The sequence below is a fragment of the Sphaeramia orbicularis genome, chromosome 13, assembly GCF_902148855.1.
Source record: "Sphaeramia orbicularis chromosome 13, fSphaOr1.1, whole genome shotgun sequence".
Taxonomy (NCBI): domain Eukaryota; kingdom Metazoa; phylum Chordata; class Actinopteri; order Kurtiformes; family Apogonidae; genus Sphaeramia; species Sphaeramia orbicularis.
Window position 1 is genome coordinate 4738068 of NC_043969.1, and position 72089 is coordinate 4810156.

General features: G+C 39.9%; 1 protein-coding gene and 1 long non-coding RNA gene across 2 annotated transcripts; one reads left to right on the top strand and one right to left on the bottom strand.

Moving 5' to 3' along the window:
• Positions 1-12001: 12001 nt before the first annotated feature.
• On the bottom strand, positions 12002-32204 carry pou2af1 (POU class 2 homeobox associating factor 1). The gene is made up of 5 exons (XM_030151702.1): positions 32051-32204; positions 23373-23500; positions 18741-18780; positions 15307-15599; positions 12002-12609 (listed from the first exon to the last, which is right to left on the bottom strand). The coding sequence occupies exons 1-5, from the start codon at positions 32064-32066 to the stop codon at positions 12193-12195; spliced, it is 894 nt and encodes a 297-aa protein (XP_030007562.1). The 5' UTR covers positions 32067-32204; the 3' UTR covers positions 12002-12192.
• A 7910-nt stretch (positions 32205-40114) lies between these two features.
• On the top strand, positions 40115-57292 carry LOC115431388 (uncharacterized). The gene is made up of 3 exons (XR_003937090.1): positions 40115-40344; positions 41500-41505; positions 57282-57292. It is a non-coding gene; the product is annotated as an uncharacterized LOC115431388 (long non-coding RNA).
• Positions 57293-72089: the final 14797 nt, after the last annotated feature.

Here is a 72089-nt window from a genome sequence, read left to right on the forward strand (position 1 = left end):
TACTGAAAAGTTTTCATTTACAGAGCGACATAAAGAGAGGAGGTATTTATTTCACTAATAACACATTTCACCACATTTAACAACAGAGAAAGGCCCATTCACCCCTCGGTGTGGAAAGAGAACAACTTCATATTTATGAGGGCTGGGATATCCCAGAGCAATTTTTACAGTCTCCGTGACCACAACCAGTAGCGCATGCAAAATCCTCATTTAATTAGGGCGGTCTCCAAGACTTTGCGCCTGTTGTCATTTGCGCAGGCAATCTTAGTTGATCACCCGTGACACACAAATCGATAGCACATGCATTTTTTAGTGTGAGCAAGTGAATTTGCACCCGATTTTTGTGATCTTAGTAAATCGGGCCCCTAGTATTAAACAGGTGAAGGCAACTAAGTCTGGAGTCCTGAAAGTGCCTGTATCTTGGCACTTTGGTACAAGTCATCCCACCACACAAGGACAAGACAATAAAAACAATTCTGATTGGTTACACAGATCCTTGCACACATATTTGCACTTTGAGCTGATCTTTTAATCCGCCGTTGACAGCACAGCCTGAGGTCACTTCATTTATGTACATGTACAGTGATCCTTGCCAATTCATGCTTTAAGTTCCGCGGTTTTAGTTATTCGCGGATTTTTCAGAAATATTCATCAAAAAATAAAAAATCAAGAAAAAATCGCGGAAATTCCGCGAAAATCCACCCCACAGCAGACGAGAAGCCGCAGCTGCCAGCGAAACGTCAAACGATGACTCACAGCCTCCTGTAAGCAACACGAGAAACGCAGACAGCCCAGCAACCGCTTACCCCGAAGAAGAAGAAGCAACAGCAACAGCTCCCCATCACCATGTTCCTTGTCCCTCGGAAGCCATCAGCAGAACCCTCAGCTCCCCCGCCAGCCTCCCCATCTGCAGCTGCTTCGCCAACTCCCTCCGAAGAAGCTGCATTACTAGACGATCCAGCGCCTCAAGTAACATCTGACGACGAGGCGCCCCTTGAAGAGCTATAAGGCTCCCTTGACACCTGTGCATTGTGTCATCTTCATTGTCTTCATCGAAGTGCACAGGTATTTCATCATCATCATCATCATCATCATCATCATCATGGGCCTCATCGTCAGTCAAGGAAGGAGCCGCTGGAGTCTAATGTAAGTGTTATTTTATATAAAAATGTTAAAAGAGAGAGCGAGAGAGAGAGAGAGAGTTCTAGGATAGGCTCGGGGGGCTCCGACTCCAGTTCGCGGATTTTTGATTTTCGCGGGGGGCGCCAGTCCCCATTAACTGCGAAAAATAAGGGATCACTGTACATTCATTTAGCTGTGAACATATTCATAAAACTTCTGTTAAAAACACCTTAAACTACACACGTAATTTATATCAACATTTACTAACTGCTAACTTTTTCAGCATACATTTTTACTTCAGAGATATCCATCCATCTATTTTCTCAACTGCTTCGCTTGCAGGGGTCCCAGCCACCAACGAATGAAAACGGGGTACATCCTGGACATGTTGACAGTTAATTTCAGGGCTGACATATACAAATGAACAACCATTCATAGGTATGGATGACTTAGATTAATACACAGAGACAAGGAAAACAGGAAAACTGGTGAAGGAGTCAAACAAACAACCTTCTTGCTGTGAGGCAGAAGTGCTAACAACTGTACCACCGTGCCTCTAATCATTTCACAGACATTATTACTGGAATAATTATGTTTGGTATCAGGGCTGGACTGAGACTCATTTTCAGCCCTGGAGTTTCATGCCTCAGACCGGCCCACTTTAGATCACGACCAATAATTATTAATATCATGTAATTATAACCTTACATGTTATCTTCATCTGTCTCATTTCTGACTAGTGGTTCAGGGTTGTGCTGCTGAGCTGCTCCTCTGTCATCAGTAGACTCTGCTCTCCCTTTCACACTTCCTCCAGTTTCTCTAGACTCGCCTGCACCTGTATCACAATAAAAAAATAATATCTACAGACATTTGACTTACTTAACCAATTAAGATATTTACATTGGCAAAATATGCAGGCTTATTTAATATTACTTTATGCTATTGCCTTTCAGTTGTGGGCTTTGTGTATTTGCTCTCACTTTTAATGATAAAAAATAAAATAGGTCAGGACTATTGTTTGGGTATAGAAAGTGGTTTTACTGGAACTAATGCTTGCTTGTTCACACAGTCTGTTCCAACAGCTCACCTTTTCCTTCCATACTGACAGGAGCAATCCCCTCATCACTACTGGCTCTGGGCTCTGCTTCTGACGCTAAATCACAAATCACAAAATGGTCATAATTCTCAGCACAAATCTTCTATTTTGTAAAGCCTTCGTGTCAGTTTCATTCATGTAGTGCTGAATCATCTAGCATCTCAGAGCACCTTTTATAGTGAACAGGCCTACACCATACTCTTCATTGTAGCCTATTTATTCTAAAAATCTTCACTCTATGAGTAGTCCTACCTGCCCACTCTGGACTTGTGGGCTCATGGCTGGTGCCTGGTGCTGGATCTTCTTTCTGATTCTGAGGAGCTACAATGCAAAGTTTCCAAGTTATGTGGCGTCGCATCATACTATTTTTTAAATTGCATAACTATATGTTCCACGCCACAATGCCACACAATTCATTGACTCGATAATTAACTAGCTTGAAAGGTGGTTTACCCGTTTCATTGTCCTCATTAGTTGTTTCCAACTGGGAGGTAGTTTTTGTGGAAAAGTTGCCGATTTTGGCACATTTGACTGCGTTTGCTTCAAGAGCTTTGCTGTTTTTAATTCTTGCCTTCTCCGTGCCACTCTTGCTCTTTCTATTATCCATGTTTCAAACAGCAAACACAGCCGACCATCGACATAGCCTACAGAGCACAGATCGTATATGCTACACAGCTACAGTATAGAGCTACCAACCGTATGCAAGGACAGATGACATCAGGTCACGGTGCGACTGCAAAAAAGAGGAAGAAAAAAAACCAGCTTGCTAGTAGAGGGGGTGGCGGCCCAGGAACAGTGGTTGCAGATTACGTGATCAACCCAGTGCTATGACTGACCCTCCCCCCCCCCGCCACCTAAATAAATAAATAAATAAAATATTAAATATATATTTAAAGTGAACTCCAGCCTTCGTGGCCTAAATATTATACCGGCCCACCAGGAATTGTCCCGGTCCTCCCGATTAGCCAGTCCGGGCCTGTTTGGTATTATGTTTATATCACCCTTCACCTTCATGAACATTAAAAAGGGATGACACCCCAGCAGGCCCCCATGGACCAGCAGCATCTGTAGGTATGTCTGCTTCTTGCAGTCTGCAGTTCTTTCATCTGCTTTTTGCACAATGCAAAACAATCTGTTTCAAACTAACCATTTAAAGACAACTAAAATGATTTACTTTTTCAACTTAAAACCCATCTTTCTAATAAAATATACGTTTACTCTTTGAATTTCTGTTTTTCCCCTCAAATATTGTCAGTCCTAGTGTCATTTCACTGTAATGCACCCACTACTTTTGTATGAATGTATTATTTAGGGTACGTTTATGCTCTTATTTCTGCAGTCTTTCTAATTTTATGGATATTATTCTGATGAACATATTGAAGATGAAGATACTATGATATTTATTTGGCATAATGCCCTCAAGATACAAACAAAATAGGGGAGAGCATGCCAACTGACAGGGCTAACTGATGACTGCCATTATGACACTTAAGATTAAATCTACTGGTGAGAATGAATAAAGTCAGTAGTTGCAGATTGTAAAACCTTTATGAGAAGAGTGGCCCCTACATTGCTACTTTGTAAGAGGGGAGTATTGTGTATTATTGTGTGTCTCTTTGGGATGTCAGATTTCTGGGACCCTGAGGCACTACCTTTTCATGATGAGCCTTGTCAAGTGCTGACCTGCTCCTCCCAGGCTTAAGTGCTATCAAAGCTGCTACATGTTAGAGCAGAGCCTCATGGCCGAAGACAGAGTGCTTTAAAGATACTCAGAAAACAAAATAAAATAAACTGTTAGGCAGAGGCATTGAAAGGAGAAGGAGACATACAATGGACTGAGAAGATGCATGTAATTATTGTACAAGCAAAGTGTCACACATGACACTACCTTTCACCATAGTTTATCTTTTCGTACCTGGTGAAGTTCCCTGAGGATACATGAACCAATCAGCCCTACTGCCAACCATACCCCCCCACCCCCACCCCAATGTTTTTTTTTTTAGCTACATCTACGCTTTTGTGAAGAAGCCTTGTCCATTTGTTGCATTATGTTTAACATCTGATATCTAACTAACAGCTTTAAAACAATGTCCTCAAATATAAAGGTCTTACAAAAGGTGTTTTCATCCATCTCCCAAGGATGAATATTCAAATCATGACAAAATACATGATACATATCTGTAACAATGCACAACGGTGAAATGATGACATTTTAAATCCAGAAAGTCAAAGGTCAAGTCATAATTGCCAGTCCCCAAGAATTATTACAAACACCCCATTGTCACCCTGTTGACCTTCTGTAATATCGACCATAAATCCCATCTCTCAGTGAACTGCATACACACTAATATTCCTCTATTATTTGACAATGCTCTTGATTTGACAGGTGGCATATAAACAATGTTCTGCCTAGATATTCCAGACTAAGCCTTTTTTCAAAAGGGTTATTTTCCAATTCAGACAGGTGAAACATATCAATATTATCCTGCTTTTATGAGAATTCTTTGCACATGCAGTACATTCAGAAAATGAACTTAATTTGCTCACTTAACCCCAAATTGGGACACACAGCCCCTGTTTTCAGTCACATGTCAGTCATATGGAGTAAAGACAAAGATCTTCTCTGGTAAAGAAACGCACTCCAAAGAAAAGTACTTCGTTTGTGTTAGGATAAGAGGAAAATATTAATAAGTTGACCTTTTTCCAGAAAGTATTTGAAGGAACAAATGACAGAGGCTAAGTTTACACAGTGAAATGTCTGCCACCAGTGAAAGACACACTGTTTGTAATGAGGATATGCATGGCTACATGTCAACAGGAATATCAGTAAAATATTCACTTTCATTTGCTACGTGAGCAGTTAATTTAGAAAACTTTTTTTTTTTTTTTAATTAGGAAAATCAAAGAAATTAGTGTTCTTAGAGATTTACCATTATACAGTGGAAATTCATCAACCTCAAAGTACACATCCAAAGCTTCACTGATATGTGTGTAAGTCATAATCTTTCTGATCACATTTAGATGTTAGAAAAGTGAGTGACTGGCAGCTCTGATGTCCAAATACAGTCCAGAATTCATCAGGTGTGTGAGTGGAGAGCACTGACATGGCCAGCAAGTGAAAACTCCCATTATTTTTGCCTTTGTTTACACAGAAGGCAATTCAGATATATTTATCCTCAGATAGGGATTCATCAGTTATCAGGCCTCACAGTCTTGCATCTTAATGAGGTTAGTTGCCCAGCTGCTTTTCTGGTTTATCAGAATGGGATGGAGAGGATGATCTGAATTTTTGAAGATGCTCTCTATCTTACTCAGTGTTCATCTCCATAAACAGAACCAGCTTTTTTCATCATGCTGTCCAGACATTTTGCACCCTTTAGATTGACGGGAAGCAGAATTAAAGAAAAAGAGGACAGCAGAATAGAACAAAACACTGGCTACCGGTGAAACGTGCAGCGTCTTAGGGCAGATGTGACCTGAGTTTCCCTGGGTAATAGATTCTGTCCCTTTTGGCACAGTGCATCTGTGATCATGGATTAGTCCATGTTATTGCTGAGATGAACACCTCAATGTCCACCTCATTCATATACAATATGTTGACTGACTGAAGAGTAGGTTTAGACTTTCTGAAATCTACTACCATTTCTTTGGTCATGGTGTTCAGAGGAGGCAGTTTTTATCACTACTGTTACAGAAAGTTTTGGTCAGGTCCCTCTACTCCCCGTCTTGTCCATTCTCAATACTCCCTGAATATTGTTAGACCTTTCTGTACAGTCTACAGCAGGGATGGGCAATCCTGGTCCTCGAGGGCCGGTATCCTGCATGTTTTAGATGTTTCCCTCTTCCAGCACACCTGAAGGTCATTATCAGGCTTCTGCAGAGCTTGATGATAGGCTTATCATGTGAACCAGGTGTGTTGGAAGAGGGAAACATCTAAAACATGCAGGATACTGGTCCTTGAGGACCAGGATTGCCCACCCTTGGTCTACAGGTTAGCTTCACTGTCATATTCTGTAACAACATGTTTCTCCTGTTATTGAACACAATACTCTGCTGTAAAAATAGTGTCTAAGTGCAGACAGTGTGCTATTTTTGGGCAGATCCTTTTTTCCAAGATGCAAAGTTGCAGGAAGTAATATCACGATAACCTATTAATTCCACAGTTACTGGTTCAGGTGTCCCTTAACAAAAAGAATGTGTCAACTGCACAAACAGATTGGTGGGAAGTTCTTCTTTTCATTGACTGAACTCATGGTTTTTAACCCACATAGAAGTTTAGTTTTGTGATAAAGTGGCACAAGGACCATCTCAGAGGAGCACGTTCTGTTGACTCATCAGTGAATCATTTGCCAAGATTCAAACACAGAATACGGCTGATGAAAAATGCATTTTAAACAATGTTTCCCTGAGTTGTACATAATTATTCACACAGATGTGCCAAAGCTGTGATAACACTGAGGTTTCGATACCAGCCAGTCTTTTCTTGTCAGCCAGAACCTGCTTGATCTTGCAGGGGACGATAACTTTTACACGGCTTTCAACACACAAATTACTTTTTCACATTTCCTAGTTACATATTACCTGTGGCTCTGTTCTGTTGAATGTAACTCCACCCACTCCCACCCGCGTTACCTAGAGCTTGAAGTTTCATTCAAGTTGCAAAATTCATGTGTCTGCATTTTTTTCCTCTTTCGCTCTTATTCCCTGCGAATCATTTTCCTTGGATGTTTCCCTCAGATCATCTCCTCTGTATTTGTGTATAGTTTATGATTTTGAAATCTGCATAAGTAAAATGAGACAATCTTTCTGCACCTTTCCCCATCATATGAAAAGGTCAAGCACATCTTCTTCCGTCTGATATGATCTCAGATGTTTCCAAATGTAATGCAACCCTTCTCACAATGTCAGTTTCTCCTAAGGGAAAAACCCTGAAACTCTGAGGCATGTGCTGCCAAAAGGAAAAACAAGCACCAGGACAAAGTTCCTGTAGTTCACATAACGTGCAAAATGGCCTATTGTACGCCACTGAAACATTAAATATTAAGAGTTAAGTTACCATACGCTGGTTTCAAAAAGGAAACGCATTCTCTTAATTTATTCTTTGTGAGCATTTTTTTTTTTTTTTTGCTTGTTTAAATGTTATAAATGTCCATGCGAATGAATGAAAACAGTTATTTAAACAGCAATATTTAATCATGCTCACATTTTAAAGTCTGAAGCTGTAGGTTGATCAGCATTCCTGCAGATGTGAAGAGCCGGAAAATGCACAAAACAAGAAGAATTATAACACCTTTACCTTCAAGATAACAGATTTAAACAATTTAGCTGAAAAAACGTAAAAAAAAAATAAAAAAAAAAAGTAATGTACTTAGTCAGGAGGCACTTCACACAACTATTTCTATTTTTATTGACGTCATACTTCACTGTAGCTTCACTGCATTGTAGAAACAAATGTTTATTAATGCATGTATACAGAATGTATTTGAAATCTTTCCTACAGAGCCCCTTTGGTGACATGCGAGAAAAAAAAATGCATGGCCACGAGTTAGTAATGTGTGGCCACAATTTACTAAAGCGTGCGAATGATTTACAAAGCGTGGTTACAATTAACAAAACGTGCATACGTTTTTGGAAATTGTTCACACAATATCATAGGAAATCATTGGTACAATTTACTTAAACGTGGTCACGATTAACATAACGTGAAAATTGTGCACGTGATATACCAGAAAATCATGAGCACGATTTATAAAACGAGTGCACGTAATATTCAGTCGGGTGCTGACCCTTATCAGACATAAGAGCACCTAGATCTACGAGCCTTTAGACATGGAAACCCCCCAAGAGTTTACCATGGGTTAGGCACAGTGGCGGCTGCTCGTCTTTCAGAGAGGGGAAGCTCATTATCAGTTTACACACAAAAAAAAATGGTCAAGTTATTTAAACATAAATTCGGCCCTCCGTTCCTTCTTAAGAAAATGGTCAGTGACCTTATCGTACCAAGAAAACAAGAAAACGCTGAAAATTTGTTAAATTACAACAAGGAAGTACAATGAGTGTGTTTTATTTACAGTGCAAGAAATGAACAAGTAATTTTGTAGTGGTTTCTCTCTCGATTTCACAGCAGAATGTGCAACGGTATTAAACTGAACTCTGTTAAGTGAAGGAGTAGATCTGAAAATAGCTGTCAGTCAAACGGGATTCAGCCTTTGAACTGATCCACCCATCAGCACGTGGAAGCCTGGCGTCCAGCCCGGCCGAGCTCTGCCCACAGCTCCATTCACCCCCAGAGACACTGGGCGTCCGTGGGCGGGACAACATCGTGGCATTTATCCAATTACCGTCCAGTTTTGAGGCAATGAAAAAAACTGTTCCATGAAGTCCCATTGAAGTCCATGGACGCCAAGCGTCTACAGGCAAATGCACTGAGCAGAGATCGTATGAGAAAACAGTGTAACGGGAATGTATGAGAAGTGAACAATATCGAGTCCGCTGATTTGTGATAAAGCTGATTCTGAACAAACTCGTCCTTGAGATGAACGTGTTCTAACACATTTGTAGTCAGTGAAATCTCAACACAACCGTACATATTTAACCATTTAATTTTCATAATTTTAGGGGAAGCTGAGCTTCCCTTGCAGTCCATGAGAAATCACCACTGGTTAGGCATGGCACTAAAAGAAATGCTGGCAACTCTAGCTACCCAACATGGGACAGTGATCAGTCTAGCATTGTTAAAAAGAAAGCTTCGAGCAAATGGTCTCTGCCGTCATGATTATTATGTGTCATCATTAATTACATTTTGGACCAACTCCAAGGCCCCAGGAGAGCAAATGGAACTTTTGTTTACCAAAAGATGTTCTGAGGGCAGAAACTGTTGTGACTGGTCCAATCAAGGAACTAATCAAAACAGAGATGAGGTGGGAGAAGTAAACACTAAGGCTTTTTGCTTCTCCCTTGGAGCCCGCAGGTGCTGCGGCTCCCCTTCACCTCTGTGTTCGGAGCGGTGGCCGGTGCTTCTTGTTGGGGGTTTTTCACGGGCCATGGATCCGTCCTTTTGTTGTTGTTCCTCAGTGGAGGTTCGTGTCTGCTCCCGGTCTCAGCCCAAATGGAATGAATGACAAAAACAAAGGAGGCTGATGTTCACAACTGCCCAACACATCTTCTTTGGCTCACCCAAGGAACGGAGACTCCATCTCAAGCAGAAGATTGAAGCTGGAGGCCAGACAGAGGGCCCGGACAGTAGCCATACGCAGTGCACGGACCTCGGGCAGCAGCGGCCAGATGCTGCGGAGCTCCCGGGCCGCACTCCCCACTCAGGCTCCGTGGTAGAAGAAGAAAATAAACCGGGCTCCATCCGAAGGACATGTCTTTGATGGTTGCTCACCAAGATCTGGGGCGGCATCTGGATGCCTACCCTGAGCGTCAAAGTGGGGTCCATCCAACTGGGAGCTGTATCTCCAGGCAGTGGAGGGTCTCCAGTGGAGGGTCTAAGTGCAAAGGATGGCAAAGGGGACCAGGCCAGAGGAGGCACACCGGCAGGGAAACTCTCTACCTGAGCACAGGGAAGGTGGTCAAAGGAGCCAGCAGACAGAGGAGGACCCTTGGCTCCCTGCGGACAAGGACCAGCTGGCCCTGGGTGTGGAGGGTGGGGAGGGCAACATCTCCCCTGGTAAGGAGCGGTCAGTCACATCGGTGGACAGCAGGGCCCCCCCCCCCAGCTATATGCCATTTTCACCCGTGGCACAAATCCAAGGGTCCAAGGGACCCTCCCCGGCTTCCACACCCAGGGACAACTGGTCCTTGTCCACGGGGGAGGGTCCAGGGGGCGGTCTGGTTGATCTCTGAGCAGCTTTTCTATGCCCCCCACCCCAGCTGCTCCGAGACTCAGTGTCGCAGCTCACCATCCGTGGACAGTTTGTTCTCGTTGGAGGCACAGTCTGACAACTCGTACTGTTGTCGGTGGGGGACAGCTTCCCAGGGGCACAGCCGGAGTCCTTGGACAGGTCGTCAGATCCAATACTGGCGCCGCTTTCCCCATGCAGGCTTTGCTCATCACGGCTGCGGAGGAGAGCTCCCCTGCCAGTTTGCCTCCTCCAGCCCGGTCCCCTTTGCCATCCTTCGTGCTCAGAGAGATGGAGTCTCCGTTCCTTAGGTGAGGCAAAGAAGAGGTGAGTTGGGGAGTTGTGAACAAGAAATTATGTAAAAAAAAAAAAAAAAAAAAAAAGCTTTACAATTGTACTTTAATAGATTTTCCAGGTATTTACCAACATCAAGTAAAATGTAGGAAAACATTTTATTTTAACTCTCTGCATACATTTCAGAGCATGTATTTTTCATTTAAAGCTTTACCTACCGATCGGGCATTTCACACAGCACTTAATAAAAATTTGAACGTGAACAACCTCCCTCCAAAGCCCCGCCCACTTCCCCCTGCCTGAGCTGACACTCCCCTCCTCTCACCTGATGAACGCTGTGGAAGCAGAGGTGGAGGTGGAGGTCTGGTCCACTTTGGCGTGGCCTCGGACCCCTCCCTCAGAAACCAGACACATCATCCTCCTGCTGTACAGCAGCGGCTCCTGTTTCATTAGGAGACCCTGTATTTAAGGGTCTGGTCTGTGCAGCGCTGGGTCATTGCCTTCACTGCACCTCATCACCTGGGCAGAGTGGTTCGTATTGTGAGCACACTGTCCACGCACTGTCCATAGACATTAGAGGTTTCCATAGACGTTTGAGGTTCCATACATTTATCATCCTACACTGAGTGACACAACTATATGTACGCGGAGTCCCGTGGTCATAAAAATTTTGCTTTGTGTGGACGTGTCTGTGGAGTCAAGTACACCTGATTCCCAGACTTTATCTCCATCCTTCTTTCACCGGGCTCTGACTGATACAATCGGGGTTTTTCTGTTTGTTCCCCTTGGTTGTTGTTTCTGTTAATAAATCAGTTTTTGCCCTTTAACATGTGCATTTGAGTCCTATCCATTCACAGCCCTAGACAGGAGACTGTGGTCAGCGACAGGAGAAGCAGCACAAGTGAAACATCACATTCAGCGGCACCGGTATCGGATGTGGGACGGTGGTAATGGATGACTGACAGGAGGTTCAGCCAAGCTCGGCCAATTATTTTATTCAGACCGAATAAAATGATTGGTCAGACTTTTATCAGAAATATATGAGAATTAAAATCTGGTGGAATTATTTTACATTTTAGTTTAACACATGCTTATTAGGAGCATTTTAAGATTACAAAAGAAAAGTGTAAAAATGCCACATCATACGGTATAGCTTTAAGTGTCCTACACCTTTTCTGGTGCCCAACCCATGTGGCCTTAAAACCCCTTTACCTCAAACAACCATATGACAGCTCATAATTTACAGCTTCTCCGATTCCATGTAAATGGATTTCATAACACTCAGTTTATACATAAAGATGTCTTGATTAATGAATACAATATTCTCTGTCTCAGTTGCTAGGCATCCTTTATAAAAGACACTGAGTATTTCTACAATCATCAGAAGCTTTGTTTTGAAAAAATATCTGAACTTCTATTGGAGTAAAGAATGCATGGAAATTACTGTCTAGGTCTGTAACTGAGATGTAATGGAAGTATGCCCCCCCCCCCCCCCCCCCCCCCCCCCCCCACACACACACACACACACAAACAGGAGCTGATGAGATGTAGCTTAACAGCAATATTAGCTGTAAAAGTATTTTACAAAAATTAAACATAGATGAAGTGAGGTGTTAACATCTTACATATCCTGATCTTGGGAGAATATCACAAATGACACTGTCTTGTTTTGATGAATATCAGGTGGTATGAGCCAATAGAAGTAATGAATAATGAGACTAATATTGTGTAATAAACCTTTAATAGTGGTTTATTTGTTTATATGAGTTGAAAGACTTTGGAAATTTAACAAATTAATTGATTTCTCTGAACAAAATGGAAATAATGATTGCTTTTTCAGACATCCTCTATGAACAGCGAGCTGCTGTATGAGTCTTTGGCTTCCTCTCCATCATCTTCCTTTTGATCTTCAAGAAGTTTGTCCAGTAGGTTTGGAGATTCTTGCTCCACATCTGGATCCTCATCCAGAGCCTGGCTCTCTGACTCAGGGCCCAGCTGGTGGTCCAGGACCTGTGGCTGAGTGTCTGTGCCCTGAAACTCCAATTGAGGAATCATGGTGGCCAGAGACATGGGCAGAGGCATGTGGACAAGAGGTGACCCCGAAAGGGCTGCAGATCCAGGGGCAAACTGGACCCCCGGACTGGACATGGTAGAGATGGTGGTAAGGGGCTGAGCCCAGGGGAGGTAGGTGAGCCCTGAGTCGGGGAGCTCCACCTGAGGGAGGGAGGCTGGAGCTGATGCCACCGGTATGGTCTGAAAACATGAGAATGACAAACATGGATAGAAACCATCATCGTTTGTCTTCATTAGGTTAGAATGGTTGAAGAGCTGATGCATTTTAGGAAAAGGAGACCTTTGACCCAAACTGACCATGGACAAATTTCCCCTTGTCTTTAAAATCTAGTGGCCTAATTCTCAACTCTAAAATGTCTTAAAATGTCATAAATAAGAGCTGGATTTACCATAAAAATGCATGAACCATGAAGTTACTTTTTAAATCTTACCTTCATAGGAAAGGTATAAAGGTATGCAAGGTATTTTCACAAACATAAATATTCAGAAGTGAAGTATCATGAAATATCATTAGATTGTGTAGAATAATGAGTTTGGACATTCTATCCAAAATGCCAGTGTATTTTATTGTAGACTTTTGAACTCAATTTATTCACTGGCTGATGTGTCACTGTGAATGTATGTGGCCACTAGAGAGAGTAGTGAATTACTCTGTCAGTTTCACATGATGCTGTAATGCCAAGGATCAGTGAAAAAACAATGAAACAAGACGCAGAGAACACATTTTTCACCCTTGTGTGAACATTTTTGGAATGACAGAGGAGAAAATACAGATATATAAAAATCAAGTAAAAAAATATGTTTCAAGAAGGAAGGGGCACCGCACACTGAGACTGGTAATTTTTGATGCTCTCGCCTACTGTAGCAGTGCTCTCACTTCACGTGAAAATGGAGAAATACGAGGAAATAGTGGATGCTCCTTTATCACACACGTAAATCGGTGGTCTGGACTCATTTTGGCTTCCCAGCAAAGAGACAAGACAATGGTGGGAAGATTATAGATCAAACAAAAACTGTCTGCAAACTTTGTCAGTGCAGTAGGCCTTACATTACAACGAACACTACCAGCATTATGTATCATTTGCAAAGGCACCACAAAGAGAAGCTACTTCCACTGTCTAAAACACAACTACCACAAGACCAAACAACTCTGCAGAAGTCATTCACTGCACCACTACAATAACTTTTGCATGTTTGTGCAAGTCCGTCTATAAGTCTGTCTATAAGGATGAATATTAAATTTTTGCAATTCTGTTGATGGAATCTGATGTTACTTAAAGAAGAATATGCACCTGTTGTAGGCTAAATATTGACGTTCAGACATTTACGGGTCTAGAGTAAACTGCAACTCTGGGGACTATTTAATATTGTGTTTTCCTTTTCATTTCAAAAATGTAGTTGTCCTCTTTGTTTACAACAATAAAGCACTTTTTATTGAGATTTTATGTTCGTATTTGCATTGTAATCTAAATAAGGAAAAAAACGACAAATATTAATTTTTTTCAAAGAGCATTTTATTTTGTACTGAAGACAGGCAGCAAAAACGTTGGTACGTTTGTGTAAATCTGCACAAGGAAGAAACCAAAGAATATTTGATTTTTGCATTTCTACTGTTGACAGAATTTGATGTTTGTATTTTTGCATTTGTCATAAGTTACCTCAAAATAACATTTTAATTTTATATTTTGCACAGGAGAATGGCAGAGGATGGCAAAAATGTTTGCTTGTTTGTGCACATAGTTAGGAAAAGACTGAAAAACAAAAAGACCAGGTTTTGTGGCCTGGCTAATTTGAGCCTTAAGTGTGAAAGCACTACTAAGATAAAGGTTTTCATGACACTGTCATTTATGTTTAAGAAATAACAAAAAAGAACCAGTGAGATTGGTAAATTAAAATTCGTTTTCATTCTTTCTTTATAATATTTAGAGCAAAACACACCCACATAATCCCACTTTCCAGCTTTTGCAGTCAAATTGTTTTCATCGGGTGATTTCTTTAATATTTCTTTCGTATTGTGAGCCCTGTATCATATTTCATATCGTTTCATGAGTTGACTATTTTGTTACACCTCTATAAGACACAGTGTAAAAAAAAAAAATTGTTTGTTATTTAAGGAGAAAACTTATTGAAACCATAAAACAGAATTCATTGATGGTTTTAGTTGTGCATTTGGTTTCGGGACTTTGAACTACTGTCCCTACTTTTCATAGTTTGGGATATCACACATTATTCCTTCAAATATTTTTGGGGAAAATTTTAGGTTGTTGGTGAGACTTTTCATGTTCATTATAATAATAATGATAATAATAATAATAATAATAATAATAATAATAAGAAGAAGAAGAAGAAGAAGAAGAAGAAGAAGAAGAAGAAGAAGAATAGGAAGAAGAATAGGAAGAAGAAGAAGAACAATAATAATAATGGATTAGATTTCTATAGTGCTTTTCAAGGCACCCATTATTCATTCCCTCTCACACTCTGGTGATGGTCAACTATGTTTGTAGCCACAGCTGCCCTGGGGCAGGCTGACAGAGGTGTGGCTGCCAATTCACGCCAAACGGGCCCTCCAACCACCACAGAACATTCATACATACAAATGAAAAACCCTTGCCATGTCCCATTGCGCTTGGACTGGATGCTCCTGTGAATCCAAAAGAATATGGGGCGAGGTCTTTTTTTAAGTGACCAAATTCAGATTATTTGATTTTTATTTGATTTTTTTTAATACCTGTGGAATTCCTTCTGTAAACAAAGCAGATGATTTTTGCAGATGATAAAAAGAGTCAATCTCAGTTAGTGAACTCTTGCAGCATAATTTCCGCTCAAAGTCTTCATCTGGAAAAAGGTTTACATGTAGTTTTATCATCTCCTACTTACCCCAAAGTTGCTGAACAGTGGAGTGTGAGTGTAGGTCAGCATGGTGTAACTGGGACACAGGGTCTGCATATATACATCAGCTGTGAGGGTGGGGGGAGCTGGGTAGGCCAGCGTCTGAGCTGAGGGATCCTGCTGGGTGTAGTCAGTCGAGGGCCACTGTGTATCAGCAGGGGACAGGGCAGTGCTGGTGGCAGGGGGCGGAGCTTTCCATCCCGGGCACTGCAGCCCACCATCACTGGTTGCGGCAGACGACTCGGCAGACGAACCCCCGGTACCATCAGAACCACAGGTATCTGAGTTTAAAACAGAAGGGTGGCTCATGTGAGATTTCAGAGAAACACTGTGCTCAGATGAAAATAATTTACTACAAAGGTTAAGTGTGTAGGATGTAGAGGCATTATCACTCTGCTCATTCTTATCTACAGCGGGAAGGCCCCAGGAAGGCCAGTGTTTGGGTTGTGTACTCTGGCTACTGTAACATCACATCCACTCCGAACAACTCTAATCCATTCATGAAAAGAAATAAGAAGCTGAAGCTGAGAAGGGGAAGTGTGAATGTTATTAATTGATGTCCAGTTATCAGTTTTATCCACTTAAAAATAAGGTGGGCCTTAAATTAACCTTTTCTAATAAGGATATGAACCAATAAGTAGTTCTCTATAAGCACAAGACTCCCTTGATTTTACTTCAAAAAGCTGATGCTTTAATCATTAATTTTATCTCCCTTATTATGTGACTTTGTGGTTTTTCATGTTGGGTCATATAGAACATTAACACAACATAAATAAAATGACTGATCCTGGCAGTATTTCAGTCAGTCGGTCATCTTCTGAACCGCTTTATCCTTGAGAGGGTCGCAGGCGTGCTGGAGCCTATCCCAGCTTCTTATGAGTGAAGGCATGGTACAGCCTCGACATGTCGCTAGTTCATCGCAGGGCTGACATATAGAGATGAAAACCAATCACTCTCACATTCACACCTGTGGGCAATTTTAGCGTGGCCAATTAACCTGTTAGTGCAGTGTTTTTCAACCTGGGGGTCGGGACCCCATGTGGGGTCACCTGGAATTCAAATGGGGTTGCCTGAAATTTCTAGAAATTGATAAAAATAAAAAAATCATTACTAATAAAAAAATATTTGGTGAGTTGAGAGAGACTTTCACAATACATATAAGACATGACAAACTGTGAAGCTGAAGCACTGTGGTTCTGTTTATCTTTCAAATGTTCCTTAAGCTATCAGGCGACACGGTGGTGCAGTGGTTAGCACTCATGCCTCACAGCAAGAAGGTCCTGGGTTCGATTCCAACACCAGTCGACGGGGGGTGGGATCTTTCTGTGTGGAGTTTGCATGTTCTCCCCGTGTCTGCGTGGGTTCCCTCCGGGTACTCCGGCTTCCTCCCACCATCCAAAGACATGCACTAAAAGGTTAATTGGTTTATCTAAATTGCCCATAGGTGTGAGAGTGGTTGTTTGTCTCTATATGTCAGCCCTGCGATGAACTGGCGACTTGTCCAGGGTGTACCCCGCCTCAGAAAATGAATGAATGTTCATTAAGATGCTGCAGCTCTTTCATAATCCGTAGTTTGAGTTATTGTTTGTTCAGTATTAATTGTCAGCCTTGTAAATACAAGCTGGACTGACTGTACATATCCTGACCAAGGAAAAAAAAATTCTCACTTTTCTGCCTCCGTCCATAATAATATACATTATATACACTAAATGTCAGCTAAAATTAACGTTTATTTGCAACATACTATGGCAAACTATTATATAATCCAAAAAATGTAATTTCAGCAAAAAAAAATGTCTCTGTTTTGAATGTCTGGGGTCGCCAGGAATTTGTGATGTTAAAATGGGGTCACGAGCCAAAAGCGGTTGGGAACCACTGTGTTAGTGCATGTCTTTGGATGGTGGGAGGAAATTGGAGGCAGCAATTCAATGACATACAAATATGGTAATTGTGAAAGCGGTCTGGTGGTTTTGAAAAGACCAATATAAGAGTTTAGGACAGTGTTTTTTGACCTTGGGGCCGGGACCCCACATGGGGTCACCTGGAATTCAAATGAAGTTGCCTGAAATTTCTAGTAATTGAAAAAAACAAAACAAAACAAAACTTACTAATAAAAAACATATGCACAATACATAAAAGACAAGACAAACTGTGAAGCTGAAACTGAAGCACTGTGGTTCTGTTTATCTGTCAAATGTTCATTTTGGCCAGTTTAAGATGCTGCAGCTCTTTCATGATTCATAGTTTGAGTTATTGTTTGTTCAGTATTAATTGTCAGCCTTGTAAATACAAGCTGGACTGACTGTACATATCCTGACCAAGGAAAATAAAATTCTCACTTTGTGCAGTAATCTACACCTGGCGTTTCTGCCTCCACCCATCATAACATACCTTATACAGCCTAAATGTAATTTAAAATTAATGTTTATTTGCAACGTAGTATAGCAAACTATTACATGATAAAAAAATAATAATTTTAGCAAAAAAAAAAAAAAAAAAAGTCTCTGTTCTGAATGTCTAGCGTCGCCAGAAATTTGGAATGTTAAAATGGGGTTTATGAGCCAAAAAAGGTTGAGAACCACTGATTTAGGAAAATAAGTATAGTTTTAACAGCCATTGTTCACACCTTGCCTTACCATTCATCCTGAGAAAGATCTGAAAGCAAGTAGTGAGCTATATGTGCATCTTTTCAAACCTGGCAATAGGCGGCATCTCTAGATTCAGTAATTTCTTCTGTTTGGATCTGAAGTGTCTATATAATTTGCAAAAAGAAACACATCTATAGCTTTAAACTTAGCATATGTGTAAATATCAAGTTGAATAGACTATTTCTTTGCAAACAGAATTCACTGTACCGCTCCAAAGGGTCCAGAGGCAACTTTTAAAGTATAGTGTCTTCCTCCTTTTACTCATTATGCAATTTGATGCCATAGGTCAATATTTATCAATATGATAAATTTCAGTTATTGTTATTTTTATTGGCTCTCTAGTATGTCATATGCTTTAACAATGAATCTGAAAGCACTTCAAATGTGTTCATGAGTTTATATACCATATATAAACACTATAGTTTTTAACACAGTAGTCATATAATTCAGTCTCAGTTCGCAGTATCTCTTTGAGCATTGATAACTTGTCCACAATTGAACACTGAAGGTGATGATAATAAACTTCATATGCTTTAAAAAGAAAGAAAAAATGCGGAAGAAGACATCTGTTCTGAGCTACTGTACAAATATGGCAGCGTAAACTGGCAGACTGTGGAATCCTGCTCCCTCTATACATACATTCTCATTCAAAATAAGTATTCTTATTTTCAGGTGATTATCTATTAATGAAAATATATTATATTCCATTTCTGCAACTACATGCCCCTAAATCTTACTCCACTGAAAGACAGCTGACACAAGAACAGGACCTACATTGTGTGAATGATGACTGACTGGTGAAGGTAGCCACGTCCTGAAAAAAAGCACATTACATCAATCAAGACAAGTGAGCTAAGCATCTGCAGCACAAATAGGAGAGCACAACTAGTCAGTGTTGGAATGTTGACATGTAAATATCTAGTATTTTCATTCAGTAGCATTTAAATTGCAGGTGTGATGAACAGCTGAACATAGACTGTAATTATAGTGTATTTGTTACAAATAAAAGGCAGAGTATGTTAGAGCATTCAAAGTCAGCCTTTTGCAGCCACACACATTTAAAGGATAAATGAGTTTTGTGAGCATTTACGTCTGAACACAAACTATAAGATGACATGAATAGTTTGGTTTTGGCAAATAAGTTCAAGTATTTACTCTTATCAAACCTTTTACAAAAGCCAGGTAGGAAACAAGTTAAAACCTGACCTGACATATTGGTTTGCTCTTTTAAATGTCATAAATTTTATATCTCCAAGCTAAGAGATATAAAATAAAGTAATGCCTAAAAGATTAGGCATTACTTCACTCAATACAGAAAACAAAAGGACCAATACATTATGGTTTATAGGATTATAAACCATAATTTGCTGTAAGTCTCAAAGCTGCACGTTAATAATTAATGAGATTGCGTAAGTGGATATAAGTTTCTCCTGAGGGCACAACGGACACACTGTCTTACACCAGAGCAGTTTGTTTGTAATGGGTGGAGACCAGCTGCAGATGAGGTACACTGAAAGATGCAGATGTGATATGATACTGTGAAAATTTTATAAAGTTAGCACTTGATCAAAAATGACATAATATGTCCTACCTGGTAGATTAAATTTTACGAATAATAAAAACAAATACATTTACAAATACTTTTCTCCAAAATGATGATATAATCATTTTGACAAATAATGTAAGAATGTGAAATAAAATGTTTGTCTACTGTGTGTAAATTTGCAAAATATACTGTAATGTACCTATTAGAGTCATTTAATCCAAATGAAAGCATTAATGTTTGACAATGAAGTCATCTTTCAAAGTATAAACTTTTAAATTTACAAGTTATTCTTTGGTTTTTATTACATTTCCAATCAGTGCCATTTTTATTACAATTTCTATTCATTTACATAATATATCATCTATTACCTGTCAGAAAAAAATTGTTTAAGGCTTCAGTTCACATATGTAATGTAAGCAGCAGGATGCACACATGCACTTTAAATGCCTATGTGTCTTGACTGACGTTTTGCCTTTTTTGGGTTTTTTTTCCTGCAAGTTCCATATCTCATTAAATCTACATCATTTACAACTGAATTTCTTTCTCTGCACACCCATCATACTGACAGAAATGCTTCTGAAAGACGCCTGTATAGAACGTGAGGGTAAGTGTGTGGTAAGCAGCAGTTCAGTATATCTTTAGGAAGCAGTGACAGCAATGACAGGTACTGTCAGTGAAAGTCTGCATCCTGCTGCCTGAAGTCTGCACTTGGGGGCAAGTTCAGAGGCAGCAGGGCATGTGCTGTCAAGTGCCTGAAAGACTGCAGAAGTCCACAATGAGCTCCTCAGTGTCAAGGACTTGACAGCAGGTGGAGGGTTACAACACTGAGACATTACAGAAAATACATGTTACTGAACACTCACATTTAACCTTTTTACATTTAGGCACTGACAAAGATGGAAAATACCAGGGTTAAAAGAATGCTCTACAGTCAAAAATAATTGCTGCTGCATTCAGTGCGTCCAGATAACGTCTTTGTAGAGGATGGTGGGTTTCCTGCTAGAGGCTGGGGGCAGATTCAGCTCTAATAACGTTAATAAACCTAATAACAGCTATGGTGAAGTAAATGCTGAGTGGGTGTGTTTAACAATTGCATGTGTTTTTAACAAGGCACATTCACAAATACCACAGTCTCAAATCAAGCTCCTCATGATCCCCTGTTCTTTGGTTAGCCCCTGAGGTAAAGCCATGATGCATATTTCTAAACATCTGTCATACGGTTTCCAGGCCACCTTCAAAGATTCAAGTCATGGGCAGAGTCAGGAAATGAACATGTATTTTATTTGTTCCTTTTTATGTTTTGGCATTTATCACTCTCAGACATCAGCAACCCAGATGCAATATGCTCCCAGACATTGTACATCTCTGCAAACCACAGATATTTATTTATTTTAATTTTAGTTTTTGTAATTTTGTATTTACTCTATTGTTTTCTTAAGTACTGGTATTTTATCAATTTTGTGGCATTGACTGGAGTAGCACTCCTAATTTCATTGTACACACAATAACAGTAAATGCTGTTCTATTCTATTCTATTCTATTCTATTCTATTCTATTCTATTCTATTCTATTCTATTCTATTCTATTCTATCAACCTTTTATATTGCGTTAAAGTGTTCTACCTGTTAATGTTACTGTCTGTCAGAAGTTAACTCATAAACTTTTTGTTGTTAGGTTTATGGACTGATTGTGGTTTAATCTAGAAAAAGTCGAAAGATAGTACACAGAAAATTTAGTAGTAGTATCTGATTATGCTGCCTATGGGTCCGATCAAGTGGTAACGTGGACACATTTTGTGATCGACAGTCTCTGTCATGTAAGCAGAGTAACTTATATACATGTATTACACATATTTGAGTAGGTAGTTATAAGCACTTTAACATTATGAATAACAAAATTTGGGGAGATAAAATTTTTAAGTGAAAAATGTCAAATTACTGCTTGGACTTGGACAAATTACATGGACTTGAAATGGACATCAATTTTTTTAAGCTTTATGCAAACATTCAAAACATGTGGTTCTCGACAGAAATAGATATCAAGGAGGACAAAACCTTTTAGATATTATGTTCAACTATGCTGAAAATAAATTTTGGAATAAAATATTGAAAAGTCTCTGTTTTATTGACATGAGAAAGTGGTAACACGTTTAACAGGCTGCCATAGTAACATGTGGATGACTCTTTACCATTGTACGCATCACCCAAAATGTTGACGTAAATTTTAAAACAAGCCAGATATAATCACAATACTTTATTTAATGTATTTAATACTAACACACAAAATAAAGAGTAATTTCTCGGTAACAGTTCACAGATAGTCTTTTAAATGTGACCAGTGTATGAATTCACAAACTTCATCATTCAGAATTTTAATTTCTCAAAGTAATGGACAGTCTTTTTGTTAATTTAATGCAGCCTAGCAGAAGGTTCGGAACTTCTCCTGTACTGTGTAAGTGGTATTTTAAAAAGGATAACAGTTCCATAAAATAGAGATCTTTAGCTAAAAAAATAGCCCACTTGATAAATGATGTATGCAAATGTACTTTTTCATGCTGTCACTTTTGCTTGATTGGACCCCTATATGTTTTATACTAGCCTTTATGTGATCCTGATGAGTTTATGAGGGTCTGAGCTTCCTGGCTCTTATTTATTTGCAACCCTGACCAGGATCAAACTGTTAATGTCCTTAGCATGATGTTAACCTCATAACATGTAATATCTGGTTGAACAATGAGGTGGAGACACCCAACAATTCCCCTGAGTGTCACAGGAAGTTTGAGAAGATGCTGGACTATTTCTCTGTATTTGTGCTCATTCACTTTGCCATTGAGATTGTGCAAATTCAATTAAAAAGACACTCAGTGAGTTTCCGGCGATTCTTTAATGATAGATAGATAGATAGATAGATAGATAGATAGATAGATAGATAGATAGATAGATAGATAGATAGATAGATAGATAGATAGATAGATAGATAGATAGATAGATAGATAGATAGATAGATAGATAGATAGATAGATAGATAGATAGATAGATAGATAGATATTGCTGTGTTTGTATAGCCTCAGTAGATGTAATAAATGGCAAGTGGGAGGGCTCTTTGGCAAAGCTGGGAGTCATTTTGCATAGGGCAGTGTGCCCAGCCCTGGGGCCATGCAGGGAATAGCTCTAACTGTCATGGAAAAACACCTGGATTATATAAGGAAAGAATTTTTTCTAGGACAGACCATGACTCCTGATGGATCCACAGAGCGTGTTTCTTTCAGCTGTTGGGAATCTATATTTTTCTTAAGCAATGTTGCAATTGACAACAGACAATAGAGCTACTGGGTGACACAGTCAAAATGTATGATCAATGACATATATCTTTGGGATGTGCATTTGTTATATTCCCAGTTAAGAGTGTCATGTTGAAGACTTAAATATAATTTCTCATTAGATTAAAAAAAACTAGGCTGGCATGCAGCAAAGTATTCATGCTTGTTTGGGGTCACATCATTTCCAAGTGTGTTTATTTTTGCATATTTTGTCCAAATTCTTCACAGGTTTTATAGTCTGACTGCACAGGGTTTTGAGTGATTATTACTATTCCCAAAACTTCATCTGATTTTACAACCAAGCTGTTGAATGAATAATGTGATAAATGAGAGGCATGTGTTTCAGTGTTTTGATAGTGATTTTGTTTGAAATGAAGAATGGAAGGTCAACAACTGGGTTTAATTTTTCATTCTATACATGGAGTAATGTGTCAGGTAAATGATTTTGATGCAATCTTAAGGTATAGCTAATTTGAATTCATTCTGAAATAACAAGCCAATGAAAAATATGATAAAGGTTTGACTGTGATGGTGCTCTCACCGCAGTAGGAGGTGCAGTCTTGGAGTTGGGCGTCTCCAAACCTCGCTTCCTCCTCAGCAGTTCTTTGACTGGGTCTCTGACTCGGACACCCTGGTATGGTCTGGACCTGCCTGCCGCTGATGGTGGCGCTGGAGGACACACAAACACAGAGAAAGACAGATGTAGAGATACACAGTTGTCTGCCTGCAGAGGCTGTCAGTCATGGACATAATGAGTTCACAAAGTGCACCAGGGGTAGGGTAGTGCAGTCCAACTGTCGACCACCTCAAAGGCCCCACTGTCCTGTATTCCAATCCAGCGTGCTATCTCTTACAGTTATGAAAACACTTAAGGGCTTCATCCTCGATCCATACCCAAAGGAAATCCAGTTTCATGCAGTAGTTTTTGTGTAAACATGCTGACAGACACACACCTAAAACAAACTGTAACATAACATAACCTCGTTGGTGATAGTGATTAAAAGTATATCTTCCAAAACTGTGTATTTAAGCCAAGTGATGTTCAAATAGGACAGTTAAAAACAAATAAAGTCGTCACTGTGAAAATCCCCTGACTTATCCTTTAAAGTGTTTAAAATGTAAACAAATCAATCCTGTCTGCTACTCCATGGCTCATCTGGTTAACTTATGACATTTAGTTAAGAAATCAGGAATTCAGTTGACTTGACATCCAACAGACTGTTAACTTAAGTCATAACATTTCATTATTTAGAAAAGTAATAAATGTAAGTGCTTATACTGCACTTTTCAGCATCCACATTCAATCAAGCAATCAAATTTTATTTATATAGCGCCAAATCATAATAAAAGTTATCTCATGACGCTTTACATATCAAGTGGGTCAAAACCAGCCAATTTACAGAAACCCAACAGAATCCTCCAGGAGCAAACACTTGTGACTGGTGACAATGGAGAGGAAAAACTTCCCTTTAACAGGCAGAAACCTTGAGCAGACCCAGACTCCTGGAGGATGGCCGTCTACCTTGACCAGTTGGGGTGAAAGAGAGAGGGTAAAGGAGGAGAAAAAAAGAGAGAGAGATAGAGAGAGAGACTGGGGGAGAGGGGGAGAAGGGGGGAAGTAGGGGGAGACACATGGATGTAGTTGATGCACAGACAACTGAACTAGAACTGTCAAAAGTAGATTAGCTGGTGTTAGTAACAATATTTGCACATTGCATCTGCAAATATAGGATTTTAGTTTCAATAGAAAGTTATGTGACAGAGGAAGCTTTATATGTTCGTTTTGCAGATCAATGTTAGAAGAATACAAACATAGTTGAAATTAAGGGTGAAATGCAGAGTTTTGAATTATTGTGTAACATTCTTAACACAGTTGACTCTACTACTAATAATCTGGCAAAGGCCATCACAAAAAGATAACCTTGAAGAAACAAACCATACATTAAAATAAAAGCAATCTTAAAATCTAAGCTTTAATATAAAAAGAGCTTAAATTGCCTCTGTCAAAATGTGAAGGTTTGTTCCATTTTATTACTCTGTCTTTTTACAGTGGTAGAATTGCTTTTTTTAAAAATTTATTTATTTAACCTTTATTTGACCTGTGTGTGTATTTCTTCTTCTGCGTGAGTGAGAACACCCTGTGAAGCCAAGCTGACAGAAGTTGCCCACTGAGTCCACTGTTTACAGCCAATAACTCCCAACAAGTATAAGCATGGAGAGAAATGTGATCTGTGAGGGAGGGCCTCCTTTAAATAAACTCAGGCTAACAGTACCATACGTGTTAGCGCTGACAATGCCATCAGTTCATATGGCTCAAGGCTATAGCTCATTAAGAGATAAAGAGACAGACTCTATGGCAGCACAAATCACATATTAGCATTTTCTTCAAGTGTGTCATTAAATCTGATAAGAATGCAAAGGCACAAGTTTACCTGGGTGCAAGAATGAACTTGAATTACATTTTGGTGGCCTAAGGTCAAAGGTAAACATTATAGTGGCCCCACAAAACAAATGCTTTTTTATAACTGCCGATAATTGAGAGAAATACATGAACAGATTCTGATGAAAAGATAGTGGAGGCATCTGATTGAACTTAACTTACATCATAAGATCAGGATCTGAGTGTGTGACTGTAATGTTAACACTCAATATACTGATTCTGGTTCAGCAAGAATCGATCATAACCATCTTTGCTGAGATGTAACAATGCCGTAAATGTTCACACTCACAATTTCAATTTGTTGCAACTGTGTCAAACATATTTGTTTGGTATTACAGACACACCAGACAAGTTGCAAAAATGGGAAACGTTAATATTATTACATAATCTGCCACATCTACTGAACTGACACTTAAGTCTGCCTCACACCGCTGACTTGAAAATGTTTGACTTTTAGACATTTGCCTTTCAACATAAACATTTCATATGATATGATTCCATAAGCGACATACTGCTGTTTGTTCAAACTATAATTGCTGGGATTTTAACAGTTCTCCGAAAATGTCTCTTCGAGTTTGAAATGAAAATTGCTCTCTTGCTGAGATGCCACACACGCTCCTACATCAATCTTTCACTGATGGGTTATATAATAATAAAGGTTCAACAGGTCAATAGCTTAACATCTCTATGCTATCAATCCATCGATCACAAGGTGAACCATGACTTCCTCTGGCAGTTAAGTTTTTTCTGAGGCAAATGGCTGCCAAGGCTGTACAACTGTAACATTTCAGAAACTCATGATATTTGCAGTTAATCAAAAAAGGGAAAAGAGAATCTGAGTCATTTGTCCTGTTGCTGTTTACTGATGGATAATCTCTGCCGGAGGAAACAAAGCAGCAACACTTGGACAAATTTGGCAATATCTCTGAGTTATTAAACAAAGTGTGGCTCTCTCAATTCAATTTAGTGATAAACTGTTGGGGAGGAATTGTGGACTGGTATAATTGTATAATTAATGACAGTACAAATAAGCGTTAAAGGTTAAGTTGCTTTATATTCCCTGTAGAGAAATTCAGTGTCTGCTTTTTACCCATGCTAATACACACACAGTACCTAGCAGTACTAGCATTCAGCAGGAGAATTAACCTATGCCTGTTTTTAATGGTGGGGAAACGAACCAGAAAACCCTCTGGTGCTTTCATCACTGTGGATTTCTAACCGTTTCCGGCACGTTTCAACATTTAAGGGTAAAGAGATAAATCCATTCTCAACAACTTCGACAGATTCTTTGTAAACACGGACTACGCTTATTTACCCACTACTGTCACTACTCTTTTTTGTTCAGTGCATTCACATGATGGAGCATCATTTGTTTTTGTTTCTTGCAGCGCAATTTTTCATTTGCACTACATTCCTCTTTTTGTACCTCGTTTAGACTTATGTTCGAGTTTGTGAATTTGTATCATTTCTGTACTTGCAGCAGTTTTCTCTTAACTGAGACGCAATGGCCATTGCAATGTGTTTGGCCCTTGTTGGCCACCGTAAGCAGGTGTTTGGAAACAAATTCCAAACTAAAACAAATAAAAAGGGAAATTTTGTTTTCACTTGGTACTAAATCGGAGATATTGATAGCCCTCTCCTAATGCTTTGATAAGAACATGCAGAATTTAATATTTCAAAAAAAATATAGTAGCATATATACATAATATATAAATTAAAAAAAAAAAAAAAAACATAATTTAGAAACCACTACTGTTAATGAAGTAGGTATAAGATACAATAATAAGCTCTGGAGAAAATTGGTAATAGGACCCAGCATTAGGTTTTTGTTTTGTTTTTTATAATAATGTTAAGAATTACTTTTCAAAGTCAGCGAAATCAACATGTTTTTCAGAATGATCCTAGCTTACTGGAAGATGGGAGGCAAGTAAGCTTTCTGATGAGTGATTTCCAGCTTAAACTGGCTACTATTTTTGGCTATCATATATTTTTGACGCAGTTTTTTGTTCTTCTTAGAAAGTGATTAAATATTTATGGAAAACGCACACACTTGAATTCACGAGTATGACTGCATGTAAAAAGATCATTACCTCTGTCACTGTTTTAAAAGAAACCATCACTTCTTATGCTGTTAATGAGTAAGCTTCACAGTGGCTATTTCAGTGCATTTATACAGAGCCAAGCAAATTGTTTGTACTGTACTGTGTTGTTTCCGGTTCAGTTTAGACATTATTGTTCATCTTGCCCCCACTGACACTTGAAAAATACTACTTTGGCAACACAGACTGTAAACAAACATGACACACTAATGATTAGCCACAACCTGTGCGATGTTACTGCTGTGTTGTCCTTCATGTTGCAACAACCAATTTCTAAAATCTAGCTGGCTATCCGCTGTCTTCTATACATTTTCTCATATACAGGGATGAGGGTTAATGTGTTTCTCACCAATCAGTCCAGTGGAACTGCTCTTTATATTAGCAAGTCATGTCATCAAACAAAAAGACAACACTGATTCAAGATATAAACTGTTGCTAATAAAGTTGGAATAATTTTGTTTTCAGACACATTCTTGTTTTTATTCCTATTTTTGACCTGGTGCAATGATGAGTCCCAGTTATACTTTATCTATCATGAATAAATTATATTGTCTCTACTTTATGGGCAACAGTGTATTTGGTACACTCTTCTTTCAAAGATAAATGGATAAAAATAATTTATTTTGTCTGTTAAACATCTACAGTATTACACCCCTGAGAGCCATACTTAGACAAAGCAACACCTGTATAGTTTTTGCAATTCTGAGCTTATTTTTTTTTATAATTATTAGTATTAGTGTTAGTATTATCATTATTATTTTGCCTTTGGGTCCTAAATATACAGGTTTGGAAAACACATTACATCTCAAATAGAGTCATTTTTGTTAACAACCACAATCATTTTTGCAGAGGAAAATTATGTGTGGAGGAATTTATTATTCTTTTGTCTGATGTATCTGATAAAACTAAGCAAATGAAGGACACAAGGGTTAGTGATCACAGAAAATCCTTATGTCCTCTCAGGCACCGTCTGCTGCTCTGACCTTTACTTGGCAGCTACTGTTCCCATCACTCTCTGTGACAGAGGAGGGACACCTGTGGTCAGGACTGCTGCCATGTTCACTCATTAACATCTGCCGTTATGCTGTGGGTGTGCTGTCAGAACCTTGTTCTGATTTATATCAGCAGCTGATTGATCTGCCTCCATAGGTCAGACAGGGTAAGTGGTCATAGATAAAGCGTTGATGCTGTGCAGACAAGCCCACCCTGATGAACAGGAACAGCTGAAACTAACTGAGCGTGTATACATGTAAACTATTATTTCACTAATATATAGCCAGCAAAAAATGAGGCCCCACCTGGATTTAGCTAAGTAAACATTTAATATCCATTCACTGGATAATTACTGCAGTGATGAATATGTTTCATCTGTAACAAGTTATTTAACCCTAACTGATGCAGTGAGTAGCTTCTCATTTCTTAGACATCCATCTGTTTGATATCCTTCATGCCTAGTGCCTACTGTACAAGGCTGTGGGGGCAATGTTGTTGATGGATCCAAGGGCAGATTGGCCATCGGGAGTACGGGGACTTTTCCCAGTGGGCTGCTGGGTCAGTGGGCTGGTGCAGCCGGTGAGAGGAAAAAAAAAAATTGCTGTTACCAGTGCCTAGACACCACACAAGCTTGTGGCCAGTGGCCCACAACAGGCTGAGTATTGGCACAGTTGGGGGGGCGGCTGGCCTTTAATATGGATTTCAGTGTTTTATAGGCTAGTTATATGAGTGACAGGCCAGATAACTTTGGCCCAAGTGAGTATGTCACACCCCTTTCCCCCTTTCTCCTGACGTATGGGCTATCTCAGCCAATCACAGCCGAGAGCCATTGTCTCATCGTCTCAATCCATCAATTGGATATGGGATGGACAGATAAAAATTGGAGAAGTAACAAAAAGGAGGTGCGGAAAAAAATCTGAGAGGAATGCAGGCAAGCAATGGTGGCACATGCTGCCAAAGGCCAAAAAATACTGAAATGTTCTCTGCCGCTGCATCAGCTGTAGCTGGTACTCAGCCTGATGTTTTGAAGATGCTAGAAAATGACAAAATAATAGATGGTGTTGTACAGAAAAGTGAGCTGCTGCAAAAATTCTTAACTCTGTATGGAGATGGTATGTTCATTAAAGGTATTATTATTGTTAGGTGTATTATTTATTATTTATTGTATTATTTATTTTTTTGTATTATTTTGTATGACTTATTCATCTTGTAAATACTAACATTAAAAATATTAAACATTTGTTATAATCAAGACATTGGGTGCAACAATGTGCCATTATCCCTTCGATAATGAGTACATGCATATATGCAAGGGTTTTCCAAAGACATAATTATGAGTTTTGTAAAATATTATTGCTTTTGGAGGAACTTGGTGTTCTGTCAACATCAGCTAGAATTACACGTGTGTAGCCAAGGGTTTGTCTGTCAATCATACACTGTAATTATTTTGTTGTGGGTTGATTTGTGTTAGATAAACTTACATAATATCAATATTTTATGAGATATGACTTTTTTTTCAGCTGACCACTACCACCCCAACCATGCCCCTTGGAGAGTGGGCTGGTCAGGTACAAATTCCCGGGCTGCTTTTTTGCCTCAGTCCACCATTGGACAGATCTATTGTTGCGTCAATTGGTCAGGTCTAGGTTCAGTAACATTAGGTGTCCATAAAATGAGAACAGCTGAAACTGAGTATACAGAACAACCAGGTCTGAACATCAGTGGATTTTTTTCTTCCCTGATGACACGGACATATTCCAAGATGATACCAGGATTCATTAGCATCAAATGGTGAAAGAGTGGTTCAGGAACAAGATAGTGCATATTCATAAATGCAATATTAGGATTATAGCCAAGGCCAATTTCCATCTTTAGTCCCAACATGAAACAACATATCTCACATAAAACAGTACAATCCAGTGTACTGTCTGTGTAGGTTCTCATTTGCCCAGGTCATCACTCTGGGTAGAAATTAATATCAATCAGTCAAATTTTTTGTTTATATAGCGCCAAATCTTAACAAATGTTATCTCTTGACACTTTAAATATAGAGCTGGTTGAAACCAAACTACCAAGCCAGTTTATAGAAATCCAACAGAATCCTCCAGGAGCAAACACTTGGTCACAGTGGTGAGCAAAAACTTCCTTTTTTATATGGTGACATTTACTGTGAAAATTGCCTAAGCCAAAGGAGAACCAACAAAACAATGGATGCATTTTTTTTTTTTTTTTTTGAAGTGTATATAACAATAATCTGATTTTCCACATTTTACAATTTTACAATATGGCATGTGCTGCTTTATTATTATTGTTGTTGTTGTTGTTGTCTTCTTATTATTATAATTATCTTTTCCAGGAATAACAAAAAATTCCAATATTTTGCACATGTAAATCTAGTCACATTGAATTAAATACTACGTGAATAATGCTTACAAAATCTCAATGTATCAGGATCATGCAAAAGTTTTTACCATCACTGTTGAGCCAGTGTGGCACCTTGAAAAGGGACAGTGAAATGTGAGGGTACTTTTAAAATTACAGGAGGTCATAAAAAAGTGCAGCTGTCACACTGCCAACCGTAACAAAAGATTTGTTAGGATTCCTGGCAAAAGACGGGAGGACTGTGAGGAGAGTGCGGCAAACATGGGTGTGGTGCTTATCATGAAGTGATTTATAACAGCAGTATGGCCAGGCTCCTGGTGTCTGCAAATTAATTTATTTGTACCTCAGAAGCTATTATTTAATGATGCAGAGATGGGAGGCAATAGTTTGTGAATTGTGCTGCCCATTTGGATGCATGAACACAACTGTGACTGACTATTTGATGAAAAAAAAAAGACTCTCATTGTTAAAACTGTACTTGTTAGAAAGGAAGCTCTTTGACATAAATGCTAAATGCATGGGCAGTTCAGTGAAATGAAGTTGAATTTATGTTTAGAGCAATAAACACACATAGGCGCATACAACAGACAAACAATCTTCATGCCGCAGAGACTAAAGCACCACAAAAGAGGAAGCTCCACAGCTGTGCAGTGTTTTACTGAGGTGGGGGCCACCAAGCATTTTGCATATCAAGATTATAACCCACTAGTATAACATACACAACTTCCAAATGACAATCTTCCTCTTTCCAAAAGAGTGCAACACAACATTTTTAAAATATTCAAGCTGCGAAAAGTTTTCAGTTACTGTAGTTACCGCGTCTTAGCTCTTTTCCAAACAATGCCACACTTGGGTTGCATTTTTTAGAATGCGATGATTTTGTCATGTTAGCATAACATGACAACGTAAATTTCCAAATCCAATTTCTAGTAGTGAAGAACATACTTTAGATTACTTTTGAGTGGGACTAAAAAGAGCATTAAAGCAGATTCACTGGGTTGTTTTATATCAAACATTATTTTGAGCTCATCTTATAACATCCTGTCAGAGACCAGAGAACTACAGTAATTCCACAAAAGAGCAGGAAGATCATACTTGCAAAGGACGTTAGTGTATAAACCTGAAAAAAACAGCTTTCTGCAGCCTCTCATGACTTCTGCCGTTAAAAATTAAGAAGATAAATCAAAATAACATATACAAGAATATACAATATACATATACGTATACATTTATAATCTGTGTCATAAAAGTACTTGTACATTTAGTGCCTGTGATGTAAGAAAAATAATGGTTGGTTGTACTTACATTTCTCCCAGTGCATAACTGCTTATTTGGATAATATCATATAGTTAAACTGAAAAAAATCAAAGTGGCGGGGTGACTGACTTGCTTTATAACAGCCCGAGGGTGCAATACCCCAGGGATTTCACAGCTTCTCTAACCTCAAATCTCCCCTGTGCATCTAGTTTCACTGTTGGTACTATTTATTAAGAATCTACACAGTAACTGCAAGAGCCACGACTTTGTAAAACAAACAAATATAAGTGAAGCAGAAATGATGCAAAGGTGAAGATTATGCCAAACATGAGGAATGCTGCTATGCACGTACACAAATGTTAAATGGAAAAAAGACAACTAATTTTAGGGGGTCTGTGAGGGTGTAAGAGTCTTCTCACCATTGTCAGTGTGTAGTTAAAATAAGATTAGGCATGTTGTTCATTTTCTAAGCCTTCACAGTACAGCAACACTACTCAGTATTCCCCTCAAAACATCAGCAGCTTCTCTGATCTTGGTAAATTGGTGGCAAATCCGTAATTAATTTTTTGGACAATACAGTTTTTAGGTTTTACACTGCTGGTTGATGGAGAAACAAACATTACTATTCTTCAATACCTGTTGTATTTTACTAGACATGAAAACAACCACTGTGAGTTTTATCAAAATTGTGACTATTTTGGAACCATGGGGTTTATTATATGTTCTTTTTTTAACAATTTGATGTTTACATCAAGTAATATCTTGCTCAGTTGTAAAATTCCCTAGTTTAATGACGCAAAACAAATGAATGGAATCATTTTTGTCATATTTAATGAGTTAAACAATTACATAGGGGACAACAGGGTCAACATAAAGTTGCAGTTTGACAAGTTCAGTATTGTTGTGACTACTTCTGCATCTAATATCCATTTTAACAGATGCAGGTCACATTTGTGAAAAAGTGCACTTTTTTTTTTAACACTTCCATTTTGCACATTTTAGAAAAAAATAATGAAGGCCATTTTTGTTATTGTCAAACGTCAAGACTGTCCCAGACAGTGTCCAAGTATTAAAGCAGCACCTCTGTAAAAAGAAGTTCTGAACCCTTCAAAGAAAAAAAAAAACAAAACTCTGTAATAATCGGCATTTTTAGAAAAAAAATCCAAACCCACTATTTTACTGTAAAACAAATATTACAAAACCACTATGCTGTAACTGAACTCTTAAAAAGTAATAAAAAGCCACAGCTTTGTCTTCTGTGCAGGTTTTGTTTCATACTTTTGGTAGAAGAAAATTCAGTAGTTGACATTTGTTTTTTGTTTGTTTTCTTATTGCAATTTCCAAAGTCAAATATTCACATCTGTTCAGGGAAATGCTCTTTGAAAAATGTTAGTAAAGTACAAAGTGTTCTAAATAAAGACATTCATATGTTTTGTACATTTATCATTGTATAAGATGAGACAAAATGCCTAATTTCCCTATCTATGTTCAGTCAATTCAATTTAATGGTAATAATGTTAATTTTAATGTAATTTGGTAATATTCATGTAATTTTTGTACACATAGTCACCTCAGTATTTTTTTTGTTCAGTGCTTTTCTTTTTATTGACAAATGAATGTCACATATGAGTCTGTATGTCAACCAAACACACAAAAACAAATAACTAAAAGTTAAGATGCCCTGATAGTCCTGAGAGTACAAACCTGCTGATTAGTCAGGGCTTGTTCAGGAGACATTAACACATAATACAGTGAGAAGTGGAGAGTTATGAACCCTACAACCTGATCTATCTGGCTGCCATATGTACGGTGGCATTGGAACAGGAAATCTTTTTAACACTGACTTGTTTCAGCATGTGAGAGGAGGATAAATTCAGTGTGCACAATATATTGCTATCTGTTGGACTGTGGACTTTGATTCTGTATTTACATATAAACTAAAGTTACCACTTGTCTTTGATTTGCTCCTGCAAAAATGTCAACCTCCTCATGTTTTGCTTCTTGGCCTATTATGTGAAATCAGCAAAGTCCCCGCACGCCTGTTTGACTAACAGAACTTTAAAAATAAGAAATACTTTCCCTGGAGCTCCAATTGCAGTCCTGAAAGCCCCCCCCCCCCCCCCCCCCCCCCCCCCCCCCCCCCCCCATGTAACCTATGGATCTCTGGACACTGTTAAATCAAGCACAACAGCCACAACATAAGACAGTATAAATTACCAGGCTTAGCTGTAAGGTAGTTTCCAACACAGTTCTGTATGGTTCCCTGTAGTTACACAAACATTGTGTTAGTGGTCTCATTGTTTTGTGATTCCATTAAAATTCCTCTATTCTTCAACTGAGGTGGAACTTAAAATTTGGAAAGACATTAGGGGGAAAAGAAAAAACTGTATCAAAAGAAGAATCAGAAAATGTTATGCAGAATATGCTGAAGGATGATGAGAGAATAATGTTAAAATTCATTATTAGGTCAAAAACACAAAGCAGGAAATGAAAACAGACAAAGGTTACATAACGTTAGCCTCATAGCATAATTGCCTAAGTCATATTTTGATCAAATTGTAATATTTGCATAACTTAACTCTCCTAACACTCTCCTAACATATGAGTTACGTAATTATGTCATGAGACTAACAATATCCAGCCTTAAATCAAACTGTATTTGTCTTATTATGATCAAAATAAGGTTTTCTATATTTGACATGACACAACTGAAAAATAATCTTGCTAGCAACTTATAGTTCTGATGCAGCAGGTGTTTATGCATGTTCCACTGTAGTTAACTTCCTCTTTTGCTGAATTAAAATGGGTTCACAAGACCGTTAACTTACAGATGAAAGATTTTACACTTCTGCAAAACTGTTTACATCTGAAAATGAAGTGAACTTGAATTTCAAAGTAATGCCTGTAACTATCATATGGATTTGTGACCTAATACTGTGTCCCAACATCTTCCAACTTTATATATTGAGTATTAAATATGTTTATTTTTATTTTGTTAGCCCAGACTGCCTTGGGTCAAACCTGTTAAGCTGAGGCTCAGACTTGAACAGAAGCAACAGTATGTTTAATAGTTGTCTGTAAATATGCATCTCAGTTACATTGTATTTTAGTTTTGTCAATTCCAACCTTGTCGCCAGTCAGAAAAAAGAAGATTCTGCAACTCAAGACTGGTTTTTGTGTCACAAATTAGCATAGAAAACAGCTGTAGAAAGCAAGAGACTAAATTTAACCCTGAGTCTGAAACTGGCCTCTGGTCGGAGCAGCAGCATCAGAGGGAAACATGCAGGTGTTTCCCTAAGGCTGACCAGAAATGAACCAAAAATCACAAGTAAAAGCTGTTATGCCCTGCAGCTCTGACACAGCAATGTTTCACTGTCACAATGACTGACTCACAGATTAATATTTAGTAGGCAGCTGCCTTTATGGCACAAAAACAGTAGTTAATATGTAATTTTGCTACTCTACTTTGTCTTACAACGTCAGACAGAGACAGTTTGATAATAAGCAGCAGCCAAAATAGATACATTTGATGCTTTTTCCTACTATATGATTTTTTACCGCCTTATGTGTGATTAACATTGGGTTTCCTCTACCAACTGCCCTATCCTAAAAATATGCTGAAATTAGTATTACACTACACTGCTCTTTTATGCAGCAGCATGAGACACAAAGAAGATAAGACTTACATTGAGCATCAGGTTTTTTGGCAGCTCCATCAACACTTTAGTCCATTATGTGACTACACTTTTGTCGGCTGCTGGATTTTTTGACTGTGCAGTCGGTGATGCAAAGTGTGACATAGTGTAGATAAGTGATGCAAAGAGGTTTTCACAACTGGGGAGAAGTGGACTGTGGATGTTCATTTTGAGGTATTCATTCAGGTACCTGTATACTGAAAAAACAGTGTAGTGGGTTTGCTTCATGGGCCTCACTTTGAGTTCTGGAACAGTGTTGTCTGTCCTGAGAGCAGATCACTGAGGATTGTGAGAAAGAGCTGGGGATGGGGGTAATGGTGTGAAACAGGAGAGGAAAAAAAGAAAAAGGTGCATGAAAGAGAGAAATATGGAGCCACCTGTCCATGAGGGCAACAGTTTTTTTCTCACTTGTCAGTTTAGCCTGTGGGCTCCCACTGATCGTATCTCCAGTGCCTTTAGTACTCTTAAAGGACTTCAGTTGCTGTCTTCATCTATAGAAGCTTCAGCAGTGACCCTGATAAGTGCACAGGAGTTTTATCTAAGTCTCAAGTCAACTGCAAGTGAAGGACCCTTAACAAATCTAAAGTCATCTAGAGTCATCTGTGGGAGAATGTGGACTGATAAGAACAAATCCCCTTAGACGTGTTCATGTTTACCTTGTATTTAAGCTGACATTTACATAAATTATATAATTACTTATTCTGAAAATGACCACAGTCAAAAAGGCAGAAGAAAACGTTGTAAATACAGCTGAAATGTTTAATCAATTTGAATCAATTAAAAAAAAAAAAAAAATTCAATTACAATTCAATCAAAGCTTGTTTCCTTAATTTTGCTGCCGCTAAATATTGGTGTTTCACAAGCTTTTTTTTTTTCTCCATTCTTTATTTAACAGTTTTTCCATTTATGTACAGGGACAGACATACTAAAACAGATCCCCATTGACAAAACTAGACAATAACTTCAAACAAGACAAAAAATGGCTAATCACTAATTAAATGAAAAGAATGAAAGAAAAAAAATTAAAACAAAACAAAATAACACAAAACTAAGCTGCATAATTGAGTTTTACTTGCATGTGTGTTCGTGTTTGGAGGTGTGTGTATTGTGGTCATTGTATCCTGTGTGAAGAATTCATATAAATGGGATGTGGAGAGAGGCAGATGATTGTGCGAATAAGAGTCGGAGTGTGTGTGTGTGTGTGTGTGTGTGTGTGTGGGTGTGTGTGTGTGTGTGTTTATGTGTGTGTAAGTGTATATAATGAGTTACTGAAGATGGAGTAGTCAGAACGAAGGGGTTGAAAACAAGGAAAATAAGTTATGGAATGCAAGTCAAGGTGAAGCAATATTGAGTTTGTTTGTGAATACGGACCAGGTTTTGTTGAAATTATTACTTTTTTGATTGAGTGAAGCAGCCGTTTGTTCAACTGAAATGTGGTCTATTAACAGGGTCTTCCACTGAGGCATATTTCATTGATCTCTGGCTTTCCGGTGGAGGAGGATTGTGTTCTTGGCAACAGCTAGGGCTGTGAATAATGATGTTTTAGTATTGTGGTTAAGTTGTGCTGCTGACATGTCTCCTAGGAGGCAAAGTTGAGGGGATATGGGGATGCGGTGGTTAATAATGTGGGATAAGTGACTAATGATTTGAACCCAAAATTGATTAACAGGAGTTAGTACAGTGCCAGAGTGCATGCATGTAGGTGTCTGTGCTATTCTATGTGCAGCGTGTAGATTGATCTGAAGTGGCAAAACTCATTTTATGTTGTCTCTCACCTGTGTAGTGATATGTGTGAATGATCTTGAATTGAATGAGCTGTATGAGATTTTACAGCGAATAAAGGTGTTCTTGCAGATCTGACTCCAGAAATTGGCATTGGGTTTTATAGAGAGATCCTGTTCCCACTTTGTAATTGGGAGGGAGGTTGATGATTCTGTGCTATATAAAAATTTGTATATTCTGAAATATGGGGTCCATCATTGTTCAAAAAGCCTTGTATAATGCAACTTTGATTTTCATCAGTGGATGTACCGTTCAGTTTTGGGAGAATAGTGGACTTCAATTGGAGGTAATGGAGGTATTGACTGCTCCCAATACCGAACCTCTGGATCAGGTGGTTCGAATTGTGCATGATATGGTGATAGTGAGTAATGACTTTTTCCTTCCATAATGATGAGTGCACAGGGTTGCTGTTTATTGTGAATTCAGGGTTATTCCAAATTGGAGAAATGGGAGATGGTGTAACTGTGGAGCTTTTAATGTGGAAGGTGTTCCCCCAGGCTGACAGAGGTGAGGCTATGGTAATGTTTTGGAAGCAGATGTTATGTTTGATTGAGGAACTGATGAATGGGAAATCTGATAGATTTAAATGGTTACATAAAGCTTGTTTTGTTTCTATCCAGTACGAGACTAGGTCAGAGGGGGTGAGCCATTGCTTTAAGTATTTTAATTGGCTTGCATTATAGTAATGTTCAAAATTTGGTGCATCTAATTCACCATGGGACTTTGGTTTCTGTAAGACTGATAATTTAATGCAAAGGGTTTCATTTTTCCAATAAAAATGAGAAATAACAGAGTTTAAGGATTTGCTGGGTGGGTTTGGCAGAGTGGGGATCATGGAGAATAAGAAGTTAATTTTGGGGAGAACTGACATTTTTATCATAAAGATTCTTTATGAAAGTGAAGTTGGTAAATTTGTCAAGCAGTGGAGGTTACTCTATATTGTTTTTAGTAGTGGGCTGTGGTTAAAGTTAAACAGTTCTGACACCTTAAGGAATATGTGGATTCCTAGATATTTAATATTTCCTGTGGGAAGTTGAAAATGTGGGGTGAGGGCTGCCTCATCCCCTTCACCATACAGAGACTGAGAATGGTGGATTTTGACAGCTTGAGGGAATAATTGGAGAGTAATGAAAATGTGTTAATAACTGAGAGAGATTCTTGTAAGGATGAGTACGGTTCTTGAAGAGGGATCAATATGTCGTCTGCATACAAAACTAGAAGCACTCGGAGAGCGTAGACCTCCGCCAAGGCTAATCAGTGCCCCCCCCCCCCCCGTGGGCCCCCCCACCCCCCGATCACCACCAAAATTTAATCATTTCTTCCTTATCCCATTTCCAACAAACCCTGAAAATTGCATCCAAATCTGTCCATAACTTTTTGAGTTATGTTGCACACTAACGATCAGTGCCCCCCCCGTGGGCCCCCCCACCCCCGATCACCACCAAAATTTAATCATTTCTTCCTTGTCCCATTTCCAACAAACCCTGAAAATTTCATCCAAATCTGTCCATAACTTTTTGAGTTATGTTGCACACTAACGATCAGTGCCCCCCCCCCCCCCCCGATCACCACCAAAATTTAATCATTTCTTCCTCATCCCATTTCCAACAAACCCTGAAAATTTCATCCAAATCTGTCCATAACTTTTTGAGTTATGTTGCACACTAATGGACAGACAAACAAACAAACAGACAAAGAAACAAACAAACAAACCCTGGCAAAAACATAACCTCCTTGGCGGAGGTAAAAACATAACATCCTTGGCGGAGGTAATTATTTTATGTTCTGTGGATAATGATGTGATACCTTTGATGTTAATATTTTGTCATATACTGGCTGCAAGTGGCTCTATAAGATTGCAAACAGTGATGGAGACAGTGGGTATCCCTGTTAAGTGCCATTGTGAAGAGTAAACTGTTGTGAGATTAGACAGTTAGTGGTGATAGTTCCTGTTGGTGATATGTAAAGTGCCTTAATCCAATTGATAAATTACTCTCCGAACCCAAATCTTTGTAGGGTTGCAAATAGGAAGCTCCAATTCACTCTATCAAATGCCTTCTGTGTGTATAGTTTGAGAAATATGGTTTTCAGTTTTTACCCTCCTTCCTCGCCACAGGGTATTGTCATCAGTTCATCATACATCCATATGTGCAAAAAACTTTGATGTTGACTGAGGGCCAAGGGTTTTCAAGTGTGGGCATGTTTATGTTTTGTTTTGCAAGATTTGCATTAGATTAATTAGCTTCTGAGTGTTATGAGATGACTGTCTTCCTTTTATGAAGCCTGTTTGATTTTGGTGTATAACAGAAGTGATGTCCTTTTTGATTCTATTTGTTAATGTCTTGCTTATTATTTTTTTATCTGTGTTAAGCAGAGAGAGAGGGTGGTAGCTGGATGAAAGGGTTGGATATTTGTCAGGTTTTAGCAGTAAGGTGATTAGGCTGTTTCATGGTGGGGGGTATTAGTTTTGAGGATTTCATCAATCATTCTGAAAAAGAGGAAAGAAAGTGTACACCAGAAATGTTTGTGAAACTTAGCAGGGAAGCAAACAAAGCCTTGTTGTTTGGCATTTTATGGAGTGCACTGTAGAATTCATCTGGCTTTAAAGGCCCTGAACAGAGAATTCGTTTAAAGTGGACTGCAATGGAATCTGTAGTGTTTTTAAGGGACAAAGACTCCGCTTCCCATGAGCACTAGCACCTACTGTCTTAAGGGCATAACTCTGGCCAAGGTTGAAGCTAATGAATGAAGAGCGGATCTTCTTTACAACTCCACATTTCTTTTTTCAAGACAGCAACTTGCAGATGCAAAGTGACATTTGAAACGAGACAACAAGCAAACTTCATGAAGTCCGTTTGTAGCGTGGTTTAGTAACTGGCGTGAAAATGAAAGTGAAACCAAACTGGAAGTCTGACTCCTGCTTCTATGTCTCTTTCACTCCGGAGCTCCAAAATGTTAAACACAGACTGGTGTTTAAGACATGTCCGAATAATATATATTTGCACTAGCTTTTCCACAAAGTATTAAAGCATTTTCAAAAATGACTTCAGTCAGTCAACATCCTGCATTAGCAGTTCAGCACTAGCTGCTTCAGCCTTCTGCATTCACAGTATTCTACTTTTATAACTGTCTTGTTCCTGGAGGATAGTTTAGTATCTAGGCCCCAGCATGAACATTAAACTCCATACAGAACCATTTCAGTCTCCCCTTACAAAGCCCTTAGTTTGGGACTGTAATGGAATTTTAACTTCTTTATCTAATTCCGTTCTCTGTTCCCATATCTTTTCCTGAAAACCCTTCCCCACTGTATGCTAACTTTCCCGAATACCCCACACTGCCTGATAACTTTCCCATAACTTTACCCAAACTCCCCTATCACTCAATCAAAAGGTCCATTGAAGAGACTGGAGGTGTCACTTGCAAATGGGATTCATCTTATAAAAGGTGGATCTTGTGAGAAGCTCGTTGTCTTTTCTTCACAATCGCTGCTTGTGTGCAGAACTGACCTTTCTTGACAAAGAAATAAAAAACTGTCAGCCGGCAGATGTCTCTATTTCATTATTCACCAGCAGCAGAGAAAATTTTACGTAACAGTTTGGTGTCAGAAAAGTGAGATTCCTCCAGTGATCGTCTGGAAGTTGCAATGGACAGTGAACAGGCCATCCTGGAACAGAAGAGCTTTCTAGCCTCCTACCTCAAATCCTCTTCTGAGAAGGGAGGATTGACCGCTGACACCCCAGATCATCACCGCTGGGATTCCAAGGACTCAATTCAGCAAAATTCATCTGGTGAGCACTGAAATATTGATGATCTAGCATTTATTTGTTTAGGAAAATTGAGCTTAATTTGATATATTTCCATTTCCCATAATATCCACAATCTAAGTGTACTAGTCATGAACTAGGTGAAAATCGGGGATTTTGTCACCTTTTACTGCTTGTGGTGAGACAAAGCAGTCCTTACAGAGATGTCTGTATTGTATAGTAGTCGTGCACGGCAGGATGGGAAGGAAATGTGGAGAAAACAGTGTTAAATATTTGAATGCCTGGACAGATAACTTTGGATTCCCAGTAGGGGGATCTTTCAGTTTATGGAAAATACTAATATTAGAAGAAAAGTTGAAGGAGAAAGAATGTGAAATGAGAAGGAAAAAGAAAGTGTCTGTGAAATTATGGAAGAGCAAAACGAGTGTTTGCAGATGTGGAAAAAGTAAGCAGAGGCACGAAGCAGAAAAATGATCCAGAAACAATTACCCCTTTCACGTGAAAAATTTGAGTAAATGAAAAACAAATTTTACACACACAAAAAACACAAGACTCGCAGATTCCTTCTTCTTTGTATCCACAGTTGGCTTTGAAGCTGGATCCAGACCTCAACGGCAACCCACCAACTCATCCCCCAGCTCCACCACCATGCAATGCTGCATCACTCAACGAGAGAAATTAGACAGATGCCTTAACCATGTCTCAGGAAAATACCAACGCAGAAGTAGATCGACCTGACACATCTGTTCCACCACAAAGCTCTGCAACCAACCAATCTTCTCCAATTGCACACAGACTGCATCACCACACTCAGGATGCAGTCCTCAGCATGCCCATGGTTGAAGTAGCTGGACCAGAAGATACAACGTTAGTGTTTCATGCATGGACCTCTGCCGACATCACAGCAGCATGACAACACTTGCCCAACCCCACAGCATCAGGTAATATATTTGATGAACAATTCCTCACGTTTTGTCAGGACTTTAAACCGACTATGAATGAAATGAAACGACTTCTAATAACCAAGATGAAACCTACAAACTGGCAGAAAATTGCTAACAAATTCCCAAGTAGTGACCTCCATTGCAAACATATCAACTGGGAAGACGAGACTAATGCGCAGTATAGAGATGCCGTCCACAGTCTATGTGAGGCATTTACCAAAGCATTTCCAGTTAAAACTAACCTGGAGAAATCACCACCTGCAAACAAAAGGACATTGAAGACCCTGATGAATATCTCACATGCCTGACAGAGATCTTTACACCCACAGTGGCCTTCAACCCCCTGCTGAGTAAAGGTGGCCTTACACTGTGCGATTTTAGAGATGATTTCTCACTCATGCAGCTCTTTCTGGGATCGAGCCAGATGTGCCTCTAATCGTGTGTCGTGCTTTGTGCAGTGTACATGGGGTAAGGAGACGCGATTAACACCTCACAACCACCTCATGATCAGCAATCGTGTGTTCGCAAGGAAAACGGAGCTGTTTGAAATCCTGCTCGCTCCTCATGAGGGTATTGCACTGTCAAAGCAGTGCCATGAGCCCATAGGCCTCAAATTCTCACACTGTGCATGCGTGAACACAGAAGCGTACAGTAGCGTAAAGCTAACAGTAGCTGGCTATTGGCCTAGTGCAGTTTAGCTTTTGCAGCTTACCTCTAGTTCCTGCTGTAGGATTGACAGCCCATACTGTCCACGTCTGGACAACCAATTCCTGCACCAAACACGTTGTCGTCTTTTCTTATTTTTTTGATTCCCCGCAGATAATGGCACATATTGCCACAGCAGCTCGTTGGTTTTTGTTTAGCACTACCATTTCGTGGACTCACGCCAATACAGAATCAATCTATGCACTTCAACGGATTCCTTGGTATTTTAACGTTGTATTTCCTGATACAACACTCGAACGTGTCGTGCATCCTCTGGTGTATGGTCCTACAGTGTGAGCAGTCAGGTCACATACGAGCATCTCACAGTGTGAGAACATGAATCGGGAGCCTGACTTCACGATGGATTCGAACAGTTTGAGATGGAGCTGCGTGCAACGATCGAAATAATCGCACAGTGTATGGCCGCCTTTAGGCAACACTTTAGGAGCTTGGGAAAATCATCTTTGCAACTGTTTCCTAAATGGACTGAAACCGGACATTTCCTCAGCAGTTAAAACCACCTGCATTGGCTGGAGTGATGCATGCTTATCTGAACTTCGAAGACACGCCACACAGGGAGCGTGAAGTTGGTTCCGTAAATGGAACCAGTTCCGAATTCCGAAATGGAACTGGCTCCGTTTACGGAACCAGTTCCTTTAACGGAACTCGCAACCGGTTTCGTTTAAGGGTCCAGTTCTGTTTACAGATCCAGATCCGTTTAAGGATCCAGTTCCGTTTAAGTGTCATGGAAGTAAGCTGTGCTCCGACCTCCAAGCCCGGCTCATGCGGGGCTTGGAGCTGCTCTAACCCGCAGTGAATCGCGAGAACAAGCCGGTCCTCCACGGACCTTGGATCTCGTTCTGAATAATGCTCTCCATCAGGTCCGACCCATAAATTAGTACACATTTGCATTCTTCTGCTGTTTATATTTTCTTTGATGCTGGTGAATGTCATTTTATTTTACTTCATTAATGCCAACCCGTATCGGTCAGTTGTGGTGAAGAAGGAGCTGAGCCGAGAGGCAAAGCTCTCGATTTACCGGTCAATCTACATTCCTTCCCTCACCTATGGTCATGAGCTTTGGGTCATGACCAAAAGGACAAGACCCCAGATAACAGCGGTCGAAATGAGTTTACTCCGCAGGGTGGCTGGGCGCACCCTTAGAGATAGGGTGAGGAGCTCAGCCACCAGGGAGGAGCTCAGAGTAGAGCCGCTGCTCCTCCACATCGAGAGGGGTCAGCTGAGGTGGCTCGGGCATCTGTTTCGGATGCCTCCTGGATGCCTCCCTGGGGAGGTGTTCCGGGCATGTCCCCCCGGGAGGAGACCTCGGGGAAGACCCAGGACACGTTGGAGAGACTGTCTCTCGGCTGGCCTGGGAACGCCTCGGGGTCCCCCCGGAAGAGCTGGAGGAGGAGTCTGGGCAGAGGGAAGTCTGGGCGTCCCTGCTTAGACTGTTACCCCCACAACCCGGCCCCGGATAAAGCGGAAGATAATGGATGGATGGAATAATGCCAACCCCAACTTCCATATCGCCTGTTGTGCCCTGCACAAAGCGGGCTCCAGGCTTCTAGCACCAGCTTGCAGACCGGTGCACTAAGCCACTGTGACCTGGTACACCACGCTGCAGCCGACGTTCGGACCCTGTAGGATGGCTTCCTCCATGGCATGACGCGATGTGGGAGTTGGAGTTAACATTAAGGAAGTCATAAATGACATTCACCAGCATTAAAGAAAGTATAAACAGCAGAGGAGTGCAAATATGTATTACTTTGTGGCTCCGACCTGAAGGAGAGCATTATTCGGAACTAGATCCAAGGTCCGTGGAGAGGCGGCTTGGTCTCCCGGTTCACCCCGTTGTAGAGCACCTCCCAGGCCCACAGAAGCTGGGCTTGGAGGGCTTGATGAGGGCAAAGCAGGGCTTGGAGGTCGGTGCACGGCTTGGTTCTGAGTTCGGTAAACGAAACTAGTTCAGTGATCCTTTAACAGAGCTGGTTCCAAATAAGCAGATCCAAGAAAGCTTATTCATAACCAGCCTCCGAGGTCCGTTTAATTTATACGTAGCCAGTAGCTGATGAAAAACCTGGAGCTTGGAGGTCCGTGCTGTGGCCGTGCTGCAGCCACCCTGCGGAGGAAACTCATTTCGACCGCTTGTATCTGGGATCTTGTCCTTTCGGTCATGACCCAAAGCTCATGACCACAGGTGAGGGTAGGAACGTAGATTGACCGGTAAATCGAGAGCTTTGCCTCTCGGCTCAGCTCCTTCTTCACCACAACTGACCGATACGGGTTGGCATTAATGAAGTAAAATAAAATGACATCCGCCAGCATTAAAGAAAATATAAACAGCAGAGGAGTGCAAATGTGTATTAATTTATGGGTCGGACCTGATGGAGAGCATTATTCAGAACGAGATCCGAGGTCCGTGGAGGACCGGCTTGTTCTCGCGATTCACTGCAGGTTAAAGCAGCTCCAAGCCCCGCATGAGCCGGGCTTGGAGGGTGCTAAGCGGTGCTTGGAGGTCGGAGCACAGCTTACTTCCATGACACTTAAACGGAACTGGACCCTTAAACGGAACTGGTTGCGAGTTCCAAAAATGCGCTGAGACCACGGCCCGTCCGCGGGTGAAGAGACCTAGAGTTGCGTTTGAGACACTGAGGCTGCTGCAAGTGCGGATGCTAACACTAACTCCGGTAATACTGTCCATAACGCTACAGCAGTCTAAATCTAAAAGTGATCGCTAATGCTTCATGCTTGGTTTGTTTTACACTAATGGTGAACGCTGACACTAACACTAACACTAATCTTCATTGCACAAATAACATAACATTACACAACTATAGCCTAGTAACTGATAGCATCTGGATGCTGCGTTATCACCTATAATGTTGTCTTCTATGATTAGGCAAACTGAAAGTACCTTTCCAGTAGAAACTCCGCCACCATCTCTTCGCTTTTCAGCTCCTGATGAAGCAGTTTTAGCCTCCACCATCGCTCGACAGCAGACCCGATGTATATAGGCATCTTGCCTCTTTGCCTCTTGCTGCATCAAGATTTCTCTTTTGGGCAGCTTTTTCTGCTACTGTCTTTTTTGCGTCTTATTCTCTGTGTGAGCAGCTGGGGTTGGAAGTGGCAGCTCACATTGAAAGTTCTTTGCCATTCCTTGATACCTTTCAAAGACTGCTCTGCCACAGAGGCACACAACTCGCAAGTGGTGACAGCGGTAGGCAACTGATGCGGCAACAGATGACTGACAGGAAGCTCAACCAATTATTTTATTCGGACCGAATAAAATGATTGGTCAGACTTGTCAGAAATATATGAGAAATAAACATTTTTGAGTTTCAAAACCTGGTGGATTTCTTTTACATTTTAGTTGGCCACTAGGAGCATTGTAAGATTACAAAAGAAAAGTGTAAAAATGCCAGATCGTACAGTATAGCTTTAACTGGAATAGATTCAGCTCCTTGTAAACCATTCTAACCATGACGCGAACGCATATTTCCCAGAAATATGCTAAAGGAGACATTCCTGCGTGAAGAAAAGACACAAAGCAGCAGAAGGAATGTCAGAATAAAGTTCCATACTCAAATGCTTTATTGCATTGCATTTAGCTTTGATTACAGTTCATATTTCAATACACTTATTCAATGTCACAACATTAATGTCTCTCATTCTTAGAACACCTAGACCTAATCTAATTTAACCTAACCTAGAACCTAGACCTGAGTGACTGAAGCAACCCCAGATCATAACTCTGTCCCCACAGGATTTTACTGTTGACACTAGGAATGATGAGTAATCACTCCATCCTCTTCTTCCTCTTCTCACCCTGATGTACCCATCCCTGTGGAACAGGGTCAACATGGACTCATCAGATCACATTACCTTTTTCCATTGAAACACAGTCCAGTCTTTATGCTCTCTATCAAAGTGATGGTTGTTTCAGAAATGAGAACCTACTCACTGCCTCAATTAGAGTTAAACAACTGAAACATCCTAATCACTGCCGTAATTTATCCAATGGATGGACCTGAACTATTGGTTGAGTTAAATCAAGGTGATTACTTTTTTGGCCAGGCTTTGTATATTCACATGTGATCCCTTTGAAATCACCAACATTTTGATTAGTAACTGTAATTTAATGTCACACGCACAGGCTTTTTTCACTTTAATCCATTACATTTTATATTTATTTTGTAGTTTAATTATATAACACCATTACATATAACTATTTACTCCCTGACACTGTATTTGGAACTCAGTTATGTCCTATCCTCTAGGTCTTGGACATTGGCCTGGTAATTGGCTGGTTTCTACTGCCATATTAACAGCTCTGCAAGGTTATATGTAGGATAAGGCACATTGTGAGAGCTAAATGCCACTGTTTTAGCATGACAGCACAATTTATCAGGCAATGATTTGGCCTGATGACCTCAATTCTCTGAATATCATGGTTATGTTCCTAACCCCCAACCCTGTATTCTGCATCTTATAGCCTGTATGACCCACTTCAGTGCTGACACACAAATGCAAATACTGTTAGATATATTTTATTTGTGATATGGTATTTTCATGCAAATTTAAACCAGTATCCCAACACTAAACTCAAATAAAGGAATGTAATTGAAGATAGTAGGAAATTAAAGCAGACATTGCAGTGTGAGAAGCCTGTGTGTACACGCCAAGCCTTAAAGGTCCTGAAACACGCCTCAACATGCAGAGCAAACAAATCCACTTGAGGCGTTGTGGCTTCACTTTCACCTTTTACTCACTGACTCACACTGGCCCACACCCTCTCTACCACATACACATGCAGCATACGCACATGTGCATGTTGCATTTCATGTGAAGAGGTAGGACGGTACTGACCCTTCACCTCTGCAGAGGATTCAGAGTTGAACTCAGAAGTCCTGAAACAAACACTTATAGCTGTAAACAAGCCGCAAAGTGCTTGCACAGCTGCTCCCAATGAGTGAATGGTCAAATAATAAGGGATGGGTGACAGAGTATCCAGCAGTTGGCGTTAGCATTAGGGCATTGACAGAAAAGCCGATTTGTCGACGCATCGACGTCTGTGGCACAAGTCGACGCTACTTTGGAAGAGTCGACTAGTCGTGTGTTATTCTCTCTCCCTTCCATCACCCAACAGTGAGCGATCCTTCATTCAGCGCAAGTCGATACTCTCATCTTTCCACATGAAAACCTGGACCACAAGGTAGTGATGTGCAGATCAGCGGACCTGGGTCGGGTTCATGCGGGTCCAAAAAATGTCACTTCATTTGCGGGGTATTCAAATAATTCCACAAAAGCGAGTTGAAAAAAAATAAAAAATAAAAAAATAAAAATGACCCATGCATCACTAGCACAAGGCTAAGACTGAAGGAAGAAGATGACTCAGAGTAGGGTTACTAAACTGATTGTGATCTAGAAAAACTATCGTCTAAGTAATGTTCTGTATACCATGCAAGTAATACCAACATTGAATAATAATTTGGACAGAGGGTGTGTTTGGATTATTCTGTTCATTTATTTCATGAAGACAATATGCTCTTTTCTCAAACGTGCTGTGCGTCTTGGCTGTCACTGTCTTAACCCTTTACCACTTTATGTTGTTCACTTAAATTTAATAGAAAATTCTGATGTTAGTCAATGTTTTGTTTTGGTTAGATGTCTGAGAAGGACTGTTGATGCTTGTGTCTTGAAGGTCTTTATTCTGCTCTTTACTGTACATTGTTAATGTTACAGTGAATGTTAGTAAAAGTTGCTCATTGTTGAATGGCTGTGTGTCTGTGTTGTTTCTCCGCTGTCAATGTGATGATGTCATCACACGACTAGTCGACTTGACTTCAACTTTATTGACAAATAAGTCGATCTGAAAAAATCTGAAGTCACTTATGCCCTAGTTAGCATTATGTCATCACACTTGCACAGCATTGTTAGTTTATATGTTGGTGAAGATGGAAAACAGAGAATGTTTGTGGCACTTAATGCAGTGCAGAAAAAAAAAATAAAATAAAGACATGGAAAATCCCTTGAGTGTCATGTGGGGCAGGTGCAGATCCTTATGGATTACACTTCCGATGTTGCAGTGAATTCTGCAACCTATAATGCAGAGAGAGGTCTGCCATCCTGTAAGAAAAAGCAATGCTTTCATGATCAAGTATAGCAATATGGAAAAGAAGTGTTCGATGCTAGATTTAAATTTTTTTAAAGATATCTTATACCTGTTTGGTAGCCATATTCAGGAAGTAATGGGACTTCCCCTTTTGGTTTCTAAGTAGGTCCACAAGCAACTGTGCCAGGTGCTTTTACAGTTTATCTTAGTTAAACATCAGCTCTCCTCAGAACTGCCCGGGATAAGTAATGACTCTCATACACAGAGCAGACAGACCTGTTTCCCTCATACTGTGCAGGTTTGTTTGATTGCAGCATTATCAAAGATGAAAACTGAACTTGATGAAAAAAATGGCTTTTATACAAGGGGATGAGATGAGATTAATTTTACCATCTAAGGGGAATTTATATATATATATATATATATATTATATATATATATATATATATATATATATATATATATATATATATATATATATATATATATATGTGTGTGTGTGTGTGTGCGCGCGCGTGTGCATGCGCGTGCACGTGTGCGTGTTTGTGTGTAGCTAAGAAGATGCTTTTGCAGGTCAGCACAGGTCAGACTGAGTATTGAGGCAGATTGGTATATAATATAACTGTAGTAAAATATATCCCATGAGCATTTTTCACAAGGATGGTGACTCATAATTCAGCAAAGGGGATTTATCATTTCTTTGTGTGTATGGGTGCAGGATGTGTAGACATGCACTTTGTGCATTGATGTGACTGATCAGCAGCCAAAAAAACCTAATTACAATACATTCCTCATACTCAAATCTAAGAACCAAAGAGCAATAACTGTCTCTATTTGTAAGTTGTCGTCTAAAATGTCCGTGCACATATGTCATACTGGACTTTATTTGCCCTTTTATGTGGTGTTATTCTTTAGACCACCTTTCCGGGTTTAATCCTTAAACTCTAGAGATTGTGTAACAATTCTAGTGACTAAACCTCAGAATAGCACAAAAAAGTCCCATATTCAGCTTTTGTTGATAAAATGGCCATTACAGTTACATAAGAAATAAATCCCTGAACAATACAGCAATGTCAGGTGACAAAGGTATCAGCAGTGTGTGCAAAAGTTCCCTTGAGTCATAGAAAAGAGGAGTTCTTTATATGACTCAAATGCAGCACTGTGGGCTGCAGTGGAAGTATTCACAAGTCTACACAGAAACTCACTAAATGAATACTATGTGGATCTGTGCAAGTGAGGGCTTGTACAGTTTCTACATTAGGAAACAAAGCAGTCTGTGACTCAGTACTACACACACACACTAAGTATGACCTGCAGATCATATTATGTGAGCCAACAACGCTGAACACAAGGTTCCTTTTTATCATGTAGGATTTTTTTTTTTTTTTATCTCATTTGTCTAACTTTTGCTGTGTTTATTGAGTGGTATCGGTTAATGTACAGTTTAATAATAATTTTTTAAAAATGCATGATTATAGTGAAAATGAAATCAGAAAACACCCTTCATAACCCTGATAATGAAAACACAGAAAAATCTAAGCAAGTGGATTTAGACTGAAAAAAAGGAAACCTTAACCATGCACAAAAGGCTCAAGATGGCGTTTGCTTCACATGCACTGCTGCACTCTCGTGGTAAACTATAGTAAGAACAGGTCATACTTACACACGTTGTATGAAAATCTTTTGACACTAGATGGCGCAAAATGTCAAAACATAAAACGTCAGCCCCTGACCAAAAACATTACATTTCTTGTACAACGAAGCTTGATAAGCCGATGATGCAAGAGAGCCTTCACATTTTGTAGCTATAGTTTTAGCAGCCACCAGGGGCGTAATTTCATGCTGGATATCGGGGGATAGACAGTATCATATCGCTATAATATCAGCCACTAGAGTAGACAGTTCATGATCTACTCCAAAAAAAAAAAAAAAACAGCTCTGAAAATATACAACTTCAGCTTCATCTTAAAAAAAAAAGAAAAAGAAAAAAAAGAAGAAAAAAAAACCTCAGATGTTTACATGCTGGATATTGCTTTTATCTTACTCCTCAACATTAATGTTGATATTGACATTGGTTTAATATTATGGACAGTTCTCTGCTTGGTCCAGTGTTAAAGCGCCTCAGGCAGAAAAGCCCTTAGAGCTGAAGTTTGACATCCAGCATTAAACCTTGAAAATGATCTCCAGCATTAAGCCTTCAGTCATTTTCATCATGGGTATTTGCAGATCAAACACAATCCTGAAGGTGTATGGATTTTACCCCTGTTGTTTACTCTCTTTGTTGGCTGGCATGGCTGCTATCTCCAGCAGGCAACTGAAGGGAGCATCATATTTTAAACGTTGTAAACATAATCGGGTAAGCAGTGCTCACGGAAGGGTCTGAATCTGAAAACAAAGATGGCAAAGACATTATTTTGCAGGGCATTAAAAATTAAAGTAATTATTAAAGTTTGACTGTTTATTCTGGGCTTTGAATGCATTGTGCTATATAAATTGTGCTATACAAATAAATAAAGCTGATGCCCAAACATGTCTGATAAACATAATTCATCTGTTACATAACATTAGCTTTTAACATCAGTAACCTATCATTAAATGCCTCATGCATAATGGTACGGTTATCTCGAAAGGTTATCTGTCAAGTTAATTACACCAAATGCGTTTCTCCATATTATGTAATGGTGAGACCTAAACCTGTTATACCAGTGTATCAGAATCCTGAGAGTGTTTGTCACCTTAAAAGTGACATCTACTTTTGTCAGTGTCTTTTGATCCAAGATCTGATATCTGTCTGCAACAGTTCTCATTTCCCGTTTCTACCTTTGTAGATGTACTCAGACCTAACAAATGACTAGTTTTAAAGATGGAAAGTGCAGCTACACATTTATACCTGTCTCTATTCAATTTGACGTGAATAGATTATTATCAGTTTGAGATTTAGACTAGATCTCTGGACTGGCAAAGCTAGAAACATTCAGTATATTCTTGCATAATTCCACTCATAAAAGAACCACATTTTTTATTTGGTTGTAAAATTGCTTATAGCAGGCAACTTACATGAGGAGATATGAACTCGTATGATTAAAAGTTTTTAACTAAGAAAGCCTAGATTGGCAGATTCAGTGTAAAAACACTGGTTAATGTGTATTTTTATGGAGTAAGAAAGGAAAGTGGAGGATGAGAGTTATGGAGGTGAAAAACTGAAGTAAGGTGATGTAGACAAAGAAATCCTTTTCAGGCAGTGTAAATGGATAGAGTTTCTACTGAGGAGGAAGAGAGGGAGAAGGGATTATCACGGACGGTATTAAGTGTGTAGAGCAAACCTTTAAAATGTCTTAAAGATTCCTTCCTGTCCTCTGTTGAGAGCAGACGTGTTTCTGAGCTGTCCTTGCCTTCCTCTTTTTTCTCTTGCTTTTGCCTCTGCATCTCGTCTGTTTTTGTCTTTGGATCCCCTGCTTGCTGTATTCCCGAACAACTAAATTATGGAATTGATCAACTGGACACTCAGCGCAATTGACAATATTTTTTCACCCAGGAACAAAGGCATCGGGAGGAGCCCGCCTGCCCTGACAGAACTTTTGCAGTATGTGATCGACGCTTGGAACAAGTGGAGGTAGTATGGCTGTGGGTTCTGTCGGTGGAGGATATGATATTTACCTGATTGGATTTTTGATAACAGGACACCTTCTAATTGGTCTTGGAGTTGCCCTGGTTTATCACAAAGTTGGAAAGACAGCAGCACACAGAGAGACCCCGCTGCTGTCAATCGAAATTAAGGAGCACTTCGGAGTGGTTAGTGACAACGTGAAGGTATTACAGCGGATGGTGACACAGTCGGAGGATTGCATGACGAGCTGTGGACTCACACAAAAGTTGGATTACATCGCTGGAAAGACCGTGGATGTGCTCCGGCAAATCGACTGAGGGAAAAAGACGAACTGTGCAGGTCTACCTGCTCTGAAGTGAGGAGTAATGCTGAGGCCCGGTCATAACAAAAATTATTATAACTGTTCTAACTAAATTAAGCATAAATCAAATCATTTTTCCCCATTTAATTCTGTTTCTCCTGGGAGCCAGTAAAGCAGTTGGAGCCACTCTGGTCTAATCTGTTCCTTTGCAGTCCAAACATCCTTCCAAGGTCAAGACTCAGGACTGAATGAACTGATAAAGGACAGAAGTCTGAGTCTCTTATTCTTCAGACACAAACAGACTTTCAAGGAGTCACCACAAACAAGCATTTAACCCCCCCCCCCGCATCTCCGTCTGCCTCACAACATTCTTCTTCTCTTCCTGTCCCCCTCCCACAATCAAATCCATTGAAAAAGTTCCATCACGTGACCACATGTACTGTGTTTATAATGTCTTATGTCTTATGTATGTGATGTATGTGCTTGCATTATCTCCACTGTAATTCTTTCGAAGGATTTGTGTTGGGCGCATGCGCACGCAGCGACATGCAGTGAGCGAAAGCTTGCTGCAAAACAAATCTACCCACGGGTACAAATAAAGTCACCTTGAACCTTGATTTGCAATAGCTCATTTTCCACTCTTGTCTGTTTGAGGTTAGTGTTGGAGACTACAGGGTGTCCCATAAGTCTCCATACATAGGAAAAATAAACGTTTCTTGACATAAACCATTTTTATTTATATAATATGCTCTACATGACTGCCATTTTGTCGGGAACACATTTCAATGCGTGTCCTCCACTGCTGAAGAACTATAAAGAAGAAATATAAAGAAATACATGTTAGAACCATATATGTATGGAATGTATTATGTCTCCTATGTATGGAGACTTATGGGACACCCTGTATACTTATTCAGCACAAAAAAGGGCTTAAAGACGTAACGTGCAGTATCTGGTGATAAGTAGAGCTGAAGTTGAAGTTTGCACCATCCTGCCTTCCCTCTGAGCTAGACCCATGGTAGCTGCTAAAACACTTTCTTTTGTCTGTTGAGGGCTGCTTAGTACAAAACATATTAAACTGGTCTATACTCAAACACGGTACTGAACCTTAGCAACAGATGCCAAAGGAGAAGCAGTAATGTGTTCTGAAAAACAAACAACATGAAAAAGTCTGTGAAAGCCAATGCCCTCTGTGTGTGTAAACAGCAATCTTTGACATTTTCAGGTGATGTGCACTAATGAAAACATAATTATGATCAGAAATTAGTGGATGGCATTGTTGCCTTGCAAGAAGGTCCTTGTTTCAATTCTAGCTTTTGGGCCTTTCTACTCATGTCTGCATGGGACCTTTCTGGGTTCCCTTAATAGGTTAACAGGTCAATCTAAATCCCCACAGGTGTGAATGTGAGCATGAGTGTCACAGTCCCAGTATGTCAGTTCCCTCCCATCCTCCCGCTACAGTGGTTTTCTACTCTCCCTGCCTCTGATCCACTCATCCTGTCAGTCACACCCACCTCATCAGGCCAACTCTCCTCACCTGCTCACACAGCTGCAACTCATTATGCAGCCCTGTATTTAAGCTATTCTAACTCGCCTGTCTTTGCCAGATTGTACTTCAGCATCTATGTGAGACTTTCCTGCATTTTCCTCCTGCCAGCTCACCTGTTTCCATCCTTATCTGTTTTTGGTCTGTTCTCCTTGCCTGCCTCCCAATAAACCTGCCTTCCTTCTGTTTTTGGACCACATCTCCCTGCCTGCCTCCTGGTAAGCGTATACCTGCCTTCTGTCTCTGACCACGTCTCCTGCCTCAGCATCCCTACACTCTAAAAAATAATAATTTGGCTCACTGTAAAAAATTGAGGTAATAATTTCCATTAATCTTTTATGTTATTTCAACTTGGCAAATGGCTTAAATGCCACAAGACTTCTCTAGTTAGGTAAACTCTATTACTTTAGTACAAACAACATGGCTTGCTTTTTACTCTACAAGCTTAATTAAGTCAAAGCAACTTAATTTTAATTGTGTAAGAACTGCTCCAGTTACTTATACTGACTTACCTTAGTTTTATTTTACTCAAAAATGTCCATACAAATAGTTACCTCACCTTTTTGAGCTGGCCTAATTTATTTCTGTACATCAGAACAAATTCCACTTAGAAATTCCAATTATATGATCAAACTGCTTATTTTTCTGTGCATTTTAATTACTACATCTGTCTCCATGTTGATATCTCAATTGTACACAATGCTGTTGTCTCTCTGCTATTACAAAGAGTAAACTGTATCTGTCAAGCAGAGAGGAGTTGCATTGAACAATGTAACTGAATTAATCAATAAACAGGAAAGGCATCATTTGGCCTATGGTTCTTACTCATAGTGCAGTTCTGTAAAATAGAAAAATAAACACAAAAAGGCCAATAAACATTAGCATGCACACATTAATTCAAAATTAATACAAACACCACAACCCTGCTGAACCCCTGCACATAACATAACACATTTTTTAGCAATATACCCAATGCAAGCAAACGTGTCACAATAAACACTACAAATTTAAATTAGAAAGGAGCAAAATACGTATTATTCAGTCCTTGAATAATTAAAACCACTGCTGCAGAAACAGAGCTAAATTCTATCAAGCCTTAAAGTTTAGTAAAGTTCTGTGCAAAATTGTTTCTCCCTTTTCTTTCTGTTTTCCCTCTATTTCTTGTGGTAGGTGTGGTCTGTCAGCAAAACATGTACAGGCACGTCAGCTTTGTACTCAGCTTTTAGAGGAAGCTCACAAAATTTTTAAGTTGCACCAACTTAATATACTTTAAGTTAAAGGCAGAAATGTCTGTTCAAAATCGATATGTTACTAAGTTAACACTGTTTTCCTTTTTCATTTAGACCAACTTAATAAAATTTATCAATTGATTTAAATGTGTACATGTAACAAACTTATTTTTTTAAGCGGAGAAAGCTCTTGATTTTAAGCTTAACTTACTAACGCCATGAATCTTTTTTTTTTTTTTTAAGAGTGTAGCTACTGTCTGCACCCCTGGCTTTGACACCTCCGCCAGTCCCCAACTTACCTGCTGCTCACTCCTCTTTGGCACCTCAGCACTGCCAGGGGACTCGTCAGGCTACAGTCTGCTCGCTGCTGCTGCAATGGCCAGAGTAAGCTCCTTCCCTTCTCGCTGGTCATTGGGAAAACTGATCCGTACAGGTCCTAGTAGTTGGGCTTCTCCCTGTGGTCACACAGCCAGGTTTGACCTCCTTCACTAGCCTGAGACTCAGCCTCAAGTACTGCGTTAAGGCATCCAGCTGGAAGAACAAACTGTAATACTCCTCCTGCTCTGCTTTCGGTCTTCAGTAGTGTTAATAAAGACTCATTCAAACTTATCCCAGTTCCCTTGTACTACATTTGGGTCCTAAATACACCCATTTCAGTGAAGGGTTGTTCATCTATATGTCAGCCCTGTGAACTGGAGACATGTTTAGGATGTACCCCCCCACCTTTGCTTGTTGACTTGGCACCCCCATAACTCAGACAAAGCAGTTCAGAAAATGAATGATCCCTCTAAAACCCTGTGCATCTTACAGTGGGCATTTTAAGCATTTAATTCTATATCAGTCACTTTTGCAGCACAGACGATCAGGAAAAACATGTTATGAAGGAGTACTTGGGTAAAGAATTGTTGCAAGTGTTCAAAATGATTTCTATGACCCTGGAAATGAAACCTCTTCTTTAACTGTAGTACTTTTGGTTGAGAAAAGGAGTTGGTTAACAAGTTTGTGTTCTTTGTGCAGAGACATTTTCACCAGGGAGAAAAGACCCTCTCCCTCAGCACAACGTTGACAGGAATGCAAAGGTGTGGCTTTGTTTTGGTGGAACCAAATGGAATATTCCCTCGTGTTGCCTCCATTAGTTGAACAGTCTGTGTCTTTCTGTAGCTGGCCACTTCCTCCTGAGCCATAGGAGGCAAACGGCCTGAGACAAGTCTCATAGTGAGTGTGTGTTTCTGTGTCGACAGTTGCTCAGTTATTAAACTGAGAATCATCTGAGGCAGCTATACAAAAGATGTTCACCTTTCCACTCCAGTCCAAACTGTTGAAGGACCATAAGAGTGCTGGGCCTGCAACTTGGCTTGACATCAAGGACAGGTAGAGATAACAAAATGATGAGCAAAGTGTACATCAAGTACTGTCATATTGCATGGTTAATGAGTAAACCAGCAATCTTCAGTTAGAAATACTGATGTTTTGATAAACACTAGTGGCCCTGTTTTCTTTTCTGTTTTTAATTTTACCTTTTACATAGAGGTAGATTTCAATAAACTAGAATATCACGAAAAAGTTCAATATTTTTTGTCACACATTTCAGAAAGTGAAACCCATATTTTATATAGACTCATTAAACAGAGTGAAATATTACAGATAATGAAAACCCAAAATTCAGTGTCTCAGAAAATTTGAATATTGTATAAAATCAATAAAAACAGGATAGTTTAAACTGAAATGTCAGGCTTCTGAAAAGTGTGTTCATTTATATGTACTCAAGACTTGGTTGGGCCTCCTTTTACAAGAATAACTGCATCAGTGTGGTGTGTCATGGAGGTCATCAGCCTGTGGCGCTGCTCAGGTGGAATGGAAGCCCAGGTTGCTTTGATGATGATGATGATAATAATAATAATAATAATAACAATAATAATACATCACACTTGTATAGTGCTTTTTTTGGACACAAAGACACTAGTGGCCTTCAGGTCATCTGCACTGTTGGATCTGGTGTCTCATTTCCCTATTGACACTACTCTGTTTATGGAGTTCAATTCAGGTGAGTTTTCTGGTCAATCAAGCACAGTAACACCATGGTCACTGGACCAGCTTTTGGTACCTTTGGCAGTGTGGGCAGGTGCCAAGTCCTGCTGGAAAATGAAATCAGCATTTCCATAAAGCTTGTCAGCAGAAGGAAGCATGAAGTGCTCTAAAATGTCCTGTTAGACAGGTGTGTTGACTGTGGACTTCAGACTTCAGCACAGCTTACTTCCATGACCCTTAAACGGAATTGGACCCTTCAACAGAACTGGTTGCGAGTTCCGAAAACGGAACTGGTTCCGTAAACGGAGCAGTTCCTTTTTCGGAACTCGGAACTGGTTCTTTTTACGGAACCAACTTCAAGCTCCTGCATTCAGATGCAGTGGAAGAGATTAGGAAATTAACGAACAAGGACAGTGTAGTGCAGGAGGCTATCTCTGAGTACATTAAAAGAGGTGTTGGCAAACTGGCAAGAAGTTTCTGATTTTGTTGAAGAAAAAAAATCATCCAGACACATGAAGATCGGGTCATGCAGCTGTTTCATGTAATGACAATGATCTGGCACATTTTGTGAATATTTTAAAAAGCAGAACAAAGTAGATTTCTCTGGATAGGTTTTTAAAGAAACAACCTGCAAATGTGGACTGAAAATCAGGCCAGAAAGCTCAAATTACGAGAGAAAATGCCAGAAATTCTTCTGACGTTTTACTGGAAGGAGATTCTTTCCAAACAGTAATCCTCCTCCCTGCTCCAACTTCTTTGCACACAGATCATCTCATCTTAGAGGGAAATAAGTTCATAAAACCAGTCTATATGTTATAATTATTTTCATTTTAATCAGACTATTTCTGTTTTTTAAAACTGAAATATGTTTTTTTGATTCTTGGGGGCTGGAGTGGAATAATTGTCACTTAATTTCAATGGGGAAATTTGATTTGTAAACAAGTAAATCAGAAAATGAGCATAATCATGGAACAAATTAAATTTGTACTGCTGGGTTAGATTTATATTTTTCCTCTTGTATTCCACACCCAGTACGCGAAATACATTGTGATTGAGCAGTAGGACAACTAACACACAAAGCAGTAGGTTTCAACTGAGTAAGACATCCCATCTATTTGGTTTGTCATCCAAGTGAAGGAGTGGTATGTTGTGTAGATTCCTGAGCTGACAGTAGCCAACAAATATGACTGTAGGCTAGATTGGTTAGTTTTGTTTGTCATCATGTCTGACGTGCAAAAATTTAAGTTGTCACCACATGTCATGAATCCATCCATTTCTGACAAAGGTAGCTGTAGCTCCGACTGTCCCCCAAAAAATTCGGTTTCTCAGTTATGTGGAAAATAGCTGTAAAATAACTGAAATTATATAGATGTTTCACAGGCTGAGCAGAGCTAACATTGACTTTACCAGTTAGTACGCAGAATGAGACAGCCTGTGGAAAGCAGTACAAAAATTTGGTGGAAAATTTTCACCCCTAAAAGAAACGCTTGATAGATTTTTTTTTTTTTTTGACTCTAATGAAAATAAGAAGCTTCTTCATTAGAACAGACAGAAAAGCAGTTATAAGACACACAGAGGTAAAACTTGTAAGAAAAAGTTAGATAACATTAAAAGCAATAATTGTTTAAATCAGGAGCAATTAAAATCAAGAAAATTAGCAACTAAAGCTTGAAAAAGTGTCATTTATAAAATTAATTGTATAAACTTTAAGGTTGTTGAAGCAGATTCTAAGTATGTGGGGTATGGTAACTAAAAGCAGTCCTTTGAAACAAAGAATGTATCTCTGGTTGATGTATAGTGAGTGTGATGATTATACCTACTTTCAGGAGATCATTTCTTATACATAGGGAAGGAGCCTTTGTAAAAATGGCTTTATAAATTAAAACAAATACTGATCCTTTCTTGTTGCAAAAGCAGACAAGCCAATTTTATAGTATAGCAGGCAATGGTGTGAGGAAAAACCTATCACCTGTGACAAATCCTAATGCTGAATGATAGTTTTCTTCTAATGGTTTGGGAGTGGAATTGACCACCTGAACATAACATCCCCATAGTCTAAAGCAGACAGGAAATTTACCTAAACAATCCTTTTACTGGTTGAGAATGAAAAATGTTATCTGTTGTTTCTATAGAGAATATCCAGCTTATGTTTCAGCTTAGATATGAATGAGTAAATATGAACATTAAGTTTGTCATCAACCCAAACACCAAGATATTTATATTGTCTTTATGTCTATGTTAAATAACTCAATCGGCATTTTATTATAAAAACAAATTTCACAAATACTGTAGTCAATGTTTCACCATTATATAAAACTGAAACACAACTGTGATATAGGCTAATGACAAAACTAGTTAAATTTGATAGTGTTTTTAGACTTTACGAAGGCCTTTGATACCATTAATCAAGAGGTCTACTGACAAAACTTTCAATATTTAATTTTTCTATTGATGGATTAAACTGGATTGCGTCCTGTTTAGAGAATAATTCAGTTCATTTCAATTTAATTTTATTTATAGAGCCCAATATCACAACAAAGTAACTTGACAGGGAATAGACGCCAGCATACCAGAATTGGGGACAAGTGCTCAGGAAATCTACATTGTGAAACCGGGATCCCCCAAGGGTCAATATTAGGACTGATTTTATTTAGTACATATGCCAATGATCTTCTGCAAGCACGCCCAGATGTTAATATTCAAATGTATGCCGATGATACAGTTATTTTTACACGTGCAAGATCTAAAGAGCAAATCGCAGCTAAGCTAACAGCGGGCATGTGCAAGGTGTTTGATAGGCTTAAAAAATCATGTTTAACTCTCAATGTAAGTAAAACACTTTACATATATTTTACGTCTAAAACTACTTAAACAGATAACTCAGGAATTTTGTTTGGTGGAGGAATTATAAAAGCTGTAAAGCACTTAAAATACTTAGGCGTCATTATGGACAGTAATTTGTCTTTAAAAAAAAACACGTCAGCACAATGACAACAAAGGTAAAGCTCAATTTGAACAATTTTAGGAACATCGGGCATCAAATGTCCAGGGGCCTCATGTATAAAGCGTGCATACGCACAAAAACCTGGCGTATGCCGTTTTCCACGCTCACGTTCAGATGTATAAAGAGTGAAATGACCGTGGAAATGTGCAGTCCTTCACGCCAAGTCCATAGCTGGCGTACGCACGTTTCTGGTGCTTTGGAACCTTTGGCGACACTTAGAGGTGACACTGAGAAACTGTTAGTGTGTGTGTGTGTGTGTGTGTATATTAATGTGAAAAAGGTCATTCCTCTGATTGATGGGCACATCACAGATACACAGAAGAACAATGAACACACAGACATGTCATCCTACTGTCGGAGCTGCACATCCACCACCAGAACCAGAACTAACCAGAACCACTTAGACCCTGTATCCATCAATGCCAATCCTGCCCGGGTGGACATTCAGCAACAACCATATAAAGAGACAAGGACACAAAATTCATTGGTTGATAAATGCATTTAATGTAGTGTTCAAGTCTGTGAGAACATTTATTAGTCGGTCCAATCGCTCATAGACTCCGCCGATTGTCCTCACGATGTCCTCTTGTGACCCGGGTCAGCACGGACCCATGCCGGTGTTCTGGACACCGGTCGGACGGGCATCAGCAGTGGGCTGTGGTGGACCGGAGGACCGGCTAACGCTGGGGAGTCAACAGGAAGCCTCTGTGACAGGAGGATGATACTGCGTCTGACCGTCTTCTGTCTCATTGTTGGAAAATAATAATTAGAGTGATTAAACATGAGTCATCGGCTTTGATTTCCTCTTTGATATCCTGACATGATTACGCATGAACCATTATCTAGTTTGGCTATCATCAGACTGTTTGTTATGCCCCGGCCTAGGGGTTCACCAGGGCGAACATAATATGCTCCCTTTTGTCCCCTCCCAGCTCCCAAGCACACACGACAGTCGAAACTAAGATTCACAATATTTATTATTACTACTTTTGTTTTAAACAATTAAGGAAGGGTTAGGGGAGGGTGCGGCTAAAACAACAAACAAAAATATCTTCCGAGGAGTTAAAGCTAACTTACCTAACCAAAATAAATGCAAGAAATAAAATACAGAAAACTAACCTGAGCTTCGTAACCAAAAACAGGATAAAACAGGAAAACAAAAGAGCCGGCCTCCCCTACCAGAAAAAGGATCGAATTTACAAAACAAACTATTTACAAGTATACACAATCGAATTTATCCCAGCAACGCACGAAGACTGACGGTCGCACACACAGAACACAGGGTTGAAAGCTGGCGGGAGGCAAGAGAGAGCGGGGACGGAAGCTCCAGGGCCATTTTTAAAGGGGCCAGGCAATCACCGTCCACCAATCCGGTTCCTGCCACAAACAGACACAAAAGGGGCACAGCACACCTACAGGACGGGGGAGAACACACACACTAAACAGAAAACATATATACATATACATATAAATAGACAAATTATGACCCAGGGTCATAACACCCCCCCACCTAAGTTTAAACATTTCTGCCCCTAAGGAAATGTTTAAAACCTAAGACGCAGCATAAGACAAAGTATCAGCCACAATGTTATCGACCCCTTTACAATGCTGAATATCAAGGCTGAAGTCCTGCAACAACAGTGACCAGCGCATGAGGCACTGGTTGTGGTTGCGCATTCGAGAAAGAAACACCAGTGGGTTGTGATCAGAGAACACCCTAACCGGAGACGAACTGGACCCGACATATACTTCAAAGTGTTGCAGGGCCCACAACAATGCCAAGGCTTCCTTTTCAATAGTACTGTAATGCATTTGGTGCTTATTAAACTTCCTGGAGAAGTAGCACACCGGATGGTCCACACTATGTTCATTTTCCTGTAGCAACACTGCTCCGGCACCAAAAGCACTGGCATCCACCTCCAGCTTGAAGGGCCGTGAAAAATCTGGCGCAGCCACTACAGGAGCACTGCAGAGAAGCGCCTTCGCAGACTCAAAGGCCTCCTGACACACAGAAGACCACACAAAAGGACGAGAGGGACTGACTAAACTAGTCAAAGGAGCAACCACACTTGAAAAATTTTTACAAAACCCTCTATAATATCCACACATGCCCAGAAACCTGCAGAGTTGTCGTCTGGTTTCTGGCACAGGGAAATCAAAGATTGCCTGAACCTTCGCCACCAGGCGGTGCACCTGCCGCAGCCACACCCATCTCCTCAGGCAGGTGGTTACTGCTTTTCCCAAGTTACCCTTGGACGGGGTGGAAGATAGCGCAGCTCCTTCTAACCTATGAGAAACTCCTTTTGGTGTTTTGGAGTTAGCCAGCTGGGCACACGGAACTGAAACACACTGTCCATGCGAACAGTCCTCCTCAGGACTGTAGGACGGGGTGGACACACTCACACTGGGGGTGACGCAGGACAACGGGGCCACGGCTGTCTTATCTGCGCCATCTGAAAGGACACAAGACCTCAACATATTCATATGGCAAACACGTGACTTTTTCTGTCTTTCTGGTGTTGTAATAACATAATCGGTGTCACTCTCTTTACACTCCTCATCAAACAGGAATGTTACAGAATGAGGGTGCGGCTAAACCCAGTGACATGCAGTGGGGTTCATGGCTGGGGAGGCACTGACTCTTTCAGAGCCAGATCTACAAATATATGGTGGCCTGAGAAACTGGACTAGAGAGAGTGAGCAAAAGGAATGGCCTGGGTATATGGGCTCTGCATCAAGTAAGCATAGGTAGACTGGCAGGAACTCAACAGGAAACCTTCAAAAAGAGCCTTCAAAAAGAGTATTACTCGTCAGTGGTTAAAGTTAGTGACTCTCTGTTTTTGTTGCTTAAACTACAGAGTCAGAGCTTCCCAACAAGCCCCTCATTGTCTCTGTGTCTAATGTACTTAGGTTAATAAACACGTGCATAAAGTGTCAAAGTTAATCAGCTTCACATTGTCTCCAGCGCACAACTGCATTCACTTCTAATAATGTGAGCCATGTTACCGGTGTGCCAAATTACCTAATGGAAACTGGAAAGTAATGTACAGAATATACCTAGATGTCAACTCTGTTTGATTGACCCCAGGTGACTGTGGCTACCCTCTGAAAACCTGGCTGATGACTCCTCTCACCAACCCTCAGACTGACCAATAGTGCAGGTACAATGATGCCTATTCACGCACTCGATCAGTCATTGAGAGGACAGTTGGCATGCTGAAGGGCCGGTGGCGAATGCCTGGACCGGACTGGGGTTGTGCTGTTGTACAGACCTGAAAAGGGGTGCCGTATTGTGATGGTATGTGGCGTCCTCCACAATGTGGCACACCGGCACGCTATCCCACTGCCAGAGCAGCACATCCCCCCACCAAACGAACCAGACGCCGGACCCATAGATGCCAATCCTGCCTGGGAGGCCATTCGGGCTCGGCAACATGTGATTACTACCATGTAATGAGGTAAGGACACGCAATTCACTTGTTCAGAAACTATTAAGTGTTGTATTGATATCTGTGAGCATACTGACTAGTCAGTAAATGCGCTCACTGATGCCGCCAATTGCCCTCATGATGTACTCTTACGACTCCAGCACAGCACGGGTGAGGACATGGCTGGTGGGACGGGCATCAGCAGCTGGCTGTTGAGGTGGACCGGAAGATCGGCTCACGCTGGGGAGGCTGGAAGAATCGCCCGGGCCTGTGACAGGGGGCTGGAACTGCGTCTCCCCATCTTCTCCTGCCTCATTTTCTGTTTGGAAATAAATTGAGTTAAACATGAGTCAAAGTCTTTGATTTCATATCCCAGCATGACTATACATGAACAGTTATCTTGTTTGGCTGTGAGCAGACTATTGCATGACCCGTAAAATGAACAAATAAGTGAGTTACACCAATACAACATGTATATTTACTAGGGATGTCCGATATTGGCTTTTTTGCCAAAAACCGATATGCCGATATTGTCCAACGCTTAATTTCCAATTCCGATATCTATCGATATCGCTGCCGATATATGTGGGATATTAAATTAATTTTAGGTAACATCACATATCTCCTGTCATGGAATTAACACATCATGCCTGATTTTATTGTGATGCCCCATTGGATGCATTCTCAAATACAACAAGGCTTTTAAAATGTAAACACTGTCTGTGCAAAGAATGCATACTTCAACTTAACTCTTTCCCTGCCAGAGCATTTTCCAGTGAGCTGGTAGCCAGCGCCAGCCTTTTTGGTCATTTTAACTAATCTTTGGAGGCTGACTGAAAATGTTGTGTTAGAAGTATGTGAACACTGAATACATCAAAAGAAAGAACAGAACTTCAACTTTTAAACACAAGAAACGATTTTATTCTATCTTCATTCGTTCGTGAGATATGAACATTTGAATATTGGTCATTTTCAGGAAAAAACTGAATTTTAGAGCAAAAAACTGAGAAAACTGCATTTTTTTCCCAAAGATATTGATTTTCAAGACAAAATTGATTTCCTATTTACATTTTTGACTCTTTCTCATTAACACTGTAACTCTCAGTAACACTGTATTCAAAATCACAAAATAAAATAACAACAATAATAATAACAAACTGCTCTAAGATATCCCATCATTCCACAAAACATTAGATGAATCCACACCAAACTTTAGACCAAACATCTTCTAAAGCACCAGGTTCCTTCTAAACTTTACACATTTACATACATCAGTTATAAGTCTTCCACATAGTAGTTTAGTTTTTTGATATAAACACTTCAATATTCCTCATTTTCAAGAAAAAAAGAAACAAATGCACTAAATACTGTAGATTTCTGGCCTTTCCTTGGCTGCACCAGGTCCTCCTGTTGGACCACCTGCTGTGCTTGATCTGGAAATAATTATAAGGACATCTAGTTATTTATCTATGTATGAATATATGTATTTATTTATTTCATACAAAAACCAAATCAAACAGTGTCTTACCTGTGTCCCTGCTGACATTATACAGCTGAATCTGTTCTGTGTCCTCAGTCTGAATCTGAACTCACTCTAACAGATGAACACTAGCTGTCCTTTGTCTTGGCCCACATCTGTGTGTCTGTCTTCTCCTTGAATGTCCTCTATAAATGTCTCTTTTCTCTTCCTCCTGTCTGTCATTTTCTCCGTGTTGCTCCGTGCCCCCCCATCTCCGTGTCGGACCTGAGCCGCTCCGTGTTTCCGTGTTCCATGTCCGTCTCCCTCACCTTCTATTTCTCCGTTCCTGTCTCTAAATGGTTCTTCTGTAGCTCCATCATATATTGAATTGTCAGACTCTGTCTCCATAATCATCTTTAATGCTTTTGAAACTGCGCGCAGTTCCTGCACAGTCTGCATTTCCTCATTCAGTGACTGCCGCTGGATGCGTTGCCATAGGATACGGAGACTCCAGTGCGAAAACGTTAAACCCGGTCCGTCATTTTTCCGAAAAAGCTGCTTAATTGTTTGTTTTTGGACTAAGGAAAGTAATTCACACGATCCGCAACAGCTTCAACTACAGTATAACAGTGAAAACACGGACTGATGGAAAATCTCATCATTGGCAGAGAAAGAGTTAAGTTGTGGAAAAAATGCCATATTTATTTATTTTCTCTCCCTCCCTCCATGAGTCTATTGCATTGTAGCAACTCTACTGTACAATTTTGAAAACTGCACATTTCTTTCAGCTACAAACAATGCTTCATTTACGCATCGGTAAATGCCGGTGAGATCAAGGCATTATTTTATCAGTTTTAATGATAGGCAAAAAAACCGATACCGATATTCACCGATATTACATTTTTATGCCAATATCGGGCCGATAATATCGATCGGCCGATATTATCGGACATCCCTAATATTTACCTTGGGGGTGATCTGAATCACCCACATGTGCTCCCACCACCCCCGTGAGAGCAGTGTCACCCACAATAGCAGCGACCCTCTGCTCAAATGGGGTGAGCTCATCCTCTCCTCTCCCCCCACCTGTTTCGGCCACACTTCCACGGTGGGCAACAGTCCTCCGCTTAACATCCACCTAGAGGTCCGACCACTTTTTCTTCACCTCTGGGACGGTGTGCTGCTCGGACCGCACAGCATTCACTATCTCACAGACACACTCCCACTCACTCCTCTTGCGTTTGGTAGTGATACCAGAGGACAGCATGCCAAAAATGATGTTCTGACGGGCCTCGACTTCATTTAGCAGCGTCTCCAACTCACATTCTGTGAAAGTCCTCTTATTCCCTCTTCTGTTCATGGCTGTTTCTCCTTATCTGATCATGCAGAGGAGAAAATCCTACCTGCAGGCCCTATTTATACCAATTTGCATATTCAAATGTGGGATTGGAGAGGAAAGGAGACTGGTACTCCAACATATGTGCTCAATTCCACGCTGATTGGTATGTATAAAGGAAATGTATTTGGAGTTGGGCGTTCGCTCAGTTTTATTCATCTGGATTTTTTTGGGCATACAGACTTTTCTGGATTTGGGCGTACGCCAGGTTTCAGTATGAAATCCACGCAAGTCTTTATACATGAGGCCCCAGGTTTGCTGGAAAACTTTTCCTCTATTCCATGATCCTTCTCATTTGTCATATTGCATAACAACTTGGTCCAAAGCAGGGGTGACCATCCTCAAACCAGTATGTTCCCGTACAAACAGATCCTAAAAATATTAGATAAAAAAACCAAGGGAGTATCACTATCAAATTTATATATATATATATATATATATATATATATATATATATATATATATATATATATATATACATACATACATACATACAGGGTGGGGAAGCAAAATTTACAATATTTTGAGGCAGGGATTGAAAGACAGTGTATGACCAATTAGTTTATTGAAAGTCATGAGAATTTATTTGCCACAAGAAAATTGACATAATAGAAAATGTTTTTATTCTATGTGTCCTCCTTCTTTCTCAATAACTGCCTTCACACGCTTCCTGAAACTTGTGCAAGTGTTCCTCAAATATTGGGGTGACAACTTCTCCCATTCTTCTTTAATAGTATCTTCCAGACTTTCTCGTAATAGTTTTGCTCATAGTCATTCTCTTCTTTACATTATAAACAGTCTTTATGGACACTCCAACTATTTTTGAAATCTCCTTTGGTGTGACGAGTGCATTCAGCGAATCACACACTCTTTGATGTTTGCTTTCCTGATTACTCATATGGGCAAAAGTTTCTGAAAAGGTATGGATAATAGTGTTAGGTATGATTATGACATCAATATATGTTTGGTTTCAAAACAATTGACGTAGTGCCTGCTGAGAAACAACTAAATGTTCATTGTAAATTTTGCTTCCCCACTCTGTGTGTGTGTGTGTGTGTGTGTGTGTGTGTGTGTATATATATATATACATATATATATATATTATTTTTTTTTTTTTTTTTTTTTTTTTTTTTGTCGGTTCGGTACGGGAGGAAAGAAAACCCCTCAAAATGTCTTTAATACATTTACCAATTTTTGAACATTTTTCCCCCAATTTTTGGACACAATAGAATATAGAAAAACAGGAATAATATAATTCTGCTGCTATAAATCAAATAGAAAATAAAATAAATTATTAATATAACTAAATGTATTTTAAACATTAGTATTGCACTTTTCCCTGTTTGTTTTGAACAAACAAAAAAATCTAATCACAGTTCTGTCAGTTCACATTCTGCATAAAAATATCAACAAAAAATTCTGCATGAAGTGCAACATTAAAGCTATACCTACCGATGTGGCATTTCTCACAGCACTTAGTAAAAGTTTGAACATGAACAACCCGCCTCCCTCCAAAGCCCCGCCCCCTTCCCTCTGCCTGAGCTCTGAGGCTCCTCCTCCTCTCATCTGATGCGCGATGGAAACAGAGAAGGAAGTAGAGGGCCGTTTTGGCGTGTCCGCGGACCCCTCCCTCAGTAATCAGATGCATCATCCACCTGCCGCGGGCCCGCGGCTCCTGTTCCATCAGTAGACCTGGTCTGGTCAGCGCTGGGTCAGGGTCTTCACTGCAGTGCCCAGGGGATGGGCGCGCGCACTGTGAACGCGCGGCCTCCGCGAATTTTCCGTGGACATTTGAGGTTTCATAGTCCGTACAATTATCATCCTACATCATCTTACATTGTGTGACACCATGTACATGCACCTGTATGAGTCCCACCGTCATAAAAGCTGAGCTTTATGCAGACCTGTTCAGTCCAGTACAGCTGACTTCCGGACTTTTATCTCCATCCTTCGTTCATCAGACTCCCGTTTGTGCCCCTCAGTTGTTGTTTCTGTTCATAAATCCGTTTTTTCCCTTCCACATGTGCATGTCAGTTCTATCCAAACACATCCTAGACAGTAGACTGTGGTCAGTGACAGGAGAAGCAGTGCCAGTGAAGCGTCAGATTCAGAGGGACACATATGGGATGTGAGGCGGCGATAATGGATCGGATGCTGGACGACCGTAATAGATGATTGACAGGAGGCTCAGTCAGGTTCGGCCAATTATTTTATTCGGACCGACTAAAATGATTGGTCAGACTTTTATCAGAAATATATGAGAATTAAACATTTTTGAGTTTCAACACCTGGTGGATTTCTTTTACACTGTAGTTTGACACACACCTATTAGGAGCATTTTAAGATGACAAAAGAAAAGTGTAAAAATGCCACATCATACGGTATAGCTTTAACAGGAGGGTAAACTGGTATTCTGTTTAAACAAACTGAAGAGCAACACTGACAAACTGAACCAAATTATTTATTTTAGGACAGAGAACAAACTTTTTAGGACACTTTGTGTACTTGTGTGTATGTGTGTGTGTGCGTGTGTGCGCGCGCGCGCGCAAGGTGCGATTTGTCTGGGGGATGGTTTGTTTGTTGTTTTTTTTGCTTTGTTTTTTTGCTCGGAGCCGGGGGGGATGGGGGGGTGCGGTCCGGTCCGGTCCATAACTAACGTAACTAACGCTGGCGTGAAACGAAAGTGAAACTTTATTTTTATTTACTTTCAACGGCCAACTCCGAGTTCTATTCCTCTGTTATACAGCATGTGTGTGTGTGTGTGTGTGAGAGAGAGAGAGAGAGAGAGAGAGAGAGAGAGCTAGTGTGTTTTAGAACTACCGCAGTTCCTAGGGGCCAAACAACGTCCGTGTTATCACCGTCTCTTTCCTCGTTGTTGTCTTTCACCTGAACCTGAACTGATCCAAACTGGACTGGACGGATGGTGGAGGGTCTGCAGTCTCTTCCTTCCAGGTTCACATCATATTTGTTGGGTTTTTTACCCTTTATCAGCTGCTATTTCGTATTTCGGGTCACTGTGTGCTCCTTCAATATGTCCGTGTGAAACTTGCGCGGATTTAAAGTTCCGCATCAAACAATGTCTTTCGTTCCTTTTTCTTTTTCTCAACATACTTTTCTCAACATACAGCTGTGTACCGTACCGAACAGGTGTGTACCGAAACGGTTCGGTTCGGTACGTGTACCGTTACAGGCCTAATATATATGTGTGTATATATATATATATATATATATATATATATATATATATATATATATATATATATATATATATATATAACTTTGTTAACCTTGAAAACTTCCTCTTCTAGTCAGACATTAGCCAGATGTTTAAAATTATTTATGGGCTTGCACCCCCCCTAGAGCATGCCTGAACTCTTGTGTTCACTTGTGCCTATAGGTGGTCACCTCAGCTCAGAGAACAAAAGGTGGTGTCACTGTTTCTCTTCCCGCAAATTATATGGGTTCTGTGGTTCCAATGCATCATTGTTCACTTATATAACAAATCTAGACCAATACTAAACCAGATCCAGTATGTTTACTAAGACAATCCCACGCATTTCTCACCAAAGTGAGGGTGTGGCATGTTGTGTGGATGTTGGTGCTGACATTACCTGGTGAAAATAACTTGAGGCTATATGCCTTAGTTACATAACTTTATATTTTTCATCATTGTCAATCACAGCAGAAATGTAATTTGGCAGTTTACGGCCTGAATCCTTCAATCGTTAATAAAGGTATCACTATTAAAGGTAGTATTAAAGTATGCAAATTAATTACTGTTTTTGTGCACCTAGCAAGGAAGAAAATAGCTGTCAAACAACTGAAACTGTATAATTCTTTCAGGGTTGAGGGGTGAGATTTCCCTTACCAGTTAGTGGAAAGAACAAGGCTCACTTTAGAAAGCAGTAACAAAATTTGGAGAATAATTGTACCCCAAACAAATGCTCAAAAGATTTTGTTTCAAATCACACAAATGATGTCTTGAAATAAATCTGGTGATACACAAGAAAATTCTTCATGGAAAGTAAAGATATTCATCAGAAATGCAGAGGTCTCTCAGCTGAGCTTGAATCATGATGTTCAATTAATAACACTGGAGTTTTACATTACAGTGGCAAGGCTAGTGGCCCTGTTCTCTCAGCAGTGTTGGAACCAGGAAAGGCTGGATGACCTGGACTATTTATTGACTGCGACATAGTAACTTTCCCAAGAAAACAGAATTGATACATTCTGGGGTAGACCCCAGTAAATTCCCTTTCCTCCAAATACAGCCACTTCCAGTTCCAAAGAAGCCAATATGGCAATGGCCAAAAAGGCTTCAGCACCACAGTTTAGAGATCAAGAGGTGACATCAGTTTTCTGTCCACTAATTATGTGGGTTCTATGGTTCCAACACATCATTGTTCACTTACGTAACAAATTGAGACCAAGACTAAACCAGATCAAATATGTTGGGTAAAACAGCTAACATTTTTGTTCTCCGTGGGGTAGATGTGTATTTTTTTTCTTGTTTACAACAGCAAGTATGGGAAGGCTTTGTGTTTGAGCAGCAGACAAATGGCACACAAAGCCCTAGGTGCTGACTGGGTAAAAAAACATCCGACCTATTTGGTTTCTCATCAAAGTGAAGGAGTGGTATGTTGTGTAGATTTTGGCAATGACATCAACTGGTGAAAATGACTTACGGCTATGTGCATCAGTTGCCTAACATTTTGTTTGTCATCATTGTCAGTCACAGCAGTAATTTAATTTGGCACTACATTCTCTGAATCTGTAATAAAGGTATCACTAATAATCGCACTGTATTCAAATGAATTAGGGTTCTTGTGCACCCAGCTAAATAGAAAATAGCTGCTAAACACGTAAAAACTATATAAAAATCGATCAGTGCGTTAAATCTAAACAATATTCACAAGTTTTGGTGGGTTGAAGGGCAGAATTCCCCTTACCAGTTAGTGGGCAGAAAGAGGCATTCATTCATTCATTTTCTGAACCCGCTTTATCCTCACTAGGGTCACAGGGGTTGCTTGGAGCCTATCCCGGCTACATAGGGGTGAAGGCGGGGTACACCCTGGACAAGTTGC

Excerpts from the sequence above, each read along its gene's own strand:
- pou2af1 (XM_030151702.1), bottom strand. Across the intron at positions 18,781-23,372 it reads AGACTGCACCTCCTACTGCG|GACGTGGCTACCTTCACCAG; the intron begins GTGAGAGCACCA and ends GCTTTTTTTCAG. Across the intron at positions 12,610-15,306 it reads CACTGTTCAGCAACTTTGGG|ACCATACCGGTGGCATCAGC; the intron begins GTAAGTAGGAGA and ends TCATGTTTTCAG.